The 72,089-nt window shown below is 33.7% G+C and overlaps 1 long non-coding RNA gene across 1 annotated transcript; it reads left to right on the top strand.

The window, feature by feature from the left end:
* The first annotated feature begins 34,423 nt into the window (after positions 1-34,423).
* LOC144616271 (uncharacterized) lies at positions 34,424-50,433 on the top strand. The gene is made up of 3 exons (XR_013555414.1): positions 34,424-34,545; positions 49,433-49,475; positions 50,338-50,433. It is a non-coding gene; the product is annotated as an uncharacterized LOC144616271 (long non-coding RNA).
* The last annotated feature ends 21,656 nt before the right edge of the window (positions 50,434-72,089 follow it).

Here is a 72,089-nt window from a genome sequence, read left to right as displayed (position 1 = left end):
TGATATAAATATTCCACCTACTTCAGCTATCCAATGGTGGACTGGCACAAATTGGTTATTTTCTTGGTTGTAGAACATTTCTGGTAAAAATGAGAACATTTACAAACATAGCCTGATTCCGTTATCTCTCGTCTGTCTTCAGGTTTGGGATGATTTAAGTATTCTTTAAAAAGCAAGCAATAAAAAAGGATATAAAAGTCTACTTATTAAGTCTTAGTGACCAAACAGAAAAGAGACTTTTATATCCACTGCCTTTCTTCCTAACTTTGTTTTAGGTACTCTCATTTCATTTTTTCTTATCCTTCCTCTTCGAGGTTAGTACATCACTGAAAGTAATCTTTTATTTCTCTGAATCCTACATGTGTGACAGTAAAATGGATATGGTGATACATGAACTGTCCACTTTAAATGTTACTATGAAGATCAAAACAGTAATTGTGTACACAATATTGCTTAGGATAATTTTTTAATCTGTTCTACTGATTTAAAGTAATGGTAACAGGCCAGAATATTTACTTTTAAATAGAATGAAAACCCCACATATCATTAGTTTTAAGACATTTCTAGATACATTATAATTTACTCTAATTACAAATGATAAATAGGAAACCAGAGGCTTTGGGACTGGAGAGATCTTTCCTTATATTAACAAGGCTTAGAGATGAAGACTGAGCTACAATGAAATGATGCAGTGGCATTATTCTGTTATTCTGTTTCAATGACTGATTCACCAAATCAAAAGTATGTTCTATTTCTTTTTACTATTCTGGTAGTTTTTAATCTGTTTTTGGAAGTTCATAATTCTCCCTCTAAAGACTGTATACATTTAATATTGTAGGATAAAGTTTATATTTATTATTGATTTTCTTATTCACATGCAATTCTGACATAAAAATAAATGTATCCTTTTTGTGGATGACAATGATTCCTTGAAACCTACATAAATACAAAGAAATCTACATAAGTAGAAAGAAATCTACATAAGTTTAGAAAAGTTATAGTTAAAAATTGTTTCTCTGCCCTTTGATATGTATGGGGTTTCTTAGCAGTTTTACAGCCCAAGACAGTCTTTCTCAAAAATCTGGGAGCTATCTCTTTGAAATGCCAAATGTTTGAAATCATTAGGAGTCTAATTTCATTTAGTGCCCATTAGCAAATATAGATGGCCTAATCACATTGACCTCCTCATTGACTTGCTCCAGTATGTGTCCACTGTCTCAACCCAACACCTAAAAATCCTTCTGCTTTTGTTTCAGCAGAGTTGAGTTCAATTTCTCTCCCTATTGCAATAATTCTGAATAAAATCTTCCTTGACTGTTTAACTGCGTCTGGTGCAATTTTTCTTTGACAACAGAAAATACAATTTATGCTACTGAATCATGTTGCTGTTTGCTAGGAAGTTTGAAGCCAGATTTGGACTTAAATAATCATGTAGGATACTGTCTTAGCTTCAGATGCTATAACAAAATGCCACAGACCCAGTGGCTTGAAAAACAGAAATGATTTCTCACAGTTCTGGAGGGTAGGAAGTCCAAGAATAAGGTACCAGCTGATTCATGTCTGGTAAAAACCCCTTTCCTGGCTTGTAAATGGCTGCCTTCTTGCTGTGTGCTCACAAGGCCTTACTTTGCATGTGTGTGAGAGATCTTGTGTCTCTTTTTCTTTTCATAAGGACATTAATCCCATCATGTGGGCCATACCCTCAAAACCTAATCTAACTCTAATTATCTGGGAAAGGCCTCATCTCCAAATACCATCACACTGGGGATTAGGGATTCAACATATGAATTGGGGTGCAAGGGGGGGACTACAAACATTTAGTCCATAGCAGATACTGTTACTTGCATTTGCGATTCAACATCTCTGTTGTTATTGTTATTTACATTAGTTAATATTAATTTACTGCCAAGTTAATGTTTTTTAACTTGTAATATTTTTTTAGTAGCTTTAATATTTTATGCAAGCAGATAAAGTGGCAGATTAGAGAAAAGAAAAGATCACTTTTAGTTTAAGTTCATTAAATTTTAACAGAGAAGAGAAATCAGAGCTGACAGGACTTGATATATTATCTTCAACATTTTACTAGGAAATCAGCTGTTACCTAAAAATCTAACCCATTAGGCTTCTATAGTATGTACTTTTTAATCTAGTAACCTCTGGTTTCAAGGTAAAGCGGGGTTGGGAGGTGGAGACCTACCTACCCTAACTGAGCATTGCTATTACCTCCTGCATAGTCACCACTTCCCATCTAAGAGTTTCAGTGCTAAGATCTCATCGTCAAAACCAGTTTTTCTCTCTCCTATTTGCTTAACAGTTGAATATTTTGAATGAGAAAGATTATATGACTTTAAAGCCTGAAAACAAATTAGATACAGAGACAAAATAAAAACCTAGTCTGTGTAGGACATCTCTTATTTTCAGAAAATGAAGTATTTAAAATTTATTGGTTTGTCTTCTGATGTTTCAAGGAAACAGAAGGTCAGATTTGTCCCATAATTGTATGTTTTCTGTTCTATATATTACTGTCAAATAATAGAAAGCATATATATATATTTTATTTTTCTTTTTGAAATGCCATTGATTTTAAACATAGTTCCCAGTATCGTTAAATAAATTAACTTAATGGGATTGCCTATAAATTTTAAGTTTAACATTTAATAGTGGTTATGTAAAACAAACAATAATTGGATATATCTTCTCTTATCCATGATTGTCTTGGATTTTCTTTGTTGTTTTTTTTTCTTTTTAATTCTAATTTTGGCCCATTTGCAACTCTTATAACTGTTTACAAGTTTCAACAGAGATAATAAAAGGTTATTTAAAAGGTCGGGAAAATCACAATGCTGTTTAGGCTAGACATCATGCATCTCTCTGTCTTTGTGGTAGAAATCAGAATTTCCAATCAGGATTTTTAATATCTAAAAGTTATAGGTACCTGTTCGGTCCATCATATAATTTATTAATCTCACTAAGAATATATAAACTCCCTTCCTCTTTTTCTCTTTTTGATTTTTAGATATTTACTTGGTAATCTTTTCTTCTGCCTAATGGGCCAGTGGCTCCCTAGTGACTCAGCTTTTCCTTGATTTCAGATACTTAAGAGGGGTACATTAACTCTTTCAGCCCTCAGGGGCCAGTTAGTGTGCTGTAATGAGTAGTAATATTGAGGAAAACACATAATTTATTTTAGACAAAGAGGTCATACCCATACTATTGGATATTTTAAATCTAATTTCTATTTTCATCAAGGTGATATTTGCACATATTTTCAAAAACTAAATAGTGTTAAAAAGATGTTAATAGTAGCAGCAATGCCTTACTCTTTCCCTTCCTAACTCTATGATGGGTCCTCAGGACAGCCTCTTCCAAACTTTTAACATTTCTTATGTTACATACTTTGTTATTTTAAACAGTTTACTTCTGGGAGCTCTTGATTTATTGAGTTTTGACTTATCAATGGGATGCCAACTAGTGGACATCACCATAAGTCAATTATTCAGTGAGGCAGCTGTTTCATTGTGGACTTTCAAAGTTTAGCATTGCCTTGATTTCTCTAGAGCGCTTCTCTTCACCTAGAGAATGATTCTTCAGTCCCCTGCCTAAGAGATTCCATTTTTTTTTTCTATTTCTGCATAAAAAACTATCACAAATTTAGTGGTTCAAACAAAACATATTATCATCTCACAGTTTCTGTGGCTCGGGAGTCTGGGAATAGATATGCTGGATCCTCTGTTCATAGTCTCCAGGACTGCTTTCAAGATATTGGTCAGACCGAGTTCTCACGTGGAGCTTAAAGTTCTCTTCCAGGTTCACTCAGATTGCTGGCAGAATTTATTTCCTTGCAGTTGAATATCCTAGGCCCTCAGCTCTCAGAGCTGCCTTTTCTCATGGGCTATTAATACCAGGACTGTTTACTTCAAAGCCAGTAGAAGAGCATCTCAGAACTTCAGGGAATGACTAAGCCACCTTGGATAAAATCCATCTAATAAATTCAGGCCTATCCTGGATAATCTCTCTTTGATTCATCCCAAATCAGCTGATTAGGGATTTACATCTGCAAAATTCCTTTCACCTTTGCAATGTAATCATGGGAGTGATATCTTATTCACAGGTCCGTTCCTACTCAAGGAGGTTACTGGATGTGTGTCCCTGGGGGTCATCTTATGATTTCTGCCTATCATAACATTCTAAGTGTCTGTTGGTTTTCCATGGTGCAGGAAGGTGTAATTCTGAATGAGCATTTCTAACATATCCTACTTTCTCATACCAGTGCCTTATCCTATTCTCAGCTGTGTCTGGTGTCACCTATCTCAGAGAACAAATCCACGACTCCTGCAAGGGTGAAAATGGGGTTATGAGATTCTAAAAGCTTTCCTGCTTTAGAATTGGGCCTTAGTCTGCTGCTTAGGGTACCCAGCCTTCCAACACTCGAACACAGGCAAGTTTCTGGACAATTTAATGGATTGCCTTTCGTAGGTACCTCCATCTGTAGCCAGTTAGGTTTATCCTGCTGCTGCTCTGCCAGAGCAATTAACACCACCTCCATCTGGTGTCCACCTTTAAGTATTGTAAAAGACGCAATGTTTCCATCATGTTTTTACTTTAAGCCTGTATGAAAAAAAACAAAAAACAAACTTGTTTCCCTTATCATTTGCATATTATTTCTGAGAGGAAAATGGGACAGAGAGCTCTTTAAATGACTCCAGCACATTTAATAAGATATTTCTCATTATAAATTATACCATGAAGTATGGTGTCACTGTGTAAGAGCTATTAAAAGTGCTTTTAAATTTTCATGTAGAGTTGGCACTGCTTGAGAATTTTTTTAAGGAAAGAATTGAAGAGATAGACCATTTGTGGGCATGATGTGTTTGGACAGAATTGTTAAATGTAGATTTTATATTTGAAATATATATGCAGAAACGTATATAAGGCATAAATATATAATGTGATGGTTTCCTAGAAAGTAAACTCAATCATTTAATCATCACTCAAGACAAAGAAGTAGGGCTTTCATAATAACTTACAGCCCCACTCCATGTACTCTTCCAGTCAACACCTTTCCTTGTCTCTAAAAGCAAATGTTATTCTAACTTGTAAGACTTGTAGCTGCTGTGTCCATTTTAAATGAAATCGGATGGTGCGATCTCTTCTTTCGCGTCTGGATTTCTTCAGTCAACAATATGCATGGGAAATTTATTCGTGTTTTTTTTTTATGTTTTTATTTTTTTTTTAATTTTTTTTTAACGTTTATTTTTGAGACAGAGAGAGACAGAGCATGAATGGGGGAGGGGCAGACAGAGAGGGAGACACAGAATCGAAAGCAGGCTCCAGGCTCTGAGCCATCAGCCCGACACGGGGCTCGAACTCACGGTCTGTGAGATCATGACCTGAGCTGAAGTCGGACGCTTAACCAACCGAGCCACCCAGGCGCCCCTATGTTTTTATTTTTGAAAGACAGAGTGTGAATGGGAAAGGGGCAGAGAGAGAGAGGGAGACAGAATCCGAAGCAGTCTCCAGGGTCTGAGTTGTCAGCACAGAGCCTGATGCTGGTCCCGAACCCATGGACTGCTAGATCATGACCTGAGCTGAAGTTGGACTTAACAGACTAAGCCACCCAGGTGCCCCTATTTGTGTTGTTTGTATATAGCTGTAGTTTGTTCATTTAAAGTACTTTATAATATTTAATTGTATGACAGTACCAAAAATGATTTATACATTCATGTAGATGGACATTTTGGGTTGTTTCCAGTTGAGGTTATTATGAATAGTGCTGACGAGGACATTCTTGTGCATGTACATGCAAAATGAATTTCTGATGGGTGTATACCTTGGAAAAGAATTACTGGGCCATAATGTATGAGTATGTTAAACTTGGTAGATATTGCCACACTATTTTCCAAAGTTCTTCCAAGGTTCTTCCAAGTTACAATTCCAACAACACTAAATAAAAATTCCCACGTCTATACATCCTTGCGGATACGTGGTACTTCTTCTGTAGAGATAGCCAGTTGCTATCTCGATTGTAAACTAACCAACCTGTTTGTTATTGTGATCCTCAATGCATATGTCTGGTTCTGAACTCTCTGTTCTGTTCAATCAGTCTATGAATATCCTTGGGCTAATGTTAGACTTACTATCTAATAGAATAAATCTATTCTGCTTTTTCTTTTCAAGTTGTCTTAGATATTCTTGGTTCCTTGCATTTACAGACAATTTTTAGAATTAATTCATGAATTTCCACAAAATTCCCATTGGGATTTTGATTGGAGGCTGCACTGAATGCATAGAAATATTGGGGATAATGTAGCATCATTACAATATTGGGTTTTCAAAATAGTGATTACCATAAATCCCTCTGTTTATTTAGGTTGTCTTTATATTTGCTTAATCCAGTTTTATTGTTTTCTATGGAAAGTCATTTTCTTAAGTTTTTTATAACTTGGTGTCACATGTATTGGCTGTTGTAAGTGGAATTTGTGTAAAAATTATTTTTCTGTTTGCTGTTGGTATATAGATCCACAATTGACTTTCTATACTGACCTTGTACTCAGCAAAATGACTTATTTTCTCTGATTATTTCTAATATTATCGTGTAATTAAAATTTTTTCTACAGTGTGTAATCATGCAATTTGTGGATAATAATGCTTTTTTATTTTTCTCCAGTGTTTATAGTTTCTGCTGATACTTTTATTATTATTATTAATGTTCAGGATAAGGATAGTGGGCACTTGTGTGTGTGTGTGTGTGTGTGTGTGTGTGTGTGTGTGTTTTAGAAGGAAATATTTTAACATTTCACCATTAAGTATGGTTTTGTTGTAGTATTTTCTCAATATATTTTATTGCATTAGGAGTTTCCATAATTGACTAAGATTTTTGTCAGGTATATATATTGAGTTTTATCACGTTTTCTCAGTTTATTGAGACTATCATGATTTGTCTTCCTTATTTTAAAATTATTTTCATATTTGCACCAATGAATTTTCTTCAGTCAAATATGTTTGAGCTACACTGTTTCAGAGAAATTATAATCTCCCTCCCTTCACAGTGCTTTTTTGAGATTCTAACATATAAATATCCATTGCCATTCTGCATGTATTCAAGCATATAGTATTTTATTTTATTTTTTAAAGTAGGCTCCCAGCCAAGCATGAAGCCCAATATGGGGCTTGAACTCACAACCCTGAGATCAAGAGTCAGACACTTAACCAACTAAGCTACCCAGGCACCCCAAACATATAGCATTTTATAGTTGTTCAAAATAAAATTGTATTTTGAATATCTGTAACAGTTGCAAAGTCCACTCTTGTGATTCAAACTTTTTAAAGCTAACCTCAATAAATTTTTAATGTGATCCTGAGCAAGCTCAAAGACCTGAATGGTAACACAGATAACACATAGTAGAAATCTTACCTGGCATCAGGCTTTACTAATGATTAGCCAAGACTCCAAGATAGAAGCAGTAACCATATACTCAATGATTTTCATCTCCACATCTGGTTTGCCCCACATCTATCACATGCAGCTGCCTAACCCCCTGCTTTTTTTCACCAGGACATGTTTTGGGTTCAGAGTGATAAGAACAAAAGGTGGATTCAGGTCAACCTAATTGCATAGTTTTGGGGGTCTATTTCACTAGCTGTAGCTAAAAAGTGTACATTCTTCAGCACATGTGAGGTTTCATAAATATATAATAACAGGTCTATTTACAAAACAAAAACAAACAAAAAAACCACCATAGGTATATCCTCTTAAAAGTGTTCCTAAGGAAAGAAATCAGTACATAGCTATACCAAGAATATGTTTACTTATATTCCAACCAGTAAATCCTACCATATATTTACATGGATTTCTAGTTCAAGTTAAAACAGTTTCACCTGCCACTGACGAGGGAGGAAATTAAGGAAATGAATTAACATTCTACTACTGAAGAGCTTTTTTTCTTTGACTCTTTTATAGCTTAATCTATTACAGCCAATTGTTTTAGACCTTATTGTGTCTTCATGACATATGATAGATTATGTCAATATTCTCACGATCCTTGAAGACCTTTAGTATTCTGTCCAAACTTAGCCTTCATTTCTCCTATTTCATCATGTCTTCTGAGAAAAACCTATTCATGTCATCACAGCTTAGGATATTCTTCCCAAAAATAGAAACTGGTCTACTATCATCTTAGTAGAGCATTTATGTTCAGTGTCAATTCTAATAACATTTGGAATTTCACTTCTCTGAGAAAAAATTTCCTAAAAGTTTGAAATAAGTGATATTATTTTTCTCTTTCACAACAAAATAATTCCCCTACAATAATTTACATGAATCCTCTTCTGAAGTGAATTTTTGTATAATTAATTTAATGTAATATAATTTTATTAAAATATTAATATTTATTAATTTATTTTAGCCCTGAGCAAAGAGAGCCCTAAACTCTTTTTTGGGTTTGTCAAATGATTGCCTTTTATTATAGCAATTCCTAAGAACTGATAGTGGCAGCCTCAAGAATGTTACAATAAATAATTTGAAAGTTGAGGCTAGACTTAGTAGGAAATAGTCTAAAGACTGATTAATGAAGATTGCCCTAAGTATAGAACACAAGAAGGGTAGTAAATATTCTCAGTATATGCTTTAAATTTACATTTAAAAACTTTATTTTACATTATGAGACATATTAAAAGAAGTTCAAAACACTTGAAAATCTTATGAGACAACTAAAAGTAGATTTTGAAATGATCACCATTTATAGATGACTCTTTTTTAAAAGGGAAAAAATAAATAATATTTTTCATATTTTTAGAGAGCTTATTGAGTTTTAATTATAGCATATCATCAAAAGAATCTGTGTTTAATGGAATCTGTTAAGATAGAGTAATCAAGACCTCTTTTCCTACTACATAAGTTTGCATGTTAATTTTCATACCTTGTATTGTAATAGATTGCCTTTACAGCTTATTTGTTCCATGACCACCTGCTCAGTTCTGCTATGTTGCACCTAAATTCCCTGAATCATTGTGTTAAATCATCTATAGAGTCTTCTGAAATGGGATATATCTGAGAAAGAAAGCAAAGATTAGAAATGCAAATGATCAAATTGTTGCTTTGGGTGTTGTTATATTAACTTCTTCTTTCTTTAATTTACTTTGTAAGAGAAAATCAGATGATTTTGAATTATTCACCACATTTCCTTCCAATGTGAGCCTCTTTTTATTGTGATTAGACTTTTACATTAAGTGTTAATGCTTTTTACTAAGAAGCAGGTTAATTGTACCATCTATTTTCAATTAGCCCTAATAGAGTGCATGTATAGCTGTGGAGTCTATTGTGCATGTCCTTATAGAAGTGAGGAAATGGAGTAAAAGCTATTATTTTGATGTCCTGATAAATTATACTCCATATTATGTTAGATTAACAAAATGAATGACTAATGTTCCATATACACATGAGCTGTGACAGCATTTTTGACTCTTAATAAATCTTAAAACTGGCTGATATCCAATTCTTTTTTATATTATGTGCAAATTAAATCTAGATTATTTCATTACCTTTAGTCACTGACTTCTAAAAGCTGGTATATATATAAATGTTATTGACTTTTCTGCACTAATCAGGAAAATTCTAAAATACTTAAGTTCTTTGTTATCTTACAAGAACATGTGTGCCAAACCTTACAGAAAAATATGGATTGAAATGACAATTCTTAGCCCACTGAGAAATGGAGTGTAAACTTTTACTTTTAGAATTGTGAAATACTCACAGTTAATTGTTCAAAAGCATATGTGTGTGTGTGTGTGTGTGTCACACACACACACACACATATATATATATATATATATAATTGCATATATTCATGAAAACATTTTGAACAACAGTGAAAAAACTAATTTTTAATGGTTGGTGAGAATTAGAAAATTAAGAACTGGGAATGCTGATATTAGTTATGCTTATAAAAGCTGTAACAACTTGCATATTTTTCAGATAGTTTTAATGCAGAAACATCAATAAATGTAACATATATCAAATAATATTACTGGAAGAAGTGATTGCACTTTATTAAATACTGAGGTTTTGTTTTCTATATATCTGTTAGGGTTTTAGCTCATTTTCAAAAACATTATTCCATTCTGAGTTGATGATTTCAGCCCTAGTTTTTCCTTCTTCTTCTGTCAAAATAAAATTAAATGATCCCAGCAATGCTAAACTTTTAAAAAGTGCAAGAACTCTGGAAAGTGAAGGTATTACACTGTTCTACATAAAAGAAATTTTAGAAACATTCTCTATAATAACTATTATTTGAAAATTTCTAATCCAGATTAATGAATCAACTGCAAATATCAGTAGCAAGAGAGTTCTTTAAATTCATTTCATATAGAATTTTCAAAATATGTTTAATCATATAGTCAATTCTTTAGAGAACACCTATTAACATTTTATTGAATTAAGGTTATTCAAAAAATTATTAAAAACAACTTTATAGACTCGAGAATAAAGAGAAATGATGAAGTTAATAACAAATCACATCAAATTGTGTATTATTAACGTTTGAACACAGTAAAATCAGGTTAGAGCTATTTTAGGTCAGCAAGGCAGTCAAAACTTAGAAAAATTATTAATGCATCCATTCATGCAAAGGAAAAAAAATCACATAATTTTGACATCATAAGTGTCATTTGATAAAAACAAGTACCTCCTCTGTGTAAAATATCATGTTAATTTTGGAATGAAAGGAAGCTTCCTTACTATGAAGAAGAGTATTAGAATAGTAAAGCAAACATCAATTTTAGTGATTAAACAAGATGAAGATACTTAAATATTATTTGGGGCATTGAGGATGAAAAGATTTTCAAAATATGAGGAATACCAGAACTACATACGAAATTTTTAGGAGTGGAAATATTTGTGCCACAAACCAGATTTTCAACCAGGAATTTTGGTTGTATCTATATTTTTAAAAATATTTACTTTAGGGGCGACTGGGTGGCTCAGTCGGTTAAGCGTCCGACTCCAGCTCAGGTCACAATCTCGCGGTCCGTGAGTTCGAGCCCCGCGTTGGGCTCTGGGCTGATGGCTCAGAGCCTGGAGCCTGCTTCTGATTCTGTGTCTCCCTCTCTCTCTCCCCCATTCATGCTCTGTCTCTCTCTGTCTCAAAAATAAATAAAACGTTAAAAAATTTTAAAAAAATATTTACTTTATATTAATAGTGACAATAATAATTATAATAATATTTATTGAGTGACTTATCTATTCCTGACCTCCTTTACATTTTATTTAAGATACAAATTTTTAAACTCCATAAAGTCTGTGTAAGATAGAAGGTGTTATTATTTTCATTTCACAGATGAGGACACTAATGTTCACAGACACTAACGAAACTGTTTATGTCCTTAGTGAGACAGACACTGGGGCTCAATTCAGTAGTTGAGAGAGCTGGGTTGAAATTATGCTCCTTTGGGTGACTGGAGCATTACAAATACACGATCACTTCAAAATAAAGTCTCTGTTTAAAATTTTGAGACCATAGGGGAGTATGAATCAATCTCAAAACCGTATATTGACTAGTTTCTGATTATAAATTTCAGGGAAGATGATTGTTGCTATTGTTGTTTTCTCTCTAGTTGCTGCCGGTGTTTTCTGGCTTTGATGTCAAGGCCAGGTAGATGTTTTGTCGCTTCATTACCCACAGCACAGCTATTTCTCAGGTATGCTTACAGGGAGTATGATGGCATTTGGAGTTCCATCCTTAAGTACTTTGCAAATCACATGGATTCTTAGCCTTACCTCTTTCTCCCTCTGCCCAGTACAACTCCACAAATAGTGGCTAAGTGTTATAAAGTTTTCATAGATACTATCCATTTCATTCTTGCTTCACTCCCAAGTTTTCTGCTATTTTTATTTTTCCCTGATTTTCTTCTTAGCCAACTAAGCAGTGCATGTATAGAGAGCTTTATATTTTTACTGTATTTTTATCTAGCCTCTTTTAGTTGTTTTCATAGGGAAAAGAATTTCCTTAGCTTTTCCTGCTGTTCATGATAGTGCCACGCTTCATATGTTGCTAGTAGAACTTTGATTCTGGTCATAACATATACAGTATGGCTGCCTACTTATTGAAACCAATTAAATAATAACTACCATTTTCCCAAAAGAAATATAAAAAATACTATATGTTGTATCATTCCAATTTCTTAGGATATTTGATTTTACATGCAATTCCCCTGGAAAATGCCTATATAATTTAAATTACATGAATATAATGTGCTTAAGACAATACATAATACAGTACATAATGGTAAATAAAACAATTATTTCTTTATTAGTCTTTTGTTCATCCAAGCAAACTTATTTCCTATGGAATAAGAATAAAGTTCAAATGAGGCTTATACTTATTGCTGAAGTTCCTCAAATGTATTTTAGCAATGTTTGTCTTAAAATTATATTATATATAAACATATGACAAAACTGAGAAGCAATTGAAATTCTTCCAATATATACAAATTGGCTTATTGGAAAACAAACTAAAAACTAAACAAACTTTCTTCTACTCTTGGCTTTTCCATAAGCTATCTTGTTCCTCTGTGTAATCTATATGAGTATTCCAGTCATGCTTCCTTTATACATACAATGAAAAAAATATGGTAACATGTTCAGTAAATTACCTTATATATTTTAAATCTTGTGTTTCAACCTTTATATAGCTGAATTCCTAAACAGGTGCGTTTCTTTCTTTTTTTTTTTATTGAAATCTTCAATTAAATTAATTAAATTTTTACATTTTTTTTTGGTAACAAAATGCCCAAATTTTAGCTATGACTGAACAGAATAAAGACTATATTTTCCAGTTTTTCTTGTAGCTATATATGGTCATATGACTAATTTCTCATCAATATTCATTAAAAAAAGATGTATGCAATTTTGAGTGTTTCATTTAAAGAGAATAATTGTGTTTTCCATTTTATTTTTGATACTTCCTGTTGGGTGGAATATTGAGAGCAGAAGTTGATCATCTTAGATTATTATGGAATCTATAGCTAGAGAGTAGCTGAGCAAAAGAGAAGATAAGTCTGGACCTCCAACCATATAATCACCATATTACATTTGTCCCTTTGTTTGGATTGTTACTTGACACAGTAATAAACTAGTTTCCTTAAACCATTGATAATTTGGTCATTTTTTTAATGACAGGCAACATTTGTAACAGTTAATGTAATTTTAAATATAAAGTAAGCATAGATAATAGGTAACTGAAATATATTTTCCTTTTTACTTTCAACTCTCAGAAAACAATGTACTGAGAATGCAGTGATTGAATAAATCATTCCAAAATGCTGCAAAATATATGAATCAAATATGAAAAAATAATGACTAAATCATGAGGCTATTTATTTACATGTCATTTTAAAATTTGCAAATTTACTTTTCTCACGTCAGTTATTTTCTTTAACCTGAAATAAATGTGTACATTATTACTATTATTGACCCTTCACACATGAGGAGACAACATCTAGATGGTGAAAAGACTTTAGCCAGCTTAACAGTAGTTGGGTACCATATTTATGTATTTTTTGTAAATGTAATTACCAGAAATAAAAATCCAGTATGGCCAAAATTGGAGGAAATGACAGACTTTCAAGCCCTCATTATCTTTCACCTAACCTAGTAAAATTACCTTTTAAAGAATACATTTACCTCTAACATTTTCTCTCTCTTCCTGTGATAGTACTTATTGTCATGTTACTAATGATACATAGATTGGAACGTTTGTTATAGAACAATTTATAACTTTAAAGTGAAGCAGGATTAATTTTTTTTGTTGTTAGTCTGCTCTTTGGTCTTACATATTGCAAGAACCTAATTTTAGATGACAGTAATTTCTCTGATTAAAGAAAAGAAAATGTGAAGTATACAGAAGGAAATCATATAAACAAAGTTAAATAGGAATAAATTCATCCTCCCTGGACAGTGTTTTCAGGTGCCCTCCTAAGTAACTTAATCATTTCCTCTTATTTTTTTTCTAATGTCCTTTATGATTAAGATATGTTTGCTTATTTTGTATATACTTTTTATTTGTAAGAGTTCAACATATCAAAAGAAAAAAAAAGACTAGTGTAGTGAGCTCAATGTACTCATTATCCTGCTGCAACAACTATTACCACAAGCAGGATTTAACCTATGCCCCCATCAACTTCGTCTCTACCACATAATATTTCAAAGTAAATTTCAGACATTATGTGGCATTTTATCAGTAAATATTTTAGTAAAATCTCTTGAAGACAAACCCCTTTAAAATGTCTCCATAATATCATCATCAAATCTAAAACTAACAATTACAATTGATTTTTTTTGCCCTATTTCCCCAGCTAAGTCATGTTTAAGGCAGTGTTTCTCAAATACTTATGTGTATATAAATCACCCGAAGACCTTATTAAAAACGCACATTTTGATTCAGGAGTTCTGCAGTGGGATATGAAAATCCTCCATGTTATTTTATTGTTCCTTATCACACTTTGACTTTGGAAAGCATGTTAAACTTACAGAAGGATTGCAAGAAAGTATACAAAATTCCCATATGCCCTTCATAAGACTTCCTGATTTTTAATATTTTACTGCAGTTGCTGTCTCTTTTTTTTTATAACTTGTTTTATTTTTTATTTTTTTAAATTTACTTCCAAATTAGTTAGCATATAGTGCAACAATGATTTCAGTAGATTCCTTAGTGCCCCTTACCCATTTAGCCCATCCCCCCTCCCACAACCCCTCCAGTAAACCTCAGTTTGTTCTCCATATTTATGAGTCTCTTCTGTTTTGTCCCCCTCCCTGTTTTTATATTATTTTTGTTTCCCTTCCCTTAGGTTGTTCTGTTTTGTTTCTTAAAGTCCTCATATGAGTGAAGTCCTATGATTTTTGTCTTTCTCTGACTGAATAATTTCACTTAGCATAATATCCTCCAGTTCCATCCACGTACTTGCAAATGGCAAGATTTCATTCTTTTTGATTGCTGAGTAATACTTCATTGTGTGTGTATATATATATATATATATATATATATATATATATATATACCACATCTTCTTTGTCCATTCATCCATAGATGGACATTTGGGCTCTTTCCATACTTTGGATATACTTGATAGTGATGCTATAAACATGGGGGTGCATGTGTCCCTTCGAAATATAACACCTGTATCCCTTGGATAAATGCCCAGTAGCAAAATTGCTGGGTCATAGGGTATTCTATTTTTAGTTTTTTCAGGAACCTCCATACTGTTTCCCAGAGTGTCTGCACCAGCTTGCATTCCCACCAACAATGTAAAAGAGATCCTCTTTCTCCACATCCTCGCCAACATCTGTTGTTGCCTGAGTTGTTAATGTTAGCCATTCTGATAGGTATATGATGGTTATCTCATTGTGGTTTTGATTTGTATTTCCCTGATGATGAGTGATGTTGAGCATTTTTTCATGTGTTGGTTGGCCATCTGGATGTCTTCTTTGGAGAAGTGTCTATTCATGTCTTTTGCCCATTTCTTCACTGGATTATTTGGGGGTTTTTTTGGTGTGGAGTTTGACAAGTTCTTTATAGATTTTGGATACTAACTCTTTATTAGATATGACATTTGCAAATATCTTTTCCCATTCTGTCAGTTGCCTTTTAGTTTTGCTGATTTTTTCCTTCGCTGTGCAGAAGCTTTTTATTTTGATGAGGTCCCATTAGTTCATTTTTGCTTTTGTTTCCCTTGCCTCCAGAGACATGTTGAGTAAGAAGTTGCTGTGGCCAAGATCAAAGAGGTTTTTGCCTGCTTTCTTCTCAAGGATTTTGATGGCTTACATTGTCTTACATTGAGGTCTTTCATCCATTTTGAGTTTATTTTTGTGTATGGTGTAAGAAAGTGGTCCAGCTTCATTCTTCTGCATGTTGCTGTCAAGTTTTCCCAGCACCACTTGCTGAAGAGACTGTCTTTATTCCATTGGATATTCTTTCCTGCTTTGTCAAAGATTAGTTGGCCATACGTTTGTGGGTCCATTTCTGGGTTCTCTATTCTGTTCCATTGATCTGAGTGCCTGTTCTTGTGCTAGTACCATACTGTCTTGGTGATTACAGCTTTGTAGTATAGCTTGAAGTCTCAGATTGTGATGCCTCCTGCTTTCGTTTTCTTTTTCAAGATTGCTTTGGCTGTCCGGGGTATTTTCTGGTTCCATAAAAATTTTAGTATTATTTGTTCTAGCTCTAGCTCTGTAAAGAATGCTGGTTTTATTTTGATAGGGATTGCATTGAATATGTAGATTGTTTGGCTAGTATCAACATTTTAATAATACTGGTTCTTCCTATCCAGGAGCGTGGAATCCTTTTCCATTTTTTTTGTGTCTTCTTCAATTTCTTTCATAAGGTTTCTATAGTTTTAAGTGTATAGATTTTTCACCTCTTTGGTTAGATTTATTCCTAGGTATTTTATGGGTTGTGGTACAACTGTAAATGGGATTGATTCCTTGATTTCTCTTTCTGTCACTTCATTGTTGGTGTATAGGAATGCACCTGATGTTGGTGCATTGATTTTTTATATCCTGCAACTTTGCTGAATTCATGAATCAATTAAGCAGTTTTTTGGTGGGATCTTTTGGGTTTTCCATAAAGAGTATCATGTCATCTGTGAAGAGTGAAAGTCTGACCTCCTGCTGGCCAATTTGGATGCCTTTTATTTCTTTGTGTGGTCTGATTGCAGAGGCTAAGACTTCCAATACTATGTTGAATAACAGTGGTGAGAGTGGTCATCCCTGTCTTGTTCCTGACCTTAGGGGGAAAGCTCTCAGTTTTTCCCCATTGAGGATGATATTAGCATGGAGTCATTCATATATGGCTTTTATGATCTCGACGTATGATCCTTCTATCCCTAATTTCTTGAGGGTTTTTATCAAGAAAGGATGCTGTATTTTGTTAAATGCTTTCTCTGCATCTATTGAGAGGATCATATGGTTCTTGTCCTTTCTTTTATTCATGTGATGAATCACGTTAATTGTTTTGCACGTATTGAACCAGCCCTGCATCCCGGGTATAAATCCCACTTGGTCGTGGTGAATAATTTTATTAATGTATTGTTGAATCTGACTGGCTAATATCTTGCTGAAGATGTTTGCCTCCATGTTCATCAGGGAAATTGGTCTATAGTTCTCCTTTTTAGTGGGTATCTGTCTGGTTTTGGAATCAAGGCAATGCTGGCTTCATAGAAAGAGTTTGGAAGTTTTCCTTCCATTTCTATTTTTTGGAGCAGCTTAAGAGAATAGATGTTAACTCTTCCTTCAATGTTTGGAAGAATTCCCCTGGAAAGCCATCTGGCCCTGGACTCTTGTTTTTTGGCACATTTTTGATTACTAATTTGATTTCCCTACTGGCTATGGGTGTGTTCAAATTTTCTATTTCTTCCTGTTTCAGTTTTGGTAGTGTATATGTTTCTAGGAATTTATCCATTTCTTCCAGATTGCCCATTTTTTTGGCATATAATTACTCATAATATTCTCATATTATTATTTTTATTTCTGCTGTGTTGGTTGTGATCTCTCCTCTTTCATTCTTGATTTTATTTATTTGGGCCCTTTACTTTTTCTTTTTGATCAAACTGGCTAGTGGTTTATTTTTTCAAAGAACAAGTTTCTGGTTTCATTAATCTCTTCTACTGTTTTTTTTTTTGTTTTTTTTTTTTGGTTTCGATAGCATTAATTTCTGCTCTAATCTTTATTATTTCCTGTCTTCTGCTGGTTTTGGGTTTATTTGCTATTCTTTTTCCAGTTCTTTAAGGTGTAAGGTTAGGTTGTGTATCTGAGATCTTTCTTCCTTCTTTAGGAAGGCCTGGATTACTATATGCTTTCCTCTTATGACTGCCTTTGCTGCATCCCAGAAGTTTGGGTTGTGGTGTTATCATTTTCATTGGCTTGAATATACTTCTTAATTTCCTCTTTAAGTTCTTGGTTAGCCCATTCATTTCTTAGGAGGATGTTCTTCAGTTTCCAAGTATTTGTCACCTTTCCAATTTTTTTCTTGTGATTGATTTCAAGTTTCTTAGTGTTATGGTCTAAAAATATGCACGGTATGATCTCTATATTTTTGTACTTACTTAGGGGTGACTTGTGTCCCAGTATATGGTCTATTCTGGAGAACATTCCATTTGAACTAGAGAAGAATGTATATTCTACTGCTTTAGGATGAAATGTTCTGAATATATCTGTTAAGGCCATCTGGTCCAGTGTGTCATTCAAAGCCATTGTTTCCTTGTTGATTTTTGATTAGATTATCTGTCCATTGCTGTGAGTGGGGTGTTGAAGTCTCCTACTATGATGGTATTACTATCGATGAGTTTATGTTTGTGATTAATTGATTTATATATTTGGGTTTTCCCACATTTGGTGCATAAATGTTTACAATTGTTAGGTCTTCTTGGTGGACATACCCCTTAATTATAATATAATGCCCTTATGCATCTCTTGATACAGTCTTTATTTTAAAGTCTACATTGTCTGATATAAGTATGGTTACTCCGGCTTTCTTTTGTTGACCATTAGCGTGATAGATGGTTCTCTATCCCTTATTTTCAATCTGAAGGTGTCTTTAGGTCTAAAGTGGGTCTCTTGTAAACAGCATACAGATGGATCTTGTTTTCTTTTTTTTTTTTTTTTTATTTTTTAATATATGAAATTTACTGTCAAATTGGTTTCCATACAACACCCAGTGCTCATCCCAAAAGGTGCCCTCCTCAATACCCATCACCCACCCTGCCCTCCCTCCCTTGTTTTCTTATCCATTCTGTTACCCTATGTCTTTTGATTGGAGCTGTTAGTCCATTGACATTTAGAGTCAGTACTGAAAGATATGAATTTATTGCCTTTATGATGCTTGTTAGATTGGACTTTCTGGTGGTGTTCTCTGGTCCTTTCTAATCTTTGTTGCATTTGGTATTTATTTATTTATTTATTTATTTGTTTGTTTATTTGTTTCTCTCTCTATATATATTTTTTACATCTTTTCTCCCCTCAGAGAGTCCCCTTTAAAATTTCTTGCAGGGCTGGCTTAGTGGTCACAAACCCCTTTAATTTTTGTTTTTCTGGGAAGATTTTTATCTCTACTTCTATTTTGAATGACAGCCTTGCTGGGTAAAAAATTCTTGGCTGCATATTTTTCTGATTCAGCACATTGAATATATCCTGCCGTTCCTTTCTGGCCTGCCAAGTTTCTGTGGATAGGTCGGCTGCAAACGGGATCTGTCTTCCCTTGGAGGTTAGGGGCTTTTTTTCCCTTGCTGCTTTCATAATTCTCTCCTTGTCTGAGCATTTTATGAATTTGACTACGATATGCCTTGTTGATGGTCGGTTCTTGTTGAATCTAATGGGGGCACTCTGTGCTTCCTGAATTTGGATGTCTGTGTCTTTCCCCAGGTCAGGAAAGTTTTCTGCTATGATTTGCTCACATAACCCTTCTACCCCTATTTCTCTCTCTTCTTCTTCTGGGACCCCTATGATTCTGATGTTGTTCCTTTTTAATGAGTCACTGATTTCTCTAATTCTTAAATCGTGCTCTTTTGCCTTAATCTCCCTCTTTTTTTCTGCTTCATTATTCGAAGTTTGTCCTCTATATCGCAGATTCTCTGCCTCACCCATTCTTGCCCCCACTGCATCCATCCGTGTTTGAAGCTCAGTTATAGCATTTTTTATTTCATTCTATTTTTTACTTGTTTTATCTCCACAGAAAGGGATTCTAATCTATTTTTGACTCCAGCTAGCATTCTTATTATTGTGATTCTAAATTCTGGTTCAGACATCTTGCTTGTATCTGTGTTGGTTAAATCCCTGGCTGTCGTTTCTTTGTGCTCTTACTTTTGGGGTGAATTCCTTTGTTTGTCATTTTGAAGGGAGTAAAAGGAATTAATGAGGTAGAAAAATTAAAATTAAAATTAAAAAATGTTAAATTAAAAAATTACACACACGCACACAAATCTAATAAATGATGCTAGATCCTCGGTGTGTTTTGGTCTGGGTGTTGAAAGTAGTTTGACAGATTAGACAAAAAAGGGGGAGGGGAAACAGAAATCTTTGAGATTTTGAAAAAAATGAATACACTGAAGTACACTAAAGTGAGATGATGGGAGTAAAATAGAATTTGAAAAAAAAACACACAAAAGTAAAGAATATAATAGAAAAAATTAAAGGAAAATATTTTTAATAAAAATCGGAAGTAAAAATGAAGTTTTTCTTCATTTAAGAAACATAAAAGAAACAAAAAAGAGAAAAAAGAAAAATAAAATAAAAAGGAAATCGTCTGAAAATTTGAAAAGGGGAATACACTGAAGTAGACTAAACTGAAATGTTGGAAGAAAGGTAGAATTTGAAAAAATTTATACAAAGTAAAAAATATAGGAACAGAATTAAAGAAAAATATTTTTAAGAAAAATTGAAAATAAAAATATTTTCTTTCTGTATTCAAGAAAAAGAAAAGTAGTGTAAAAGGGAAAAAAATAAAGAAAGAAAATTGAATAGATGGACCTGCTAACAGATTGAATAAGACTGAAATTACTTCGTTTTCCCCTAGAAGTCAGACTATGTAGCGCTTTATAGTCCATAAACTAAGTAGGCGGTGAGACTTGTGTTCTTGAAGAGCAAGTTTGGCCCAGTTGGCCGGGATCAGTGTAACGGTTCCTTCTCCACTAGATGGCGCTGCTAGCCTACTGGAGTGGATTGTTGCGGCCCTCATAGGTGTGTATGCGCATGCGCGGGAGCAGTGAAAATGGCATCACCCAGCTAATCGGTCTCTAGTATCAGAACTCTGTTCTCCCTGATCAGCAATTATGCACCGTCCTCTGTCTTCAGCTTTCGTAAACGCCCTGCTTCTTCACTGTCTGTGACCAAGCCCCAGGCAGTACTTCTCTCCTGAGTTTTGTCTCAGGTGCAGCTGTTTTCCCCAGCCCCTTTCTTCTGAAGGACTGCGGCTTTGACCTGTTCTGCCCCTTTGTGGTAGGGTCTCACTGAGCAATGACCGAATGTCAGCTGCACCCAGGAACGCTTGCTGGACCCTGCTGCTGCCAGTGCCCCAAGACTGTGGCCAGGTGCCAGCCCGCCCCAGAAAAAGTTCACGAGATAGGGTAGCAGCAGCGTTTCAAGGATTATGGAAAATCACAACACACATCTGGCACCAGGCTTCACCCTTAATGACCTTGTTCCAGCACCAGTGAATGTGGCCATTTTCTGGGGTCTGCTGGGACCAGGTGGTTTCAACAGTCTCTACCAAATGTCCTTCCAGCAGTGAAACTGCTTTTCCCCGTGTGGCCCGAAAACCTCCCTGACCCCACTCTGTTCCTGGGGATTTGCTCTTCCCACCAGAGCACCTCCAGGTATCGAGCTGCAGAGTTGCAGCCTTTGTGCTCCCTTTGTTTACAGTCTTAATGGAATTTAAACCCTCTCATTTCTCCTTTCTCCCTTTTTAGTTTAGTCCCTGTGGCTGTTTCCAATTTTCCACTTTCTCTCCAGCTGCTTTTGGGGAGGGGTGCTTTTCCTGTATTCTCCCCCCTCCCCCCACCCCGTTTCCATCCTCTCTCCTCCTGCAAAAGTGGCTTCCTGCCCACCACAGGCTTCTCTCTCCCCAAGTTCACCTCTCCGTGCCACATACCTGCTGAATTCTTTGGTTCAGGTTGTGAAGATTGTGTTAATCCTCCAATCAATTTTCTAGGTGTGTAGGATGGTTTAGTGTTGGTCTGGCTGTATTTCATGGACGTGAGACACAAAAAACTTCCATGCTGTTCTGCCATCTTGACTTCTCCTGTCTCTCTCTTTTAATCTCTCTCTCTCTCACTTTCTCTCTATACATCTTTATAAATTTCTGAAGTATATAAAAAATCAAACACAGTCCATGATAATCCTTAAAATACGTCCTGTTTAGTTCCTGAAAACAAGTGTACTCTTTCCATAACTATTAAAATCAACCAAGTCCTTACATAACACCTATCAAAATCAGAAAATTAACACTGATAGTATACTACCATCTGAAGATACCCCCTACATTTCTGGTACAAGATTAAATCCAAAGTTACACGTTGCATATAAGTGTCATGCCTTTTAGTTAACTTCTTCATTCTGGAAATGTTCCTCAATCTTCCCTTGTTTTTTTTTTTTTTTTTTTTTTTTTTCTCTTGTCTTTGTCTTGGATACTTTGAAAGAGTACAGGCTACTTACTTTGTAGAATATGTCTCATGTGTTCCATGATTAGACTAGATACACATTTGAGTAGTACTACCATAGAAATTATGCAGTCTGCTTCTCTGTCATATAGTGTATCAACACACATTCAGTGACGATGTGCCACGTGACTCATGATATTAGTTTTCATTATTTGGTTAATGTGTTGCCTATAAAATACCCACACTTGATAGTTAATTATAAATATTTTTTTGTGGGGTGATAGTTTGAGTATATATAAATGTTCTATTCTCACAAAATATATGACAAATTATTTTAGGGGTAATTTTACATCAAAAAATTTATTCTGATGTTTACATGAATCCATTATTACCATGGTGATTGTCTGATGGTGCTTTTCTAATTAAGTCATTTCTCCATTTTATTAGTTGACATTCTACTGACATGTAGAATATTTGTTTCTTTGTTTCTAACTTTTTTGGATTAGTTTGGACTCCTAAATTCCTCTTTTTATTTAGTGATGTGTGATTCTTCACTCATTATTATTTCTTTGGTGCTCAAAATTTCCCATTTTTAGTCAGTTCCTATCCCTGTTTGACCTGTCCCAACATTCTTGCAGCCTTTTCTTACTTTCTGCACAACAAGATATTCCAGGATCACCACCTTACGCTATGCTTGCCCCAGCTCTGTAATCAGCCACTTATTGCCAAGAATCTCTGGTTCCTATAGCTGTGTGTAGTGTTTGGTACTTCAGTGTCATCAATTATAAGTCTTCAATAACTATTAGTAGAGTTAAAAGTGTTGGAAAGCAATTATTTTGGGATAATGGTTTATTAATATAAATAAAATATTAATATTATAAATATATTATCATTTATATTTTTAAGTAATATAATCTCATGTATAAATGAAACCATTTCTAATTATTTAAAATGTATATTAAATGTGGAAACACCTGTAACAGTTGTGAGGAGAAAATGATGTATATAATTATTAATAAGGAAGGGAAACTAGCTAAACATAGTTGACAGAAACTAAATTTTTGAAACTTGATACTATTTTTAATTACAGTAGATAAATCTTTAATCTGAAAAATAGGTTCTTACAAATTTTTCATATGCTTATGATAAAGTAATGCATGTCTTGATAAGTAATTAAAGGATAGCATCTGATCACTTTGAGTTAAACATTTTTATAAGAAAAAAGCTATTAAAATTAATCCAAATGACCAAAATAATAGTTTAAAAGAAATACATGCTCTAATTTGTTAAACTGTAACCTTTTCTATATTAGAAAAATACTTTGACACAAACACTTTACAAATGTCAGCAGAAAATCTATACTTCATTTCTTCACATTGGTTTTGTGACATTGTGTTTGCTGATATTCGACAAGGGATAAGTTGGGATTGATTTCTTCTGCCAGTGTTCTTTTCTATTGTATTATGGGAAATTAAAGGGCTGAAATGAACTGAGTCCCTTACAACCCCATAGTCACTCATGTGGGCAGACCTACAAAAGGTAAAACCCATGTGCGTTCTGGGTCTTAAAGGTCAGTAGAAAGTTTAGGAATAGCACATCAGTTTAAATTGAAGAAATTATCAAAATTTTAAAGTCTGTGAAGAAGACAAGTATTTCATGAATACTTTTTAAAAATGATTTCAAAATCAAAATGGATTTTATCTCTTGGGTGAGGTATTATGAACCTACTCCCAGGCTCTCCCTAGAGAAGATACATCCAAAATTAAAAATTAAAATCTACCCATCATCCCTATAGAGCATGAAAATCTTAAAGGAAATCACAGAGGATTAAAATACATTTATATGTATTTATTTGCATGTATGATATATAACATTACATTACTTTCAGGGGTACAGCTTAGTGATTTGACATGTCTAGACATCATGCTATACTCACCAGAAATGTAGCTACCCTATCACCATACAGTGCTATTACAGTATCATTGACTATATTCTCTGTGATGTACCTTTCATTCCAGTGACTTATTAATTGATCAGTGGGTGTTTGTGTCTACCACTCCCCTTCATCCATTTTGCTAATTTCCCTACTACCCTTGTTTCTGGTGACCATCAGTTTTTTCTCTGTATTTATAGGCCTTAGTCAGCTTTTGGTTTGTGTATTCATTTGTTTTGTTTTTTTAGAGTCCACCTATGAATGATATTATACAGTATTTGTATTTCTCTCTGTGATTTATTTTACTTAGCATAATACTTTCTAGGTCCATCCATGTTTTTGCAAATGTCTAGATCTCATCCCTTTTTATAGCTGTACAATAGTCCATTATATATTAAAATATATTTTTAATTTTTAAAAATGCTTTATTTTATTTTTAATATTTTGAAAAATCTCAACAAATTTAATTTTCCAGATGTAAAATCAACAAGAAAATTTTTTTACTTGAAGCATACTTCAGAATACTTGTTCCTAAAGGATAGAAACAAGTGTATATATATATATATATATATATATATATATATATATATAAAACATTCCATTCAAGGAATATAACTACACATTTTCCTCCAGAAGAATAGACACAGAAGAATCCCTGGTTTAATTAAAGAGATATAATGGATATTACCAACTTAAGAAAACTGAAATCATACCAAGTATATTTTCTAACGACAATTGTATAAAACTAAAGATCAACAATAAAACAAAACTGGAAAATCTACAATGCAAATATTAAATATTTTATATGCAAATATTTTTTCAATAGATAACATTTATTGAATGCCAGCTATGGACCAGGCATTGCATTATACCATCCCACCCAACCCTCTCTTCACCCCTCCCAACAGACACATGAGTAGTGCAGTTACAAAGAACCAGTTCATTCAATTTTAACCATTATTTGGACACTGACACGCCACAGTTAATTTTCCTATTATAATTAGGAATTTATTTCAATTTAATGATTTAAGGTCATATATGATTTCCTTGGAAATATTCAAGTTGATTAAAAGTTATTGTTAAGCTATATATTTTTATACATCATCTGTCTAGCTTACATGAAAGTCTGCAATAGGGTTCATAATCTGCCTTTAGCAGGGTTATAAGAGAATAGCCTCTGTTTTCATCTGGGCTGGATTCTTCTTTTTTCAGATAATGCACATACATTTTTGGATTACTCATGATTCTTTTTCTACAAGTACAGAGATTTTTTTGTGTGTAAGTAAAAACTTTTTTTCCTCAAATTTTTATTTAAATTCTAGTTAATTAACATATAGTGTAATATTGGTTTCAGGAGTAGAATTTAGTAATTCATCACTTACATATAGCACCCAGTGCTCAACACAGCAAGTGCCCACCTTACTACCCATCACCCATTTAGCCCATCCCCTGCCCACCTACCTCCATCAACCCTCAGTTCGTTTTCTATAGTTAAAAGTCTGTTACAATGTGCTTCCCTCTCTTTTTTCCCCTTCTCCTATGTTCATCTGTTTTGTTTCTTAAGTTCCATGTATGAGTGAAATCATGGTATTTGTCTTTCTGAGTGACTTATTTCATTTAGCGTAATACACTCTAGCTCCATCCATGTCATTGCAAATGTCAAGATTTCTTTCTATTTGATGGCTGAGTAATATTCTGTTATATATAATATATGTATTATATATACACATACCACATCTTCTTCAGCCATTTGGCACTTGATGAATGCTTGGACTTCTCCATAATTTGACTATTATTGATAATGCTGCTATAAACATTGGGTGGATGTATCCCTTCAAATCAGTATTTTTGTATCCTTTGGGTAAATACCTCATAGTGCAATTGCTGTGTCATAGGGTGGTATTGTTTTTAACTTGTTGAGGAACCTCCATACTGTTTTCCAGAGTGGCTGCACCAGTCTGCATTCCCACCAATAGTGTAAGAGGGTTCCCTTTTGTCCACATCCTTGTCAATATCTGTTGTTTTCCTTTGCTGTTAATTTTAGCAATTCTGACAGGTGTGAGGTGGTATCTCATCATGGTTTTGATTTGTATTTCCCTGATAATGACTGATGTTTAGCATCTTTTCTTGTGTTTGTTAGCCATCTAGACATCTTCTTTGGAAAAGTATCCATTCATGTCTTCTGCCCATTTCTTAACTGGATTATTAGTTTTTTTAGGTGTCAAGTTTGATAAGTTCTTTATAGATTTTGAATACTAACCTTTTATCTGATATGTCATTTGCAAATATCTTCTACCATTCCATAGGCTGTCTTTTAGTTTTGTTGATTATTTTCTTCACGGTGCAGAAGATTTTAATCTTGATTAAATCCTAATAGTTCATATTTGCTTTGTTTCCCTTGCCTCTAGAGACATGTCTAGTAAGAAGTTGCTATGGCCGAGGTCAACAAGGTTGCCACCTGTGTTCTCTTGTAGGATTTTGATGGTTCTCTATCTCACATTTAGATCTTTCATGCATTTTGAATTTATTTTTGTGTATGGTGTAAGAAAGTCATCCAGGTTCATTCTTCTGCATGTCCCTTTTCAGTTTTCCCAGAAACATTTGTTGCAGAGACTGTCTTTCTTCCATTGGATACTCTTTCCTGCTCTGTTGAAGATGAGTTGACAATATATTTGTGGGTACATTTCTGGATGTTCTATTTTGTTCCTATGATCTATGTGTCTGCTTTTGTGCCAGTACCATACTGTCTAGATGACTACAGCTTTGTGATATTGCTTCAAGTCCATAATTGTGATGCCTCCAGCTTTGCTTTTCTTTTCCAAGATTGCTTTGGCTATTCAGGGTCTTTTGTGGTTCCATACAAATTTTAGAACTGTTTGTTCTAGTTCTGTGAAAACTGCTGGTGGGATATGATAGAGATTACATTAAATATGTAGATTGCTTTGGAAAATACAGACATTTTAACAATATTTCTTCTTCCAATCCATGAGCATGGAATGTTTTTCCATTTCTTTGTGTAATCTTCAATTTCTTTCATAAGTATTCTATAGTTTTTGGAGTACAGATATTTTACCTCTTTAGTTAGGTTTATCCCAAGGTATCTTGTGGGTTTTGGTGCGATTGCAAATAGGACTGATTCCTATTTTTTTGCTGCTTCATTACTGGTGTATAGAAATGCAACATATTATGTATGTTAATTTTATATCTTGTGACTTTGCTGAATTTGTGTATCGGCTTAGCAATTTTTTGGTGTAATATTTTGGGTTTTCTTTTTTTGTAAATTTTCTTTAAAAGTTTATTTATCTTGAGAGAACCATAGAGAGCATGAGCAGAGAGGAGTGAGGCTCCACACGGTCAATGCACAGAGTCTGACATGGGGCTCAAACGCATGAAACTGTGAGATCATAACCAGAGCTGAAGTCAATAGTCAGATGCTTAACTAACTGAGCAACTTAGGTGCCCCATCTTTTGGGTTTTCTACAGAGTATCATGTTGTCTGCCAATAGTGAAAGTTTGATTTCTTCCTTGCTGATTTGGGTGCCTTGTATGTATTTTTGTTGTCTGATTGCTGAGTCTAGGACTGCCAGAACTATGTTAAATAACAGTGGTGAGAATGAACATCCTTGTCTGGTTCCTGACTGTGGAGGAAAAGCTCTCAGTTTTTCCCCATTGAGGATGATATTTGAGGTGGGTCTTTCATACATGGTCTTTATGGTGTTGAGGTGTGTTCCCTCTACCCTTACATTGTTTAGGGTTTTTAACAAGAATGGATGATTTTTTGTCAAATGCTTTTTCTGCATATATTGACAGGATCATATGGTTACTGTCCTTTTTTTTTTATTAATGTGGTGTATCACGTTGATTGATTTGTGGATGCTGAACTATATCTGCAGCTCAAGAATAAATCCCACTTGATCATGGCGAATGATTTTTTTTAATGTACTGTTGAATTTGATTTGCTAGTATGCTGTTGAGAATTTTTGCATCTATGTTTATCAGAGATATTGGCCTATAATTCTTCTTTCTTAGGGGGGTCTTTGATTTTTGAATCAAGGTAATACTGGCCTCATAGAATGAGGTTGGAAGTTTTCCTTCCATTTCTATTTTTTGGAACAATTTTAGAAGAATAGGTATTAAATCTTCTTTAAATGTCTTGTTGAATTTCCCTTAGAAGCCAGCCATCTGGCTCTGGACTTTTGTTTGTCAGGAGATTTTTGATTACTGATTCAATTTTGCTGCTCTTATGGATCTGTTTAAATTTTATATTTCTTCCTGTTTCACTATGTTAGTTTTTATGTTTCTAGGAATTTATCCATTTCTTTCAGATTGTCCAACTTGTTGGCATATAATTTTTTGTCATATTCTCTTGTAATTGTATTTCTATGGCATTGGTTATGATCTAGCCTCTTTCATTTGTGATTTCACTTATTTGGGTCCTTTCTCTTTTCTTTTTTATAAGTCTAGCTAGGGGGATATAAATTTTATTAATCCTTTCAGAAAACCAGCTCTTAGTTTCATTGATCTGTTGTACTCTTTTTTTGTCTGTTTTTTTATCTACATCATTTATTTCTTTTCTAATATTTATTTAATTTCCCTTCTTATGGATTTAGGGTTTATTTGCTCTTCCTTTTCTCACTCCTTTGGGTATAAGATTAGATTGTGTGTTCGAGATTTTTCTTGCTTCTTGATGACCTGTATTGCTATATATGTTCCTCTTATGAGCACCTTTGCTGCATCCTAAAGGTTCTCTACTGTAATGTTTTCATTTTCATTTGCTTTCATGTTTGTTTGTTTTTTAAGTTTCTTCTTTAATTTACTGATTAACTCCTCCATTCTTCAGTAGGATGTTCTTTTACCTCCATGTATTTATGGTCTTTCCAATTTTTTTTATTATGGTTGACTTTAAGTTTCATAGCATTGTGATCTAAAAATATGTGTGGTATGATCTCAATCTTTTTGCATCTGTTGAAGCCTGATTTGTGACCCAGTGTGTGGTCTATTCTGAAGAATATTCTATGGGCACTCAAAAAGAATGTGTATTCTGCTGTTTTGGATGAAATGTTCTGAATATATCTGCTCAGTCCATCTGGTCCGGTGTGTCATTCAAAGCCATTGTTTTCTTGTTGATTTCCTGCTTAGGTGATCTGTCCATTGCTTTAAGTGGGGTGTTAACGTCCCTACTATTATATTGTTATCAATGATTTTCTATACATTTGTTGTTAATTGATTTATCTATTTGGGTGTTCCAAGTTGGGGACATAAGGGCCTCCTACTCCATCATCTTAACTCCTGATAATATTCCATAACTTATGGGATACAGCAAAAGCAGAGGTTAGAGTGAAATTTATAACTATAAATGCTTGTATTAAGAAGTATTGTTCAAATAAACAACATTATACCAAAAGGAACTAGAAAGGAAAAAAAAAAAACTTAGCTGAAATTAGTAGAGGAAGGAAACAACAAAGAGAAATCAGAAATGAATAAAATAGAGACCAGAATAAATGATAACATAACTTTGAAAGTAATGCCCAGTTTTTCCAAAAAAATAAACAAAATTGGCAATGCTTTAACTACATTAAACTAAAGAGAGAGAGAGAGAAGACTCAAAAACCAAAATGAGAAATGAAAGAGAAAACAATACAACAAATACCACAGAAATACATAATGTGGTAACAGATTCCTGTAAACAATGATAGAGTAACAAATCAGATAACTTAAAAAAAAAGATAATTCCTAAAAATGTATGTTATCAGGCTTGAATCAAGAACCAATCAGGAGTGGACAACCCAGCATCTAGAGCTATCAAGCCAATAAGAGTAAACCTGAGAAGGAACAAGGGAGAAGGGAAGGGAGAGCTGCCCAGAACCTTATAAAACAAGGACCCTTGCCTATTGTCCTCAGGCATTCACTTTCAAATGTCCCCTCTCTGTAAAGAGAGCTTTCCTACTATTCTTCCTTTCTAATCTTATACTCTAATAAACTTCTGCCTGCTGCTCATTTTGTGTCCACCTCTTCATTCTTCAAAGCAGCAAGACAACAAATCCCGGGTACTATGGTAACAAATCCCAGGTATTGTGGTAAAAAGTCCTGCAAAACCTTCAGATTAACAGTGAAGGTATGGTGAAACATTTATCATGCAAATGAATGTCAAAAGAAAGCCAGAGTAGCAATACTTATACTGGACAAACTAGACTTTTTTGTTCTTGTATTATTTTTATGCTGCTTTGGTATCAGGGTAATACTGGCCTCATAATGATTCTGAATGTGTCCCCTGTATTCTATTATTTGTAAGATTTTGATAAAATATTTGTATATAATGGGAAAATCCAACATAAAAGAAGTAGTGTATTTAATTGCTGGCAGTGGCCAGCAAACCCTGCACGGATGGATGAAGATTACTCCACACTTTGCTAAGAAAGAGGAGAAGGCATGGGGATCAACGTTCGCAGATGAAGACCCCATTTGCCTCACATGTACTCTCATTTGTTGCAGTGTCAGGCCAATCACAAATCTCAGTTGGCTTGTTGTGTACAATGTATAGATAACGGAGTTCCCCAAGGACTGCTGAAACAAGGCATTCTGCAGTCAGGGCAGTTAAAGGCAGCCCTTCAGCATTCCAAGAGACCCATGTCCCTCCCAAGCTTAACTGCAGCACACCAGAAATGTCTATGTTACATTTTAGCCAGCCAAGCAATATATATAATCTCCTCATCCTCAGTAATAACTCCAACGTTTAATCACTGCAAGGAAAATTTAACATAGATAGGATAGAGAATAATGGATGTATATTACCTCAAGGGTCATTAAAATTCAATTAATTTTTGGTGAAAATCTAAATTGTCACAGCTTTTTTATGAAAATAAATTTAGTAATATATCTCAATCAAATGGAAGAATATATATGTTCTTTAATACAGAATTTTAATTACTAGAAATATGCCATTTGTAGCTACTTACAAAGTATGCTGTCATATATATGTCTTGAGATGTTCATTGGAATATATTTTGATTAGCAGAAACAATATTCAATTCCATTTATATAGAAATGTTTAAATAAATGTTACACCAATACAAAGAAATGGTATGCAGCTAGTAAAAAACAAAGGCCTTAAAGGGAAAAATTTCCAAAATATATAATACTTACTATCAGTAAAAGCAAGATGTAGAATGATATGTTAAATGTGCTTACTTCTGAATGAAAAATAGATATACAATATGAAATATTTCAGTTATATGTACAACTTTAGAAGGATATAGGGATTACCTTTGGGAAGAAAGACTGTGATATGGCAGGGAGGAATCTACTTCTTATTATACATAATTTTTCAAGTTGCAGTTTTCTAACTAGATAGATAGCTATTATATAAATAAATGTTTCAAATAATTTAAATGATAGAATGATTTTCAGAAAAAGGTGTTGCTAAGTGTTTGGATGACAGGTGAAGTAACTAACAAATAATGTAAAGTTTCTGAAAATTGAATTGGCCTCTATTGTTCATGTATTAAGAAAAGAAGACACTGTTTAGAAGCAAGCATTGTACAGTACATAAAGTTTCATTTAAAAAAATCATAATTCAGGTGTGCCTGGGTGGCTTAGTTGGTTAAGTGTTTGACTCTTGATTTTGGCTTAGGTCATGTTTTCACAGTTTGTGAGCTTGAGTCTCGTGTCTCATGTCCGGCTCCACACTGACAGTGGGGAGCCTGCCTGAGTTCCTTTCTCTATCCCTCTCTCTCTGCCCCTCCCTGCTCACACACTCTCTCTTTCTCTCAAAAATAAATAAACTTAAAAAAATAAAAATAAAAGAAACATAGTCATATACTTGCAAGATAATAACCAGGATAATGAATAACAAAAATATGCACAGTAAATTAATTAGATATAAATCTACATCAGAAAATATATTTGGATTATCAGTTTTAGATGGTCGCTTCAAAGGTAATAATGAGATTCAGAGAATACAAGCAAAAATGGAAATGTGCTAGATTATTCACAATTAGGTATTACTTTGTTTCATGGGCCAAATGCATTAGCATTTGTCTAACTCCTATTAAGGTCAAGATGTATGGATTTGCTCAAGTTAATAAATAAAGGCTATTCACATTAGAAATGTGTCATAGATTGACTAAGTGTTCCTTTTTGCTGTAGATATAAAAATTTATTTGTTATATTGCCTTAAGGTTTCCAATGTTATGTGTATATTCCCCTCTACCCTTTTCAAACACCCACCAATATAAATATGAATATGTCAAATAATAAGTTCCCAGGTATATGAAAGTAGGACATATCATAATTTGCTAATTAAATAAAGACTGTTATCTAATCCATATGCTTCTCAATCAAATAGATAGTGGCCCTTCATATATATGCTAAAATACAATTATTTCATCATAGAGTAGTGCATTTCACTTATTATTAAAAAATATACAAATTTTATATTTACAGAAATTTAAAATTGATCCAAACACCTGCTCTAAGTTTGCTTGATATAGTTTGTCATGTGTATTGAACGATGTTCTTATGGAGTAGCTCAAAGAAATGAGATGAACTAGAAATATGGATTGAGTAAATAAAATAATGACATGCATAATTCACATATTAGCATACATTTATTTAGTTAAATTTCTTGTTTTCACCTGGAAGATAAATATGTGTGCTTTTTATTGGCAGTGGGAAACCCCAACCCATTATAGCATGAGAACTCAGCTTCCTTTTGTTTCAGGTCCATAGAGCAAGAAATGTGGAAGGGCATTTCTGTGAAGATAGGTGTGTGGGTCATAAGAACTGATTTTTAGAGTTGGGACTATGACAGCTGTCTCTACTCTGGATCCCAAGTGACAGAGGTGCATATCCATTTTATAGTGGGGTGTGGGTTTGTATGTATATGTGTGTGTGATTATAACAACCTTACAAATCATGGAAGGGGCTCATGGAGCAAGTTCTCTTGCCTAGGTCCAAGGACAGTCATGAAAAAATCTACACACATCTTGGAAATCTGGATTTGAAATATGCTGTTTTTTGTATCTATGAATAATAATGACCTAATTAAATAATAGCTTTATCATGTAGTTATTGAATTAGTACTTGATCCAAATTTTAGTGTTCTGCACATTAACTATATGCATGTAAAGTCCTCTGAAATGAATCATTTGGATGTTGTAAATGCTAAGTTCAAAAATATCACATCTTGTTAGCTTCCTGCTTTTTAGGAAAACTTTATCCGGGTTATATACTGATATTAATTTTTAAAGTGACATGGATCAATGACCAAAGAGTTTAAGTATTTATTTCCCTGGATATATATTATCCTATTGCTTAGTAGATGTCAAAGATATGATACTTACACCTTTCTGATTAAGCGCCTGTTGAACTTTAGATTGCAATAATCAAAGACTTGTTCAATTTAAATTTTAGATTATTTAAGAAGTCTTCAGCAAAAAAGACATTATAATATGGGATGATTACTGTAGATGTTATGAAAGAGGCTGTTAAATCCAGTGGGAATGTTCATCAGCATACTGTAATCAGCAACTAGAGAGAATGCTTAATTACAGTTATTTAGGTGACAAGTTGATGTAGTAGTGGTGTTGAAAGCAGAAAAGGGTGCCTGTGTTAACACTTGCAACATGTAAGAGGAAATGAAAACACGTCAATATCAACTAACGATCTCATGATATGACTGTTCATATTGATTTCTCTTATTCTATAAATTCCAAAAGTAATTCTCACTACTACTTGCTTAAATGTTTCTGAGAGAAACAGTATTTTGTATGAGAAGTAAAATCTTAGATATTAAAGAAAGCTTATTTTATTTTATTTTATTTTATTTTATTTTATTTTATTTTAATGACTTACCTAGTGTTTAGTCATTACAAAATAACATTGATTTGACTAGTGCCTTAATTCACCTTCTTGGTAGTATAGAACACATGCAATTATTTCTGATTTGTTAAGGAGAACTCTATCATAATCTATGCTTTTAAAAGGAGAACTCTTTAAAATTCTTAATCATTTATCATTCATATTATTTATAGGTCAACTTTATAAATCTAATGACCATTGTATTATTTATTAGTTTCTTATGGCTGCTGTAACATATGATTTCAAACTGTGTGGCTGGAAAAAAACACACATTCATTCTCTTAGTTCCATAGGCCAAAGTCTGAAATGAAGGTGTTGACAAGGCGGCAATCTCACTAACTCCAGGAGAGATTTTATTCCTTGCCTTTTCCAGCTGCTGGGGGCTGTCAGCATTCCTGGGCTTGCAGCTGCATCACTCTAATCCCTGACTTTGTAGTCACATTGCCTTCTTCTCTTCTCTTTGTATCTTTCCTCTATGTCTCTTATAGGACACTTGGACATTTCCTACGAGACACTTGACATTGAATTTAAGGCCTACCGGATAACCCAGGATAATCTCCCCTCTCAAGATCCTTAAATGAATTCAACCTGTCAATACTCATCTATCCAATAAGGTAATGTTCATACATTTCAGAGATTAAGAGATGGATATATCTTTTTGGCCATGATTCATTCCACTAAACTGGCTTTTCTTATGATAGTTTAATTGATATATATTTTTATTAGGAATAAAGTGGAGTTTTGGAAAGCAGATTCTAGCAATATATGACAGATTAATTAACTGAATATGATGTACATTTAGAAACCATAATAATGACACATTTTATTTTATTTATTTTATTTTTTTAACATTTGTTTATTTTTGAGAAACAGAGAGACAGAGCACAAGCAAGAGAAGGGGCAAAGAGAGAGGGAGACACAGAATCTGAAGTAGGCTCCAGGCTCTGAGCTGTCAGCATAGAGCCCGATACGGGGCTTTAACCCACAAACTGTGAGATCATGACCTGAACCAAAGTCAGATGCTTAACCAGCTGAGCCACTCAGGAGCCCCAATAATGACGTATCTTCATATTGAGAAGGAATGCTAATATGAAGTATATTTCTGGGTTACAATTAATTCCTGTGATTGTAAGTTTTGTTTTAACGAACATTTCTTGATCAAATGAAAGTATCTTATTGTCTTTAATTGTTATAGGGTGCATTGAAATACTTCATCCTTACTGATATGAAAATGCATGTTTCAGGTTTGCTAAGTGGGCATTTAGTTATTTTGACTTCTATGAGCCAAGTGCAGGTGGACAAGTAAAAGAAAGCTCTGCAGGTGTTTGGAACATAGTAAATTAAACATAATAGAAAACAACAATATAATTATAATATTGAAAAGTTTGAACACATACATACATATTAAATTATTATCTATTTAATCTTGTATAACAAAATAGATGAGAGAAAATTATAATTAGTCTTGATTCGGTGGGCCTATTAGGCAAAGTTTTACGGAGTGTGTAGTTTTTGAAAAGAGTTTTTCAAGATAAATAAGAGTGACTAAGTTCTGGGTAGAAAGATATAGGGAAAGGAATTGAGTCATAATGATATCCAATTATGGTATAGTAAATGGAGTGACAATAGAATGACCACAGTGAGATTTTCATGCCTTACTATGGAGCTTAGACTTCAGATTGTCAAAGGAGAGTTAATAAAGATATCTAAAAGGAAAAGGGTATGACCATATGAATTTGTATTTTGATGGGATTATTTGGTAAAAGTGTACAAATGAGCTAGAGGTAATAAAGGATTGGGGTGAGGAGATAATGCTTACTGATATATTCCTTTTCTTCTTTTTAACTGAAGTATAGTTGATACACAATATTATATATTAGTTTCAGGCATACAATAGTGATTTGACATTTGCATACATTATGAAATGTTCACCACAAGAGGTAGTTACTATCTGTCATCATAAAGTTATTGCAATATCATTGACTACATTCCCTATGCTGTACTTTTCATATTTGTGAATGTAAGGATACTTATGACATTCTTATGACTGGAAGTGTGTACCTCTTAATCCTCTTGATCTATTTTGCCTACCCTCAACCTGCCTCCTCTCTGACAACCATGTTTGTTCTCTGTATTTATGAATTTGTTTCTGTTTTGTTTGGTTTCTGAATATAAGTGAAATAATATGGTATTTCTTTTTTATTTATTTCAACTAGCATAAGAGTCCATTGGTCCATCCATCCATGTTATCATGAATGGCAAGATTTTATTCTTTAAAATGACTGATCATATATCTATCTCTCACAACTTCTATATATCTATGTAGATATATAGATATATGTATCACAACTTCTTTATCCATTTATGTATTTATGGACACGAAATCACTTTTACTTCGTGTATATGTCTCTTTCTCCATTAATCCAGGCTTTGAAGTTTGGGTCACTGGGTGGATGGGACAGTAGTGTGAGCTGACCCACAGAGAACTGTAGAGTAATGGTATAAAAGAAGATAATATTGAAGACAGTGAAAATATGGTTACCAATCAAATGAATGGTCAAAACATGAGGTTATGAGCATAGAGAATACATCATTGTTCACGGCATAGATTCCCTCTAGAGATTTAAAAAAAAAATGAATTTTTTGGGGGAGGAGGGTGAGAGAGAGACAGAGTGCAAGGGGGGGTGGGGGCGGCAGAGAGAGAGACACAGATACAAAATCCGAAGCAGGCTCCAGGCTCTGAGCTGTCAGCACAGAGTCTGACTCTGTGCTGGAACCACAAACCACGAGATCCTGACCTGAGCCGAGGTCAGTCAATTCACCCACTGAGCCACCCAGGCGCCACCCCCCACCCCCACTAGAGATTTTTGAAAAGTGAGAGGAAAGGAGAAAAAGGTAAGATAACTCCCAAAACACTGAAAGTCAGATTGAGATTATATCTCGTGGTGTCCTCCTACTATGTGTATAGAAGGAGAAATACCACCATTATCCAAAACATAAATCAGAACCCTGGATTTTCCTAGAATTCCCTCTTTTTTTTTTTTTTTTTTGCCTCCTTCTCTATACCAGTATTATCACTCAATCTATCATAAAATCATATAGATATTAATCCTTATACATGTATTCATTCAGATATTTCTTTCTAAACTTACCGAACTCACATATGTACTTATCAGTCTCTCCAGTGGACATCTCTGTGCTTTCTCTGATTTCATGTGTTTTCTCTGATTTCAGTTTTGTCCCTAATTCACATTGTACCCATACTTTCAATATGAGCTATCTCAGAAAAATCTGGCTACAGAACTCACCTGTTTAAATTCAGTCAATGTCTACCCAGTGCTCTTTGTATAGTCCGGTTCAAGTGAATGGCACACAACACCCACGATTATGTAGATCTGACTGAAAATTCGCTTACCTCTTAAACCATATGTGTGTTTACTCATACTCTTAATTTTCCTTAGCATGACCTTTCTGTTCTTCTTTATTTTTTTTAATTTTTTTTAACATTTATTTATTTTTGAGAGATAGAGACAGAGCATGAGCAGTGAAGGAACGGAGAGAGAGGAAGACACAGAATCTGAAGCAGGCTCCAGGCTCTGAGCTGTCAGCACAGAGCCTGATGTGGGGCTCAAACCCATGAACCGGGAAATCACGACCTGAGCTGAAATTGAGTCAGACGCTTAACTGACTGAGACACTCAGGCGTCCCTGTTCTTCTTACTCCCTGTACTAAGTTTTCTGAATCCTTTTCTCTTGTTTGGGGTCAGCTCACCTTGGATTATACCTCCTTCCTCAGAACAAAGCTCTAAAAGAATACTGGTTTGCATTACATTGAAACACTTCTTTAGATTATACTGCACCCACTCTCCAGACTATACATACTGACAGTGGCAAACATTTATCTTTACATTTTCAACTATTGTCACTAGCCTTCAGTAGATACTCATTTTTTTAATGGAAATTATGTGATTATTAGATTTTTTCTGAAAATGGAAATGCAAATTTTAGACTGGTAGTCAGTATTTACAAAACATGCATGGAAAGGACTTGTATTCATAATGTATATATAAACCTCTTTAAACTCAATGTTAAGAGGGGTGCCTGAGTGGCTCAGTCAATTAAGTGTCCCACTCTTGATTTTGGCTCAGGTCATGATCTCACAGTTCGTGAGTTCAAGCCCCACATCAGGCTCTGCAGTGTCAGCTTGGAATTCTCTCTCTCCCTCTCTCTCTGCCTGTTCCCTGCTCCCTCACACACACTCTCTCTCAACATAAATAAATAAACATTAAAAAAAAAATAAACTCAATATTAAGAAAATAAGCAATTTGGAAAAACAGTGGGAAGAAAACTTGAATGGAAACTTTAACAAAGAATTAATGCACATGGCAAAAAAATGTGAAAAGATGTTCAAAATAATGAGTAATCATAAAAATATGCATTAAAACCAATACACAAAATCTAGCATACACTCACTAGTATGGCTAAAACTAAAAAGTTTGACAATACTAAATATTGATGATGCTATGAAGACTTTACCTATTGCTGGCAGAAGTTACAATCAGTATAGTAGTTTTCGAGATCAGTTTTTCATTTTTGGTGAAGACAATGAGACAACCACATGAACCAGCAAGCCAGCTCATAGATATTTATCTAAGAAAAAAGAAAGCATATAGAGACCTATACATGAATGTCCATTATAGCTTTACTAAAACAGCTACCAATTTCCAATCTATCTATTCAATTTCCAAATATTGGATAAACATATCTGTGGTATATACATTAGCTAGAATACCATTCATCAATGCAAAGGAGTAATAAATCCCAACAATGCACATGAATCTCAAAAACAGTATGTTAAGTTAAATAAATTCAGATACTAAAGGTTACATTCAGTATGAATTCTTTTATAGGAAATTCCAGAAAATACAAAACTATAGTTACAGAAGGCAGTTCAGTGGTTAATGTTAAGAGGACATCAAAGATAAATTATGAAGTACAATAGTTATAAAACTCTAAATGTATTTAAAATACTCCCATAGGTCGGTTCTAAAGAGTTCAATAATTCCTTTCTTTTTTTTTTTAATTGTTTTTGATGTTCATTAATTTTCGAGAGAGAGACAGAGCATGAGTCGGGGAGAAGCCGAAAGAGAGGGAGACACACAATCTGAAGCAGGCTCCAGGCTCTGAGCTGTCAGCACAGAGCCCTACGCAGGGCTGAAACTCACCAACCATGAGATCATGACCTAAGCTGAAGTCGGATACTTAACCGACTGAGCCACCCAGGCGCCCTGGCCAAGAATTCCTTTCAAACTTTATTCAGAATTGTGGTATTCATATGAGCTGAAATTCCCTATTCCATGTTCTCTATTCACTCTGCTCTTTCGTATTCAAAGACTAAGCCATGGCAGAATATGAGCAGTGTCGTTTCCCATTGTTTATTTTATCAAAGAAGAACAAGTAATCTGAAGAGTCAAATATTTGTATGCCTTGGGGAAGATATTGATGGCCTGGACTTAAGGAACATAAATTCTTAGTTCCCTGTCAGTAATGGAATGGATCCAGCATGCATCTAGCTGTTCACTGATTTAGGTTATCAAATGATCACATTTTCAATAAGACTAATTCTTATCGTCTAAGTATTTTTCTGATAATCATTACATGTTGTTTACCCTAACTCTTTTTTATCACTCCTGGAAACATTTTAGAGATTTGTGTTCCAAATGAAACTTTGGAATTTGGGTAACTAAATGTTTAAAGCTATGGTATTAGGCTAAATGGGTTAATTGTATTATTTTTTAGTTATTTGTTTATATATATATTTAAACTATTCATTCTGTGTCTTCTAATACCTCAATTTCTGCCCCTCTGAGAAAGTTGTGAATAACAAGTACCTGTTTAAATTTGTAGTAGATATTGGTTTGTGAGAATGAATTGAAAGTTTGTATCTATTGCATTACGTATCATCTATAACCATTATAGAAACATCAATCTCACCTGGGGTTTATACTGCCTCAAAAACTACAACTCTGCTTCAATAAAATCTTTTTTTTTACAACAGTGGAAATTTCAAATCTTATCATTTAAGAGATTTTTGGCTGCAGGAATAGACAAGCCTTGAGTCAAACTGGCTTTATAATAAAGCAATAGTTCCCAAAATATGGTCCCCAGAACAGCAGCATTAACATCACTAAGGAACTTGTAGAGATGCAAATTTTCTAGTCCCACCATAGACATAGTAACTCAGATATTTGAGGACTGAGAACAACAATTTTTGTTTTAACAAGCCCTTAAAATGATTTTGAGAATCTGCAATCAAAATATATTATTTGAAAAAGAGCAAACATAGACATGGGGCAGGCTCCAGTTTGTGAAATAATAATTTAGGTTTTGTGGATATCACTTGGCAAAATAATTTGAAGTGAATGTTGGAAAACAGAATTTAATTTGAAAAAATGAGCTTTTCCTTAAATAAGCAAGCTCATATTTTGATACAAAAATTGTTAGCATTGGTTTGAAAATATTTCCTAAGGATGCAATAAAGTTGTTGTCGTGGTGGTGGTTGTTTTGCTCCATAGGCATCTCTTCCTGCCAAAACTAAACTAAACTAAAATCCTAAAACAATTCATTGTCAAGTTGACACAAATGGTCTTAGTCCCTAACATTTGCATCACACTTAGCTGGTCTCAATTTTCAATACTTCTTTTGGTCATTAATAATCCAAACTGGAGGACAGATTATTAATTCCACCTGAGAAGTACATTGGCTCTATGGGATCGGTTTTGTATGTGGCAGAGTTTAAAGGAGACATTGTAGAACTTACTGATCAAAAATTTCAAACCTTTTTGTATAGGAAAATTTCTCCTTGGGACTGTGAATGTGGGTGCTTGTTTTCTACTGGAAGTACCTTTATTGTCTATCCATGTGATTTGTTTTCATTAGTTAGTCATTGCAGAATCATTTTTCAGTATATGTACATTTTTTTTTTACTACATTGTGTCTACAAGTGTCATTTTCAGGAGACTCTCTCTGGTGTGTAGGAGCTTCCACCTATTTTATATGTAAGGCTTTTTCTAGGGATTTTCTGCTTTTGTTCCAAGTCTGTTTCATATTGTTCAGTTAGGAGTTGGCAGCATGGAAATGGGGCTGTTTCCTATTAATGGTTTTTGCTTTTATATTAAATCCCCTATTTCTGAGTTAAGGCCATTCACTGGAAATAAGAAGAAAACTGAGGTTTCATTTGTTTCTAGATCTCTTCCTGAATGTTTTCTTAAGATTATATAAAGACTATTCTTGATATTTAGACATGAGAGAACTTCAGATATTGTGTGATTCTATTTTAATTGGTGTTTGCTTCTTTCTGGTTTGAGTTGGATTTTGCAAAAATCTCTTTTGTTCATTTATCCTTCGAAATGCCAGCCTTCAGAAAGAGAAGTGGGCACACATATATAATGATATCATCTTTTTCATTATTTTTGTTGGTATTTTCTTTACAATTTTTTTTAATGTTTATTTTTGAGAGAGAGAGAGAGAGAGACAGACTGTGAGTGAGGGAGGGGCAGAGAGAGAGACACACACAGAATCTGAAGCAGACTTCAGGCTCTGAGCTGTCAGCACAGAGCCCAATGTGGGGCTTGAACTCACAGACTGCGATATCATGACCTGAGCCGAAGTTGGACACTTAACGAACTGAGCCACTCAGGTGCCCTGGTATTTTCTATTTTTATTAATTTTATCATTAGAGTTAGGAGGTATGATTTATTAATCCAGGACCAGCTAACAGAGTTTGTGGGCTCAGTGCAAAATAAAACATGTGAGGCCATTTTTTCAAAAACTAAGAATGTCAATACGACAACAGCCCCACTTAGACTTAAATATGTATGGTAAATTGACATAAATTTTGTAAAGCTTAGCAGGCAACCTTTTATTGTGAACTGATGAATTGATGTTGTATATTCTTTTCTAAGTATTAATGCTTATAACTAACTACAGAAACAAATCAGGATAACAGTTCAACTGTATACCATATTGGAATTTTCAATTCCGTACATCCTCAGTTACTAGAACATTAAAAGAATGTACTCCTATATCTGTTCTCTATCAAGAGTGCAGTTAGTAGAAATATCACATGACTGTTAAGGGAATTTTCTAGTTTTTAGAGTGTTGGAAAAGTTTCATTCTGTATTTTTTTCTGTCTTTTTCTTGGTAGAGGAGACATATGGAGAGTTTATTCCCATTGATTGTCTTGAAAACCCTAATACCCTGTAACAATGTATGTTATTTCCTCTGTAGAGATACCTTCTCTCTTTTTAAAGGCCCATTTTTGTGTTGCATCCTTTTGAAGAGATCAAGTTATTGACCCAGAGTAAGTAACACATCTCTGCATATGATAAAGATTAGAATGCAAAGAAAGAGCAATTGGTTGATTTTTGTTTTTAATTTTGTTTTTTCCTGCTAAGAAATCTTCTATGACTCTGACATCTATAGGATGAAGACCAACTCCTCTGGGTGTCTTATGAGGCCCTCCATGGCCTGGTGACTGCCAGTCCCTCCATTCTCTTCTCTGGTCACACCCATTCTAACCTTAAACTCTACACGTTAAACTCTCTTGCAATTCTTCAACATGATGGCTGTTTCATGTCTTGGTGCGTGTTATTTCCCTGGGGTATGATGCTCTGATGCCCTTACCACCTACTTTAGACTGTCTTGGTAAAATCTTTCTCCTTTAGGTTGTAACTTAGCATGTCACCTCCTCTGTGAAGCAAGCCTTGATACTCACATGCTTGGAAGCTCCTCCCCCAGTGCAGTACCTTGTATACTGGTCCTTTATGGCAGTGAATGTATTATATCATATTTGGCTCTTTACGGTTGTATCTGTATTTTCACTAAACTGAGCTTTTTGTGGACAGGGATCATGCCTCTTTTCATTCATTTACCTTTTACACTTAACACAGTGTCTTGCCTATAGTTGGCACTAAATAAGAACTTGTTGAATAAAATGAATTGAGTGAAACTTCAAAAAACTCATTGAATGAAATAAATAAATGTAATTTTAATTATTTATTTATGTATTTATTTATTTATTATTTTATTAGTTTCTCTCTCTCTCTCTTTTTTTTTTTTTTTTTTTGGTATCAGGAGTAGAATTTGATGATTCATCATTTACATATAACACCCTGTACTTATCAGAATAAGTGCCCTTCTTAATACCCATCAGCCATTTAGCTCATCCCCTGTGACCTCCCCTCCATCAACCCTCAGTTTGCTGTCTTATAGTTAAGAGTCTAAATGTAATTTGGGGTGCCTGTGTGGTTCAGTTGGTTAAGCACCCTACTCTTGATTTCAGCTGAGGTCATGATACCACTATTCGTGAGTCTGAACCTTGAATCGGGCCCTGTGCTGACAGTGTGGAGACTGCTTGGGATTCTCTCTCTCCCTCTCTCTTTGGCAATTCCCCACACATGTGCCCTCTCTGTCATAATAAATAAGCATTTTAAAAAACAGTCTAAATGTAATTAAAAAAAAAACAGGTATCCTTGACTCAAAAGCTGCATTAATAAAGAAATCTTGAATCATTACCAGAATGTTAGATTTCTCCCATAAACTCAAAGGGAACAAGAAAAATAATTATAGAATAAACTTAATATTTAAAATTTGAATTTAAAACAGAGAAGGTAATATTATTACTCATTTCCATTTGCAAAAATACACATAGAACTTTAATAAATTATTATATTTGCCTAATATTTCAGAGTTCTCAAAGGATACTTATATACTCTATTTCATTTGTCTTTTTTTTTTTTTTAAGATTCTATATGGTATTTGTTTTTCTTTGTCTGACTTTTCTCACTTGGTATAGTGCCTTCAAGGTCCATCCATAGTGTCACAAATGGCAAAATTTCTGAGGGACTTAAGTTAAATTAGTATGTTTTCTTTTCTTTCTTCTTTTTTTTTTTTTTTGAGTTAGTTTATTTATTTATTTATTTATTTATTTATTTATTTATTTATTTATTTAAGCATGGGAGGGGGAAAGAGATGGAGAGAGAGAAAGAATCCCCAGCAGACTTTGCACTCTGCCCTGAGCCTGAAGCAGGACCCTGTCTCACGACCATGAAATCTTGACCTGAGCCGAGATTAAGAGTCAGATGCCTAAAACTGAGCCACTCAGGTGCCTCTAGTATGTTTTCTTTTCTTAAAGAAACCCTGGTTTCTAACCATCTGTTTTTTGCTGTTCTTCAGAGACATATGCTTAAATAAAAGATATGTGAAAATCACAAAACAGAATGTTTCCAGATGCAGGTGGTCCTAGATAATTTTGAAAAGTGCATGTGGGAATGTAAAAAAAAGAAGAAGAAGAAGAAGAAGAAGAAGAAGAAGAAGAAGAAGAAGAAGAAGAAACAGTACATGGAGTTTATTTGCTAATATTTTTAGGGTAAGATTTCTGGGGAAATAGAAATTTTGACAGCTATTAAACTCTTTTTACAGGGAAAGATAAGCTGGTTCCCCAATCCACTGCAACATTGCATACTTGTCTTCCATTTATTTTGTGGTTATTACATTTTTAGATAAAATGCCTTTAACGGGAAAAAACCACTATATAAACTCTCCATGACCCAAAAAAAAAAAAAAAAGGGCAGCACATCATACGCAAATATATCCACAGAGGGAGGATTAAATGGAGAGGCTATGTGAAGAAAACTCTCTCCTTTCACATCTGATATCCACAGTTGTACATGTGAGTCTGAAAATTGATCCCCAAATATAAGTTTTTAATAAATATGTTATCCCATTTATAGCAGTTAAGATGGCAGAGTTGCCCTTATACCTCCCACTCACTAGATGAAATGACTTTATTTTTCATTAGGGAATTATTTAATTTTTTTCTGATAGGACAGTAAAATGTAAGCTATTTTCATAAGAATATTTGTTAAACTTGATTGAATTATGTTCTCTGTCTTTTTTTTTTTTAGAAGTCTGTGGGTACGAATAAAAATTTAGGAAAATGTTTAAAAAAGGTAATATGAATATTTGTAGAATAAATGAACACACAAAATCATTTCTTTAGCTATAATATCAATGGAATAGATCTTATCATATAATAATGGCTTTTTTCATACATAAATATGATTCTATTTATTTTCAAAAGAGGGGGCATTTATTGTGAGGGCACCATGTTACAATTTTTTATGCTGTGATAATGAATGATTTAATTCATGTAATTTATGAATTAACTTTTATTATATGATTTTTAAGGCTTTAGATTATTTTAAATTTTAGTATAACACTTTGAATAGAATTCTTTCTGACTGATATTTTTAAATTTATTGTCTTATTTATAAGTAAAATGTACATAAGAAAGCATAACTGAATACATAATTGCTATTTTTATTTGAATAATTATCTGTTAGTTCAGTTAAGAATAAAAAAAAATTAGGGGTGTCTGGGTGACTCAGTTGGTTAAGCCTCTGACTCTTGGTTTTGGCTCAGGTCATGAACTCATGGTTGGTGAGATCAAGCCCCAAGTCCAGCTCTGCCCTGACAATAGGAAGCCTGCTTGGGATTCCCTCCCTCTCTTTCTGCCCCTCCCCCACGTGCTTGTTAGCTCTGTCTCTTAAAATAAATAAATAAACTTGAAAAAAAGAATAAGAAATAATGTTTTTATTTTACCTTCTCTTCATGGTTATTCACTGATGCTCTTTCTTTCTTTATGTAGATCCAAGATTCTCCTAAATAATTTTCCTTAACTTTTCTTACAACAGGTCTGCTGCCGACAAATTGCCTCAATTTTTGTTTGTCTGAAAAAGTCTTTATTTTTCCTTCACTTTTGATAGATAATCTTGCAGGGTACAGGATTTAGGTTGGTGGGTTTTTTTCTACCCACATTTTAAATATTTCATTCTGCTCCCTTCTTGCTTACATGGCTTTTGGGAACTTAGGTGTAAGGCTTATCTTTTTTCCTCAATGTGTTAAGGTTTTTGTCCCGTTTTTTTCATGATTTTTTTTTTTTTTGCCTTTTATTTTCTGTAAACAGTATGCCAGCATATAGGTTTTTGTTTTGTTTTGTTTTGTTTTGTTTTTTGGCCTTTATTCTATTTGATTTTCTCTGAGCTTTCTGGATCTGTGGTGTGTCCAAAATTAATTTGGGAATATTCTCAACCATGATCATTTCAAATACTTCTTCTGTACTTTTCTCTCTTTCTTCTTCTGGTATACCATTACATGTATGTTGTCCCACAGTCCTTAGATATTCTGGTGTATTTGTTTTTTGTTTTGTTTTGTTTTGTTTTGTTCTTGTTTTCTTTGCTTTGCAGTTTTTGAGGATTCTATTGATATGTTCTGTAGCTCAGAAATTTTCTGATCCATGTCCAGTCTACTATTAAGCCTATCAACAGCATTCTTCATTTCTGGTATGGTGTTTCCTACCCGCCCCCTTATTTATTTATTTATTTATTTATTTAAGACAGAGAACGAGAGAGAGTGAGAGAAAGAGAGCACCTGCTCACGCAAGCAGAGGAGGGGCAGAGAGAGAGGAAGAGAGGATCCCAAACAGGCTCTGCACTGTCAGGACAGAGCCCAAAATGGGGCTCAATTTCACAAACCTTGAGATCATGACCTGAGCCGAAATCAAGAGTCAGATGCTTAACTGACTGAGCCACGCAGGTTCCCCTAGTGTTTTTTATCTGTAACATTTGGTAGGCGGGATCTTTATTAGGCTTTCTTTCTCTCTGCTTATAGTGCCCATCTGTTCTTAACATGCTATCTGCTTTGTCCATTACAGTCCATTACGGTCCTCCTTAACATATGAATCACAGTTATTTTAAATTCCTGGTCTGATAATTTCAATATTCCTGCCACATCTGGTTCTGATGCTCACTTTGTATTTTAAAATGTGATTTTTGCCTTTTGTTATGCCTTGTGATTTTTTTTCTTGATACCAGACATGATGTATTAAGTAAAAGGAACAGCTGTAAATACACCTTTAGTAATATGGTGAGGTGTGGGAAGAGGGTAAGCAATCTGAAATGGCCCTCTGATCAGGTCTCAGTCTTTTAGTAACTGTAGGCCTTTGGACTGAATTTCACAATTGTTTCTCAATTTTATTGTCCCTGCTTCGCCATGGGACATTATGGCTAGAGTGTGTAGGCTGGGGTGTTGGGTATTTTCCTTCCCTACGTGGAAGGCTAAAGCTAGTTGAAGTTAGGTTTTTCCCTTCCCCAGGTAAGTCTGACTCTGATAATACCCCAGCAAGTTAGGCTCTAGTTAAATAGTTTCACCTGAAAGCATGTCTTGTTAAGAACAGAGTTCCCTGGTTTATCTTAAATGGTTCCTTTCTCCTCCAACTGCTGGAAACCCAAGGGGATTTTTCTCTGTTACTTACCAAGGGAACCTGGCTGAACAGTTCAAGGTAAATGTCACAATATTGTGGGGTCCCACTAGACTGGGTACCCTGGAATTTTTAACTCTTAAGAGTGTTCACAATACTCCTCCAGCAAGGGTGGAAGAGAAGACTTTTAAGTTCTTCACATGCTTGAGATGAACTGAAAGTCTCATATCTAAATCAAATTCTGCTTTTTCTTTCTCTCCTTTTTTTTTTGTCTTTTGGCTGTGTGTTATTATTTTATTTTTCCATATGTTTCATAGTATTTTTATGAAACTCGGTATCTTTTTTAGGACAGCAGAGACAGATAAATCGATTGTATGCAAATGTATCTGTCTTTTTTTCTCCTAGGTCTTTGGTGTGGTAGTTTCAATTAATCCAAACAAAAGTATTTCTAGTGGTGGTGGGCACTATAAATAACCTCAGCATATGTCAGCCAACACATGCCTCAAGGCATAATTTGTGATTAAGGTGGGGCCATATGATTTTTCTCCTTATCTACTCTGCTATCAGCTTTAGGTCTTCCTTTTGTGTTACATTTCTTTCTTTCTTTTATTTTTTTTAATGTTGGTTTATTTTTGAGAGAGAGAGGGGAGAGGTAGAGAGAGGAGAGAGAGAACGGCAAACAGACAGAATCCAGAGCAGGCTTCAGGCTCTGAGCTGTCAGCACAGAGCCCAACGCGGGGCTCGAACCCACGAAACATGAGATCATGACCTGAGCTGAAGTCAGATGCTTAACCAACTGAGCCACTCAGATGCCCCTTTTTTGTGTTCTATTTCTATGGGGATTATCTACAAAAACAAAGGAACACTCCCAGGGGTAAATACTGTAACTTTTTACCTGATACTTGCTACCCCGATACTTAAGATCATTCTGATTAAGCCACAGGCAGACACTATGTCCCAGCATCTCAGAATTTTGGGCTTCCCAAGGAACTAATCTTTTCCCACTCTCTAGTACTAGGCCCAGCGATTATCCTACTGCTTCCCATGTAGTAGAGGATATTTTTCCGTTCTCTTTCTCCAGCAGCATTGAACTTACACCTGTGCCATCAGAATATGTTTTTGTTGCCCTTTCCCAAAGATAAAGACTTATTTTCTAGGGGACTAAAGCAGAAGGGTGCTGGTAAATTTTGTGCTCCTCATGTAGCCTGTGCTATTCTCTACTTCAACGTATATACTATGATGGATGCTTTCTCAGGACTCTGCTCAATAATCTTTGTGGGTATCTAATGAATTATATTGTAAAAAAGTCATCAAGACTTGGCAAACTCTCCCTATATGTGTAACATCCTAAAGGCTCCACATTTTCTCATAAAAATGCTGAGGACACTGGTGGAAAGCCATTAAAGCCGAGGATGTAAGAACAAAAGACTTCTATTAATGAGGAAAGGGTATGGATAAGTGCTGAGCCCAGAACCAGATGTGAGAAGTAGAAAGAGCAGGGCCAGAGAAGTCAATCCTCTGAGACTAAGAGACACATTGCCTGCATAAGACACGTTTAATCAGACCGATTTCTCTTGTCCCCACCATCAGGGTAGCAATATTGGGTAGAAAGGAACCGTGGGTACCTCTAGAAGTGCTCTGTTATCTCCATAGGCATCCATAATAGGACAACACTAAAGGAAGATTCACTCCAAGCCTCCAGCAGGTTATCGTATCTGAAATCCTCATAGTACAGCATAGCTCTGCCTGTTGCAAGTAAGCAAATGTTCAAATCCCCATGTATCTCTTCAGGTGCTTGCCTCTCCATAGATGAAGGACCGATTGCTAGTCTTGCCACTTCAACTTTTTGGTAGTTTCAAGTAAAGTTGTGAACTTGCTGTTTTCCTGGATTTTTGTTGTTGTAAGATTGTGACACTCTTTGTAGGTCTTTGTACCTTTAAGTAGATATGTGATATCCAGTAAGGCTTTTAAAAAATTTATCTGGCTTCCTAAGATTTATCTTTGGTGAGTTGGTTACTATAAATTCCTCCTTGATAGCCTGAACAGTAAATCATGTAATCTTTTCCCTCACTTATTTCATTTGCTGTAGACTCTTTCAACATTCACAATAATTTGTTTCTTCAGTTTTCAGGTGATCTCATCAATTTATTAAACATTTCTTCACCTTTGTCTCATTTGCAGGTTTAAATGTGATTCCTAACAAAAGCTTTGGGGAAACTTGAAGGTATTTGCCTCTTTATGTTATTTCTGACTCTCTCTGTTTCTGTTTCTGTCTCTCTCTCTCTCTCTGTATATATATATATATATATATATATATATATATATATATATACACACACACACATATATATATATACACATATATATATATACATATATATATGTGTATATATATATCTTATTTTGTTCTGCAAATAAGTTCTAGTTGCTGCTCCCAAATGCTGGTTTTATTATTTATGCAACAAATAGGTCAATGTGTGACTATTGTAATATTGCTTTAATTATGAATCCAATTTCAATAATTCTGTAAAATTTTTTTAATGTTTATTTATATTTGGGGGAGAGAGAGAGAGAGAGAGAGAGAGCGAATGGGGGGAGGAGCAGAGTGAGACCTAAACAGAATCTGAAGCAGGCTTCAGGCTCTGAGCTGTCAGCACAGAGTCTGACACGGGTCTCGAACTCACGAGCTGTGTGATCATGACCTGAGCCAAAGTCGGACACTTACCAACTGAGCCACCCAGGCACCCCTCAATAATTCTGATGACTTCAATCTGTGGGTCAGTTAAGCATGTTTTCTTAGAAGACAGTTTCATGGAAAGCACAAAACTGAGGGTGTAACTTGTATGAATTTATCAGTGCTATAGACTGAATTTCTGTGTCGCCACGCCCCCCTCCCCATTCATATATTGAAATTCTAATCTCCAAGATAATGGTGTTTGGAGATGGGGTCTTTGGGAGATAATTAAGTCATCAGGGTAGAGACTTTATTATGGGATTAATGCCTTTATAGGAAGAGTCAGGAAACAGCTTTTTCTCCTTTTCTCTGTTTCTCTCTGTCTCTCCCTCTCTCCACCATGTGAGGATAGGATAGGAAGACGCTTCTTTGAAAACCATGAAAAGTGCCCTCACCAGACATTGGATCTACTGGCACCTTGATCTTGGACTTCCCAGTCTCCAAAACTGTGAGAAACAAATTTTTATTGTTTCAGCACACAGCTTATATTATTTTGTGATAGTGGCCCAAACTAAGACAATTGATACTGTATTTTGGATTATAATTTGCTCTATATCAACTTTGGGTTTACAGTAATCATGATGTTGACAAAGTGAAGGGGGAAAAACATTTATGAGACCACTTTGGAGGATAATTGGGTAAAAGATAGTTCTCTTTGGCTTTGGGTTAACTCATACACTCTTTTACAACTTGTGAATTTAGAGATTGTTGAAATCTTAGTCCAGCACTTATGCTTATATTTCCATGTGCATGGATTTCTTACTTCCAATAAGAGATTATAAGAATGAGACAAGAACAATATTCAGGAAGTCTGTTTCTGCTTCTGTAATGTTGGAGTAAAGTTAGTTTTAGTATATTTCATATTTTTCTGCAATATTCTAGTGTCTGGGTAAATTTCGCAAATTCCAGGCAATTTGGGTCAATGTTCTGTAGCAGTTTCTGAGACCTTTCTGCTTATATCAACATTTCTAATTTCCTAAATCCACCAGCAGGCTCTGTCCATTAGAGTCAAGAAGAATCTTTCTCTTCCCTTCATTTTTACATGTTGATAGATTTTAATTTAACCTCTCTACGAGGTTGTCATACCTTCTATAAGATCTCCTCTGATTCTTCATGCCAGTTTGTCAGGTGGTAATTCCAAACTGCTACACTTGGCTTGCAATCTTTAAAACATTACTTGAGTTTGAGTTCTATTTTAACTTTCCACCGTCATTCTTCATGAAAGCTTTAAATGAAATATTGACATTTCCCATATTCATTTAGAATATTATATGCACCCTCTGCAGTTCTTCACATTTTTGCATGAAATAATTTCAAACATAGGGATATATAATTTTACAGATAATTCTTATCAGTTTGAGCTTTCCCTGACAAGCTATTAGTCTTTGAAATATTTTACCCAATGCTATGATGTCCTGTCAGAGAAGAAGCGGAATTCATTGCCTCCAAATTCATTTGAGCAGTGATAGAATGTCATTATAGGCATTTATCATTCTTCATACACTCAAAATTTTGGTAAATGAAGTGAATCTGGGTCTTCTTTGGGGTCATCACAATTAGCACCTAAACAATATAAGTGTGAAGTATCATTTATCAGTCTTCATAATGAATTAATGTCCTTGTTTTATCTTTATGATAGTTGTACCTGTCAAAAACTTTACCAGCTTCAGTACTTAAAATCTAAGAAACTCTGAGAGGACTGTTGAGGTATTAAGCATTATTGAGGAGTTAATACTGGGGTATTATTGATAGTAAGTAATATGCAAATCGTTATTATTTAATTTATTATTATTTTTTTACTAAAACGGTCACCATTTAAAAGAGAAAAATAGATTAATTATTTTATAAAAAGTAAGTGACATGTTTACAGGAACATTTTAATTTTCTTACTTCTACATGGCCAGCTACTGGTAGAGTACTTTATGTACAGAAAGGGCTTACTAACTATTATTAGTAAGTAAAAATTGGAATAAGTTTTTGAACTTGGTTAATAGTATTTGAAAGATTACATAAGTGATCATCCAAGTTTCGGTTTCAGTTTTGATTTTTGATAAATCTTAGTATTTTGGGAACTCAGTTTCATCATTAATAGGATTAGAGCGTTGGATTCATTGGTTTTCAAGGTAGTTCTTAAAACAAAAATGTCAATTATTTCATTTATTTTAGATGTTCCTAGAAATATTTCTTATAATCCTGTTTTAATTTTTTTTTTCAAATTAGTGACACCATGTTAATTTTCTTTTTACCTTATTGCATTGTCAATTAAAATAGAAACTTGCAAAATATCACTGAGTCCCAGGTTAACATACAAGTGAGCATAATTCTCCTAAATTGGTGATTAGTTCTCAGCTTGTTTTCTTGTTTTGAGTGATTTTTCAAATAAGGACATAAGATATATATATGCTTTTATTTCTTTATTTCACAATTCAGAATTTCATATCTCTGAATAACGTCCTCTGGTTACATAATACGGAATATATAACTGGTCTAAGCAAGGATTGAAGTAGTTAACTCTTAATAAGTTGAGCATATTTAGGAATCTATAAAATTTGGCCTCATATACTTTGATAAATTTTTACAAATAAAATTCTAGAAGTTAATTTCAAAGACATTGCCCTATTTGGGGAGTAATGCTGGATATTAAGTAATTAAGTGATAATATAGTGCCAACTGGGTCTGATTCATTAATACTTTTCATGAAATAACAAATGCAATGTTACATCGAAAGATATAAATAATTGTAAATTATGATTGTAATTTTTTCTATAATATCAATTGGAGAAAAATATATTATTTTAGGATTTCTCACATATATTAAAGTAGATGGTAAATTTGGGATTTAATACATGGATCATATGCCACATGCAATTTAGAGTTATTTTATATTTCAATTAGTTAATAAGCTTAGTGATATATATCATCTTAAAGAAGTTATAGCAAAGCTGATCATTTCAATAACTAAACTTAATATGAAAGAGTTGGCTTAACTGCAAATGTTCTTTAATTTTATGAAAGATCATATGAAAGTATTAAATTATTTTCTCATTTGCTTTGGGATAAAAGTTATGAAATGAAAGAGACATTTTTTTCCAGTCTAATAAACAAGTTTAGTAATTTAGAGCAATTTCAGTTGCCTTTTGAAAGAGTTCAAAATATGAAGAAATTAATGAAGAAGTACTATTGACTTCATGCATTTTTTTAGACCTGATTAAAGCCGTTCATAATCATGTATTAGGATAAAACTTTATCTACTATATTCTGGCATTTTTTATAGATTCTGATAATATCCCTTGGCATGTATAATTTTTTTTTAAATCAGAGGTTTGGAATATAGCTAATATACACTAAAGAAACTATTTTTTTAATCATAGTGTCTTTAATTTTAATTTAAACAAAGAGTTCTTTGTATTATACGGTTACTTGAGTTTAGAAAATTAAAATGAGTGAGAAAAAAATATATAACATGAAAACTTTAAGATCTGTTACTAGAAAGCAAATACTAAAAATAGAATATAGACCTGTTTCTAATAGCAATATATATTTTTACAACAATTTTTTCAATCCATAGATATATTTTATGCTCAATGTCTGTATACATAGACATTGTACACATAGATGATATTGTTAAAAATTATCTGTATGTACTTAATTTAAATTGTCTTAAATGCTATTTTTTGCATTAATGAGTGGTTATGTCAGTGTTTTGAAGAAAAATATAGAAATTTAATATTAATGAGTAAGATAATACTAGAGTTTTACCTGTATGTCACAGATAATAATTCATTAGGGAAAACTATATCTAGGATGTAACTATAACCATAGGCTATAGAGAAAGAAACATAGCAGGTATAACAAAAAACATAAAATATTATGACAGAATTGTGATCAGATATACTATTCATATCAATAAACATGAATAGGCCTAACGCATGTAAAAAAATAAAATAAAAATTATTTTGTTATTACTCATCTGCCTGGATGGGTTATACTTTTGTAATTGTCACAAAGACCCTTGTTCCATTAAATTTAAAGAAATATTCAAAACCATTGTATTCATTCAGAGTGGTTTAAAATGTATTCTTAGGAATAAATTTATTTCGGAAATTTAATGTTTTTTGATTTGGATGACATTTCAGAATTTCATCAAAACTCCTTTACCGTAATTACCAGACATTAAATGGAAAAACCTAAAATCCTAACTGTCATTAGAGGCTTCTTGTGTGATTACTTATATAACTTAAGATAAAAAAAAATAATAAATTTTGCCATTCCTCCTTTGATATGAAATTATTTCATATCTATTTACTTAGCTACAAATCATCAACGTGTATTCAAACGTATATTTGACAAAGCCCACCATGCAAATAACTGGGCAACTGTTGTTTTATTTCTGAGTAGATCTACTGCAGAGTCCTATTACTTTGATTTGTGGATGGTTTTAGACACCTAAATGCTTCAACCCTCTCTTGTTCTCATAAGCCTCACATTGTATCTTTGGAAAATTGTATTACAAATCTGTACCACAAAAGATGAAAGGCAGCATCCTGAAAGAGTCAGAGAAGAAGGAAATTTATTTGGAAATTTCCAATGAATGTGTTTCTTTCTTTGAGAAGTGACTATATTATAGGCATTTCTTCTGATTCTAACAATACTATTGTTTCTCATTTTTACTTAACTTCCAGTTAGTTAATATACAGTGTAATATTAGTTTCAAGTGTAGAACTTAGTGCTTCATCACTTACATACAACACTCAAATGCTCATCACAAGTGCCTTCCTTAATACTCATCACCCATTTAAGACATCCGCTGCCCACCTGCCTCCAGCAACCCTCAGTTTGTTCTCTACAGTTAAGTGTCTGCTTTCTGGTTTGCCTTTCTTTCTTTTTTTTTTTTTTTACTGCCCCCCTCCCTCACCATGTTCATCTGTTTTGTTTCTTAAATTCCTCATATGAGTGAAATCATATGGTATATGTCTTTCTCTAACAGTACTGTTATCAAATGTGTACCATTCTCTTTGAAAAGAGAATGGCTGGCAATTGTTTTGTTTATCAGGAAATACACAGAACAAATACAATTTTCTACTTCTGCTTATAGTTTGAATCTCTGGTGAACAGCTTGCTCATTTCTAGAGCGAGCACGTGGCAGTAGTATGAGTATCAGTGGAATAATTCTGACATTTGGTTGATAAGATTTGCTTTAAAATATATTTACAAAAATTCTGTTTAGTTGATATATAGCTCCTCACAACCTTTATAAATTTCAAACTCACTTGATTTTCTCATACATAAAACTTACTGAAATGTTTGCCAAAAAAAGCAATTCTAAATAGGAAGGAAAATAAAGAACACTATAACTGATTTGTTTCTTGTAGAGCTGAGATGAAGCAAAGATTCAAAGACAAGATAATATATCTTTATTTATCTACATTTATTTCATAGCAAATGTTTTATGCAAATATACGCAATTAACATCATCATTTTCAACATGGTGGTTATATATTTTTGTAGGTATTCCCTCCGTGGTCTTCTGCATTTCTATTTTCTATACTTAATTCTAAGGTATTTTTCTTATCTGCAGTATATTACCTATTCTTCTGTAAAAATATTGAAGTATATGGAAAACTTTTTCTTAGAATGTTCTTTTACCAATTTACATTCATCAAGCACAGTATTGCATATTAATAGACAATCAAGTTCTACTTCAGGTACAAAGGTTAAAATATTTTAGAACTGAAGTTTTTCATAATGAGTTGCTATGTTTAAATTTTGTACAGGTTCTGCAAAATAAGTTTTAAATATTAAAAAGTAATGAATTATTTTCTAATATTGACTACAGTTATTATATTAATATGTGAGTCATAATATCTACAAAGAGTAGTTTTTTTAAAAAAGTTTATTAATTTGTTTTGGGAGAGAGGGCAGAGAGAGAGTGGGGGATAGAAAGAATCCCAAGCAGGCTCTGTGCTGTCACCATAGAGCCTGATGCAGGGCTCAATCCCACAAACTATGAGATCATGACCTGAACCAAAATCAAAAGTTGAACACTTAACTAGGTCAGTCATCCAGGGTGCCCCACAGAGTAGTTTTTTGTTTTGAAATAGTCTGAATGTGAATGGATGGAAAAGGTATTCTATGCAAATGATAACCAAAAGAGATCAGAGGTGGCAATATTTATATCAGACATAAATAGACTTTAGGTCAAAATGTCATGAGACAAAGTAAGTCATTATATAATGATAAAAGAGTCTATTCATCAGGGTTATATGTAACTATAACTATGCACCAAATATCAGAGCACATAAATAAATAAAGGAAACATAGATCTGGAGGGGAGAGGTAGGCAGCAATACAATAATAATAAGAGACTTCAACATACCACATTCAATAATGAATAGAACATCCAGACAGATAATCAATAAGGGAAAAACAGACTTGAACAGTACTATAGACCAAATGGACCTTAAAGACATATAGAGAATGTTCCCAATAACGCAAAATAGACATTCTTCTCAAGCACACATGGAGCATTCTCTAAGATATATCTTATGATTAGTCACAAACCATTCTTAGCAATATTAAGAATATTAAAATCATACCAAGTATCTTTCTATCACAATGGAATAAAACTAGAAATTAATAACAGAAAGAAAATTAACAAATATGTGGAAATTAATCAATGCAGCTATCTCCAATCATTGGGTCAAAGAAAAAAATCAAAATGGAAATGAGAAAATATCTTGGGACAAATGAAAACACAATAATCTAAGCCTTATGAGATAAAGTAAAAGTAGTACTAAGAGAAAAGTTATAGCATGAATGTCATATTAACAAAGATCTCAAACAACCTGACTTCACAACCCAGGAACTAGAAAAAGAAGAAGAAACCAAGACCAAATTTGGCATAAGGAAGGAAATAATAAAGAGTAAAACAGAAGTAAATGAAATAGGTAATAGAAAACATCAATTAAACTAAGAGTTGGTGTTTTGAAAAGATAAAATTTAAAAACCTATAGCTAGACTAAGAAAAAAAAGAGAGAAGGCAAAAATAATGAGGAATGAAAGAGTATACTCTACAACCAATGTTATGGAAATAAAAAATATCACGGGGGACAATATAAATAATTATATGCCAACAAACTGGGTAGCCTGGAAGAACTGGATAGATTCTTAGAAACCTACAATGTACCAACACTGCCATGAAGAAATAGAGAATCTGAAAAGACCAACAATGTTTCAGGAGATTGAATGAGTAATAAAAATCCTCTCATCAAAGAAAAACTCAGGAGCAAATACCTGCAGTGAACAGTTCTACCAAATATTTAAATAATGAACAATCCTTAAATTTTTTCCAAAACATTGAAGAAGAGGGAATAATTCCAAATTCATTTTACTAAAACAGAATTACACTGATACCAAAGACAAAGACACTACAAAAAAGGAAACTACAGGCCAATCAATATTCCTGATGAACTAGGTACAAATATTCTCAGCAAAATGCTAGCAAAATAAATTCAACACTATGTTAAAAGGAGCATACACCATGACCAAGTGGGATTTATCCAAGGAATTCAAAGAAGTTTTAAGATACACAAATTAATAAATGTTAACAGAATGAAAGATAATAACATGATAATCTCAATAGACACTGAAAAAGTATTTGTCAAAATATATATTTTATTGATAAAAGCCCTTGACATGTTGGGTATAGAAGTAATATACCTCATCATAATAAAGGCCATATACAACATTATACTCAATGGAGGAAAATTGAAATCTTTTCCTCTAAAATCAGAACCAAGCAAGACAAGGACATCCACTCCTGCCAATATTATTCAACATCGTACTGGAAGTCCTAGACAGAGAATTTATGCAAAAACAAAGCAACCAAGCAAAAACAAACAAAACTGCATCCAAATCAAAAAGAAAGAAGTAAAATTACACCTGTTTGCAGACAGCATGATTTAATATGTAGAAAATTCTAACGACATCACTGGTAGACTAGTAAATAAATACAGTAAAATTATGGACTACAAAATCAACATATAAAAATCAATTGTGTTTCTATACACCAACATAAACTATATGAAAAGGAAATGAAGAGAACAATTGCATTTACCATACCACTAAAAATAATAAAATAGGAATTAATTTAACCAATGATAATGAAAGATTTGTACACTGAAAACTCAGAACATTGATGAAAGAAATAAACAAACAAATGGAAAGACATCATGTGTTCATTGATTTGAAGACTTAACACTGTTAAACTATTCATATTACCCCAAGTGTTATATATATTAAATGCAATTGATATCAAAATCCCATGATATTCTTTACAGATATAGATAAAATAATCCTAACATTTATATGGAACCACACAATGTCCCAAATAACCAAAGCAATCTTAAGCAAGAAGAAAAAAGTTGAAGGAATCACATGTCCTGACTTAAAATACATTACAAAACTACAGTAATTAAAACAGTATGGTGCCAGCACAAGAAACACACACACATATATACATACATATACATATATATACATATATATAGACTAATGGAATAGAATCGGGGCCCAGAAATAAATTTATACATGTATGGTCAACTTATCTCTGATAAAAGTGCCAAAATCATGCAATGGGGAAATGAAAGTCTTTTTAACAAATAGTGTTATGAAAACTAGATATCTGTATGCAAAAGAACAAAATTGGACCCTTATCTTACCTATGCAGAAAAAAAAAAAACAACTCAAAATTTAATAAAGATTTAAATATAGAACCTGAAACTATAAAACTCCTAGACGAAAACAGAATAAAAGCTTCATGACATTGGTCTTGTCAATGATTTATTAGATATGAGTTCAAAAGTGAATGCAATAGAAGCAAAAATAGAAAATGGAACTACATCAGACTAAAACTCATTTGCACACTGAAATAAACAATCAACAATATTAAAATGCAATACAGACTGGAAGAAATATTTGTAAACCATATATCAGATAGGGGGTTAATATCCATAATATATAAGAGATTCATACAGCTCAATAACAACAAAAAACCCCCAATCTGATTTAAAAATGGTCAAAGGACATGAATAGACAGACGTTTCTTGAGGGAAGTCTTATAATCTGGTGACCAAGAGGTATATAAAAAAGCATTCTACCAGTCATCAGGGGAATGAAAATTGAACCCACAATTATATATCACCTCATACTTGAAAAAAAAAAAAGTTTGGCTAGGAGGTGGAGAAATTGGAACCTTCGTATACATATAGTTGGTGGGAATGATAAATGCTGCCACCACTATGGAAATCTATATGTAAGTTCCCGAAAAAGTTCAAAATACAACTACCATATCATCTAGCAATTCTACTTCCAGGTATATATCTAAAAGATTTGAAATCAGGAACTTGCAGGGATTATCTGTGCTCCCATATCATTGAAGCATTATTTAGAATGCTATCTCTATCATCTCTATCTCCGTCTCTATTTATCTCTATCTCTATCTCTTATCTCTATCTCTATCTAAATAACCTAATGTCCATCACCAGACTGATGGATACAGAAAATCAGTGCAAAAATATATATGTACTTATACATATATATATAAATATATATATTTCATGTAAAAATATGTATATATGTGTGTGTATGCATATATGTGTGTGTATATGTGTGTGTGTGTGTATATATATGCCATATATATGTATATATATATGGCAGGATTTTCTTCTCTTTTAGGCTGAATAATAATCATTTATATATTATATAACTGAATATATGTATATAAAATGTAAAAATGTAAAATGTAAATATATATATATGTGTGTGTATGCCATATATATATGGAAGGATTTTCTTCTCTTTTAGGATGAATAATATTCATTTATATATTATATAATTGAATATATATATGTATATAATATGTAAAAATATAAAATGTAAAAATATATATATGTGTGTGTATGCTATATATATATACATACATATATATATATATATGTATGTATATATATATGAAAATACTTCCATATATATGGCAGGATTTTCTTTTAGGCTGAATAATATTCATTTATACAGCCTAAAAGAGAAGAAAATCCTGCCATATTCAATAACATGAATGAACCTAGAAGACATTATGCTAAGAGAAATAAGCCTGAGACAGAAAAGAATGTTTGACCTTACATAAAGAGGTATCTAAAATAGTCAACTTTGTAGGAACAGAGATTAAATGTTGGTTTCCAGGGACTTGGAGAATGAGAAAATGGGATTATCAACAAGTATAAAATTTCAGTTTTGCAAGTATTGGGATCTGTTCAACATGGTTCCTGTGATTAAAAATATTATATTGTACACTTAAAATTTTGTTAAGAGGGTAAATCTCATGTTCAGTATTCTTTTTAAAAATTTTTTTAAAAGTTTATTCATGTTTTGAGAGAGGGAGACAGACAATAGGAGGAGGGGAAGAAAGAGGGGGAGACCCAGAATCTGAAGCAGGCTCCAGGCTCTGAGTGGTCAGCACAGAGCCTGATGTGGGGCCTGAACTCACGAACTGCAAGATCATGACCTGAGCCAAAGCTAGACACTTAACCAACTGAGCCACCCAGGTGCCCTCATGTTTCAGTATTCTTAGCACAATAAAAAAATGTATATTTTCTTTAGAAAAAATTTATATAATATTGGTATTGGTTTTGCAGCACATGCATATACATATATCTACATAAATTAAAACAATACCTGTCAACATCATCGTCTGGTTATTGAAAATATGAAGTTAAATAGAAAAAAAATATTGTTACTTATAGACCTTGATGACATGACGGTTTTAAAATCTTAAAAATTATCTCTTAAACACTGAAACCTAAAGATTTAATATTATGTGAAATTAAAAAGCAAAGTTATGAAAGGTTCTGCAAAATGTTATTTTCTAATATAAAGCTGATGTTTTGAGCTTGTCTTAACCAAATGTTATGATCACCATATTATCATTCCAGAGTTTAGAAATAATATCTCTCTTTATGAAGTTAGCTCTCATAATCATAACTGTACTTAGCCCAAGATTATGGTTGTAGAGTTATATTATTTTCCATTATTTTTTAAATCTATATTACATCTATAAAATTCTCAATTTTGTGGAGCTGATATAATTTTTCTTACTTTCCTAATAGTCCAGTGATATAATATGGAATTTTCAGTTGGAATGTACACTAACAATTTCTGCTCACTCCTGCAAGATCAGGCTTACTGAGTATCAGAATGGTGATACCAAGAATGGTCCATATCCTAGAGTAGTATTCCCAAAATATTGTTGGCCAAGAGAATAGCCATCTGCCTGAAATTCACTTAAAAGCAAATTTTGGAACCGTTGTGGTAAGGATATTAGGCTAAGAAGTTCTGTCTATCACAAAAGCTATTTATCACTGGTGACATTTTTAGGTAATGTGATAATGAACCATTTGAAGATGTGTCCCAGAGCAACTTTTAGAATGTTTTTTATGGTCTCCTTGATGTTTCTTCCTAATAAGTCAATATGAAATTTTTCTCACAAGTTAATTGTGACCCATGACCTGAGCAATTTCAACTGAACTTTCCCTGTGAATTTTTTTTTATTTTTTTGCAGTAAAGAAAAAAATAGAGGATTCTTTGATCTTCTAGGCTCATTACACATAAGAATTTGTTCTGTGTCAACTTATTTCTTTTTCACTCTCTCTTTTTTTGTCTTAATACCTCTATTTAGATTTGAGTTTTTGTAATGATATAATTGCTTTTGAATCGCTTACAAAAAGATTTTAAAATATTGTGAAAGACAAATTTAGATGAAGTTTAAAGTTATCTTTAATTTTTAATTTTAATTAATATTTCTCAGGGGCTGAGCATGATGATTTAAATCAAAGAAGGATACAACTAGTCATCTGTCTATTATTTTAGTGTCAAAACCCAAATATATTTCCAAATTAATATCTTATGATTAGGATAAATGTCATTATGGAGTGAAAGAGGAGAGGAAAAGAGGGAAATGAGTGTTTACTGTGTATCCATGAAATGTCTTATTTCATTGTGCCAATCTCTATTAATAGTTAGTGGTTTTGAATTTTTGTAGATACAGGAAATGAGAATCTGAGAATTTTTACTATTTGTTCAGGCATTTAGCCAATTACTCTAAAATCTGATTCTTAGTCCCTGAATTTTTCTGCTTATTTTTTTCTTACTTTTATAAATATAATAAATTAGATGCAGTAATGAACAGCATACTGGAAATAACTTCTTTTAGCTGTATGCATTTAAAGGTGGATACATTTAACTTCTCTTTCTTTTCCTTTGAAACCCAGGACAAATTGCTTAACTTCCTTGTCTTTCTTGACTGTAAAATGAGGTTGAGGATGATAGTGATAACACAGCAGTAATATTGGAATAAAATGCTATAACCCATTTAAATCACTTAGCATTAACTCATGATGGTTAGGGCTTTGTTAGTGTTAGGTATTAATAGTATTCCTATTGGTTCCATTTATTATTATTATCATTATTATTGCTATTAGAATTAATGTTTAATAAACTGCACAAAAATGATAGAAAGTGTTCTGAAATATAGCTCCAGTGGTTTTGAATCACTTTCTCTCAGCTTTATTATTTCATGCTCTCATAAGCTTCTTCCTCAGTTTATTCAATTGGAAGGTATTTATTAAAAACCAATTTTGTGTCAGCAGTGTGCAACACATTGGAGAAACCAGAAGAAAATTGAGATTCCCTTCCCTCAAAGGTTTTATTCTCCATTGAATGGTAAATAAGAGAAATAATAACCCTTCTGTGAGATAATGTAGTAACAGGATTAATCTCTAAGCAGTACTAGGAGAGATCAAAGCAAAGCTTTTAATTCAGGATGAAGGTTTGGGCAAAATCTCCAATAAGTGACCCAGAACTGAGTCAAAATGTGAGTGAATAAGCCCTGGATGGGACAATAGTGATAAGGGTGATCTAAACAGAGGCACCAGTGTCCTTAAATTCCTCAAAATGAGAAAAATCATTAGAAGTGCTGAGAAGAGCAAGTGAGCATGGCAGAGTATGTATGAAGCAAGTTGGAGGTGAGACTGGGAGACTCAACCGAAGCCATTTAATGTTCAGAACGTTTATTGAAAAGTGCTCTTGGTGGGTGTTGTATGGAAACCAATTTGACAGTAAATTTCATATATTAAAAAATAAAATTAAAAAAAAAAAAAAACTGAGAACAAACTGAGGGTTGATGGGGGGTGGGAGGGAGGGCAGGGTGGGAGGGAGGGCAGGGTGGGTGATGGGTATTGAGGAGGGCACCTTTTGGGATGAGCACTGGGTGTTGTATGGAAACCAATTTGACAGTAAATTTCATATATTAAAAAATAAAAAAAATAAAAAAAATAAAAAAATAAAAATATATAATAAAAAAAAAAAAAAAAGAAAAGTGCTCTTGGGATTAGCACTTGTGGAAGAGAAGAGACAGAGCAAGATTTGGTGGTTGAGCTATAGTGCACTCTCAATGAATGTCTCAGCCAACATTACAGGGTCTTCCAGAGTTAAGATAGCCCTTCAAAATGATTGTGAGTTGGGATGCCTGTGTTGCTCAGTCGGTTGTAGACTTCAGTCAGGTCATGATCTCCCAGTTGGGGTCCTGAGTTCAAGCCTGGTGTCTGTGCTGACAGCTCAGAGCCTGGAACCTGCTTCGAATTCTGTGTCTCCCTCTCTTTCTGCCCCTCCCCTGCTCACAGTTCATCTCTCTCTCTCTCTCTCTCTGCCAAAAATAAACAAACATTAAATAAATTAGAAAAAAAGAGACAAAATGACTGTGAGTTAAGGAGGGGGGCTATGCCTTTATATTCCCCATATTAATTAGTTATTAGATAGATGCAGGCTACCCGGGAGGGACTTGTGATCTTGCACATGATTATTTTCTTAATCTTTATTTATTTTTTTAAAACAATTTTTTTAACGTTTATTTATTTTTGAGACAGAGAGAGACAGAGCATGAATGGGTGAGGGGCAGAGAGAGAGGGAGACACAGAATCGGAAGCAGGCTCCAGGCTCTGAGCCATCAGCCCAGAGTCCCACGCGGGGCTCGAACTCACCGACCGTGAGATCGTGACCTGAGCTGAAGTGGGATGCTTAACCGACTGAGCCACCCAGGCACCCCTAGTCTTTATTTATTTTTGAGAAAGAGACAGAGTATGAGCAGGGGAGGAGCAGAGAGAGAGGGAGACACAGAATCTGAAGCAGGCTCCAGGCCCTGAGCTGTCAGCACAGAGCTCCACACGGGGCCTGAACTCACGAACCGTGAGATCATGAACTGAGCCCAAGTCGGACGCTCAACCGACTGAGCCACCCAGGTGCCCCTTTTTAAATTTTTTTTTTAATCTTTGTTTATTTTTGAGAGAGAGACAGAGTATGAGCAGGGGAGGAACAGAGAGAGAGGGAGGCACATGATTGTTTTCTTCAGCAGGGAATGAACAGCTAAGATGTCTTCTGGCAGATCTCTGAGCATCTGGCTAAACAAGTCTTTCATTCCTGAAGGAAGATCTAGATGGAGTACCACAGCATGTCTGCAGTCATCCCAAGGCGTTACTGTCAGGCACTGAAAGTGCTTAATCAGTGCAGTGATAGTATTTGAATCTTATACTTTCTTCTGTTATGTTCTGAGTTAATGGGTGAGGGCAATACTTGGTTCTTGCAGGGAAAGTTCAGGCTGCATTTTTGGTTACACATTCTTCACTACATGTAAATCTGACTACCTGTAACTACCCATACTACTAAAGTAAACTACTGATATTACTGGTTACCTGTAAATATCTATACTACCAAAAAAAAAGTCTATACCACCATTTTAATTTCTTGCCTCTGTTTCCACAATTGCCCCTGTACTATTTTTCTTACTTGTACTTTTGCCTCTCTCAAATCCCTTCTCCATTTGGCAGCCAGATTAGAGCTGTTCCACCATAAATGAAATAGTGCAGTGCTTTTTCCTAATAGCTTCCTCGTCTACTTAGCGTGAACTGCAAAATCAGAGTACTACTCCTTATTTGGTGAAATTGAGCCAATTTATATATTTTCTAAAAGAGATATGTACATTTAATAGAAGATTCAGGGAATTTCCTAAAAATGACTTGGATAGGTTAGTCAATTGGCCCCAGTTCTTTTTAGGGTTAGCCTGTGGAACAATGTTTCAAAAGCTATATTAAAACAATATCTAGAAGTTTAACATGCTTAATGCTATATATTTGTTCATTTTATGTAAAAATGAAGGGGGCATAGTCTATCAATATATATATGATTAGCATATCAATAAGATACATTTTATAGATTTTCCAGTATCTTAAAAAATATAAAACAAGTTCATAGTCACATAATATATCACAATTTGCAATTGAGAAAAAATGTATTCCCAATAATGTAACTTATATTTAGATTTTCTAAATGAACTGAAATTTTTATACATTATTAGTACTTAATATCTTTCTGAAACTGTGTTCAAGGCTTCTTATGAATAAACTCATTTTCCTTACAGCAAACCTAGGAGTTAAGTACTAACTTTATTCAGAATTCAGATTTCCCAGCTAATAAATGACAAAGACAGGATTGAAATCCTATCTGTGATTGCCAAGCTCAGGCCCTGGCTCTCTATGTAAGTAATGGGACATTACAGCTCATATTTCAGAAGTGCAAAGTTCATTGTACTGAACTTCTGCTAAACACTGCTCTTATTTCAATTTTTGCTTCAAAGAGAAATTTCAGAAATAGTTCCTCTAGTTTCTGTATTTTCTTTGTGTAACATTTTAGATTTTTTATAACTTAAAGTTTATGGAATTGTTAAAACAGAATATAAGTGTCAGTTTTACAACATTGAACTGTAAGAAAGAATTAGATGCTATTTTGTGTTATTGCTTCACTTATTTGTATTGAGGACACAGGTTTGACTATGTCTAGTGATGTGAGATTATGGAATGTTGTCATTATCTATGAATATAGTCAAGAATTTCCATTGAAATTACTTTTTTTAAAAAATGAACATTTTCAGGGTAGTATTGGTTTCTGTCAAATAATATTTTTAGGAAATTTTTGAATGTAATTAAATTCAAAATTAGTCATCTTTAAGAATGTCATCTTGTATTTTATAATTGAATAATAAATAACACTTGTTTCAGTTCAAATTTATGATACAGTAATTTTTATGAAGATTTCTTTTAGGCAATAAAACTACTATTACATACTCCCAGTGTTATTTTTTGGAAACTGATGAAATCCAAATATTATTTCTGTTTAAAATACATAAGATTAGAAGAAAAATAAGATGTTTGTTCAACAACTTGACTTAAAAAATATATATTCACCTTTTATTCTTTTTAATGAATCCAACAACTAGATGATGAACGTGGCTTGCCTCCTTTTTGAATTAAAGAAATTAAAATTTAGAGTGATTTAATCTTAGAAATGAGAGGGATTAAAAACTTAACTGTGAAATTTAACCAACTTAATTTAAACAATGCAGTTAATACATCTGAAGGTCAAGGATTGATTCCATTTAAAGAGTCAACCTTTGGAATTAGTTAAATATATATTTGAGCCCTGTTCCTGCTGTTTACTAGCTGTGTGATCCCGGGCAATTATTTAAATTTCCTGAACCTCAACTTCACTATCTATAAAATGAGGATAACATCTAGAATGACAATTTTTATGAAGGGTAGAGATAACATATATCTTTCTTAGAACAGTACTTGATGTACAGTTGGTATATTTTGATAACAAGGTCATGTCATATAACTCCTAACTGAGTAAAAGGTGGGTAAAAACTGAAGGATTTAGAAATGGGCCCAAAGATATTTCTACTAATTTTTTTTCAATTTTTTTAAATGTTTGTTTGTTTTTGAGAGAGAGAGAGAGAGACAGACGGACAGAGCATGAGCAGGGGAGGGGCAGAGAGAGAGGAAGACACAGAAATCTGAAGCAGGCTCCAGGCTCTGAGCTGTCAGCACAGAGCCTGACTCAGGCCTCAACCCCATGAGCTATGAGATCATGACCTGAGCCTAAGTTGAACGCCCACCCTACTGAGTCACCCAGGCACCCCTCTACTAAATATTTTTGAAGACATTTAATTCCAAAACTAATTTCTTCTTTTACAATAGCCATTGGTGTAGATTTAGACAAGTATGTTTGAATTAATCAAAATATAGTACTAATCACAGAAATTATGGACCATAACTATCTAGTAATATAGTAAAAGAACTTCTCATCTGAGGATATCATGAGAAGTTCTTTAACATCTTTATATAAGTCCTACTTTTATTTCAGTTATGTCAGTGTCTCTCTAGGAAAATTCTTCAATATAATTTAGCTGAGGTTCCTATACTTGCAAGTATATTATACATGTAAACATACATGACGATTATTATCTCATGCCTCCACGAGAAAGGACACTAAGACGTATTTCCGCTTCTGAAAGTGAATTGTTCTCCCACAAGTCTCCCTTTAGTGTAGCATATCCCATGTCACTGTCATTGATAGGCTACATTTTAGTCAGAGTGACAGTGAAAACTTAAAGACACAAACAAAAACTTCCTTTTATCATAGAGAAAAGTAAGATCAGAATTAAAATTTCAGCAAATTACTTACTTTTCCTCAACTTTCAAGCCTGAGTTTTCCACTTCTAGTTTTTCCTATATTTAGATTACAGTTCAGCAACAATTTCCCTGTCATATTCACTGTCATACAGAAAATTAAAATTGCTCCTACCTTCTTAAGGCATTCAAATCCTTAGTGACAGCCTCTTGTGTGAGTTATCCTGGCAGTCAGTTTCCTAACACCTCTTTTTTGGTTTCTTCAGCAGACTGAGTGCTGCTGAAAAAGAACATTTTCTTCTAAATTTTTAAATGTTTTCCTATTAACTATTCTTTACTTCCTAGATATAGTGTCCCAAAAAGATACCCATAACATTAAAACATCTGAATATACTATATATTTATAAAAGAAAAATTATGAAGTTGGATTCTGAAAAATATAATGTTTCAGTACTTTAATGATTTCCCTGAAGCCTGCAATACCATTTTTAGAATTGGTGTTTCTTTCAAATTTGTCAGCTATTAAAGTGTAGGACTTCTTAGTTTATTAGTAATACAAATGTTATGACTGAATTAAAAAAGCTTCCCTAATCACTGAAAGGTCTTTGAAAGCTTCAAAGTAATTATATCTTGTAATTATCAGAAAGTAAAGTTCCCCAATCATTCTAACAGTCAGGCATTTACTAGTTCTGAGCCTGGGGCTATGTGTGGATAAGATTAGCTGCTAATTATAGGGAGGGGAAATAATTAAGGTGAAATAAATTTTTCTTTTCAACTTGCACGATATTTTTAATAAGGATGTTTTCTACCCTTATGAAAGCATTTCTAGAAGTCTAGAGGATGAAATGTGATTGCACTTCAGGAAGTAATGACAAGGAAGGTAAAGGACAGTGTTTAAATGTTAAAAGACAAACATGCTGAATAGTTATGTTCTAATGAGTAGTTTTAGTTTTATTACGCCAACTTCTCTAGTGAGTGGATTGAATTAAGATGCACAGGCTGACAAATAAATGCTAGTATTTTATGATTTAATAATTATTGCCATGGTGTCTGAAAGACTGACTTAGGTGATCTACTTTGTTTTAAATCATGTACTTTTAAATTACTTTCGAAGGAAATCAGTGATCTAGACCATTTTCCCTAAAATATCTTCTACTGAACACCGATTCTAATAAAAAGAAATATTTCACGTAATACAAAAATCACATGTATTTTGAAAATTCTTGGTTAAGTGAAATTATGTTTATTAATGGAAAGATTTATCATGTCTTGTTTTTGTACCTTAACTCTTCATTTGCATGTTATGTAACAGAAATTTCCCAAACATACCAAGCAAGTGATCTAGAGTTCTCTGGAGCACATTTTAAAATATACAGATCTAGATTTTATGCACTTACAAGCTTGAGAGATCAAGTAATCAAACTAATAATCCATGTGATAGTAGTTTCCTCAATTTCCACCTATACTTTGTGATGGCATTTAAAAATTCTAGGCTATGTTTTTTTATAACAACCTTTCTCAAATATTTCATCTTTTAACTACTTTTATACATTACCAAAGTGTTTAAAAATAGATGTTATCACTAATCTTATCTAATATTAAAATTAATATTTTTATATATAATAATAATTATATCACATAAATACATTAGTATTTTATATACTTTAATAAAGTTATTAATTCAGGTTGATTTCTAAAGACTATGAGGTGTGGTCAGATTCCACCATCAGTTTCTTCTCTGTGTCTCACTGCTAAATTGTGTCTCACTGCTAAATGTCTCTACATATCATTGAAAATGGCATCCAGGATTAGCGATATTGTGTCAGATATTTAGACATACTCAAATTTTTTTTTCAACGTTTTTTATTTATTTTTGGGACAGAGAGAGACAGAGCATGAACGGGGGAGGGGCAGAGAGAGAGGGAGACACAGAATCGGAAGCAGGCTCCAGGCTCCGAGCCATCAGCCCAGAGCCTGACGCGGGGCTCGAACTCACGGACCGCGAGATCGTGACCTGGCTGAAGTCGGACGCTTAACCGACTGCGCCACCCATGCGCCCCTATTTAGACATATTCAAATAAAACTTGTGATAAAAAATTATGTTTTATTTTTTAAGATGATTATTTGTTTCCAACAGACTCAAAAGTGATGAATTTTATACAAAAGGTAGAATTTAAAATTTTTAACTTGGCAGACAAAAGTATTGTTTCCAATCCACTGCTTTTGCTCAGGCTTCTACAGAGTATTTCTTCATGATCTGCTGCAGAATTAGGAGTGATTGTAAAATATACTCAATAATCTATCAGTGTCTTTTCACCAATAAGGGAAGATATGTTGAAAAAGAAGAAAATGTCTGGCTATCAACCTATTTAGAACTCAATTCCATCTTTTGAAGATATTATCTTGCTGTCTTATCAACATTAAGAAACTGTGATCTTTCAGGCCTGAGAGTTCAGGCAAATGAGGATATATGAAAGTGTCATTGAGATTTGCCACCCAAGTACCACTTAAACTCATAGAAATGGGCTTTAGTGGCATTACTCATGTCATGAAGAGATTGTTCTATCTCATTCTTCAATTTCAAATCTCATGGAATTTCTAAGAAAATTACTGGCAGAAAGTAGTTAGTAGCAAAAACATATGCGCATAGACCACATTTTTTTTCAGAATGCTGAAAAAGTGTATCCTCAGTGACCAAGAATTAAATCCATTTACAGCATTCATTGTTTTTTCTAAGACTGATGAAGAAAGAGGATGCACAGTGATTTATTTTTCTCTGAGAATAAGACTAGGTATTATTGGAATGCACATAAAATTTTATTTCATCGTATTCAAATGGCTTTCCTTGTTGCACACACAGCCAAAGCATCATCAGGACTGATACTAGTGCATTTTCTAGTTTATATTATGACCTACAGCGTAATCGTTAACTAAATAAAAACATAAATTTTGCTGTTACATAAATTATTAGTGCAAGATAAGAAATTGTCTTGCTCTTCTCCCACATAAATGTGTATAGTGCATGCAGTAAGCATTGATTCAATGAGGTACATTAAACACTTTTCTTAAAATGTATAGCAAGGGATATCAATATGTATGATCATAATGGCTCTAATGTTTTATGGACCAGTGATACACAACGTAGAATGGACTTTTCAGGTGGAAGTGTAGGTAAAATACATTCTTTAAAATTGTGATTTCCTGTTTTTACTGTGAAGTTTCCATTAATATTGAAAGAAGAATTTATATTTTTGTTCTCTTCTCTATCTTGATTTACAAACGTTATCTATTTCGTAGTTTAAAACATTACCTTGAGGTTGTTATATTAAGGACTCCATTGGTTGCCCTGAAAAATCAGTGTTATTTTTGGAAAATAAAATGAAAGCTTTTATGGTTTCATGCTACTGTGTGTCAGTATCATCTAGGATTGGAGGGGTTTTTGTTTGTTTTGTTGTTGGATTTTTTTCATTTTGAAATGCTGTGACATCATTCTAAATTATATTTTGTGTTACTACGTAATTTATAAGTACTTTTTCAGTTCATGGATCACTTTTCAGACATTCATACACTTTTGCAAATTGAATCTCTCCAGTGGCAGAATAATTGTGCCAGTTATCCCCTACCCCCACCGCAGATCCATTACAGGCCTTTGCCTGTCCTGCTTTTTGCCTGTTTGGAATAAACCACCTTAGCTCTCTGTTGTGAGGAGGATACTGGTTGGGTTTAGCCGCTGGAAGGCAGCACACAGAGATGAAGGAGTAGGGAGAGAAAGAAATCAGTATATTTATTTCTGCTTTCCTTGCAGAATCTGCTTTTCCTTGCAGAATTTATTTCTGCTTTTCCTTGCAGGGTTCCTCCATCCCTCAGGAGGTCCTCCTGGATGGACACTTGCCGATTTTCACATGGCCTCAGTAGCATGATTTCTATGCTCTTCAACCTACTTCTTGACATCGCCAGTACTTGAGTGTCTTATCTTCCTTTATTTGTTCTTTTAGGATGCCCAACTTATAAAAATAAGTTGCAAATAAATATTGTATGCTAACACTCATACTTGGCATCCAGAGAATTGGTGTTCTGGAGAAATTAGGCATTTTTGGCAAGGTCCTAGGTACTTTGCTCACCCCACATTGCTTTGTACATTCATTCTCTCTCTGCCTCTCTCTTTTTCTCTCTCTCACCCTCTTTCGCTCTGCCTCTTGGCCCACATGTGAGTTCTCCTTCCAGCCCAACTGATTTCCTCTGTCCCACATGTACTATTCATTATCTTTCTTTCCTTGAAAACCAGGTCAGAGCTTCAGCAACCCAGTGATGTCCACCCCATATAAGTTGTTTCTGCTAAATGGTTGCATTACCTTGCTCTTTGTCCCTCAGTAGACAGCAAGCTCTTTGAGGACCACCCAGGAGGGAACTCACTTATTGAGGTTTAATTCCTAGAACTCTACCTTGTGCAGGGTAGGGCTCATTGTCTGAAGATGGGGAGGGCAAAGAAGATGCAAATGGCTGTAGGCCCTTATACCTTTGATACACACTGCAG

This window comes from Panthera onca, chromosome B2 (genome assembly GCF_046562875.1).
Source record: "Panthera onca isolate mPanOnc1 chromosome B2, mPanOnc1 haplotype 2, whole genome shotgun sequence".
NCBI lineage: Eukaryota > Metazoa > Chordata > Mammalia > Carnivora > Felidae > Panthera > Panthera onca.
The sequence above is the reverse complement of the archived record's forward strand: the minus strand, read 5'-3'. Positions and strand labels throughout refer to the sequence as shown.